The 72,089-nt window shown below is 38.9% G+C and overlaps 4 protein-coding genes and 2 pseudogenes across 5 annotated transcripts; all 6 read left to right on the top strand.

Annotated features, from left to right (window-relative positions):
- Nucleotides 10,312-11,828, top strand: LOC18791414 (TMV resistance protein N). Its single transcript, XM_020555233.1, has 2 exons — nt 10,312-10,479; nt 10,724-11,828. The coding sequence occupies exons 1-2, from the start codon at nt 10,334-10,336 to the stop codon at nt 11,826-11,828; spliced, it is 1,251 nt and encodes a 416-aa protein (XP_020410822.1). The 5' UTR covers nt 10,312-10,333.
- LOC109946681 lies at nt 12,945-13,907 on the top strand. Its single transcript, XM_020555227.1, has one exon. It carries the CDS (start codon nt 12,945-12,947, stop codon nt 13,905-13,907), a length of 963 nt encoding a protein of 320 aa, XP_020410816.1.
- Nucleotides 19,965-21,575, top strand: LOC109946678 (annotated as a pseudogene).
- LOC18790930 lies at nt 23,786-25,412 on the top strand (annotated as a pseudogene).
- Nucleotides 48,363-58,318, top strand: LOC18793549 (TMV resistance protein N). 2 transcript variants are annotated; one of them, XM_020555014.1, is made up of 7 exons: nt 48,363-48,729; nt 48,877-49,399; nt 49,714-50,836; nt 51,268-51,549; nt 51,684-52,478; nt 52,585-53,174; nt 58,236-58,318. In XM_020555014.1, exons 1-7 carry the CDS (start codon nt 48,654-48,656, stop codon nt 58,267-58,269), a joined length of 3,423 nt encoding a protein of 1,140 aa, XP_020410603.1. In that variant the 5' UTR covers nt 48,363-48,653; the 3' UTR covers nt 58,270-58,318. The 2 variants fall into 2 exon arrangements, with proteins under 2 accessions (XP_020410603.1, XP_020410604.1); XM_020555015.1 differs by having other exon boundaries at nt 48,842-49,399.
- Nucleotides 58,287-60,095, top strand: LOC18792641. The gene is made up of 3 exons (XM_020555016.1): nt 58,287-58,491; nt 58,568-58,959; nt 59,116-60,095. Exons 1-3 carry the CDS (start codon nt 58,392-58,394, stop codon nt 59,914-59,916), a joined length of 1,293 nt encoding a protein of 430 aa, XP_020410605.1. The 5' UTR covers nt 58,287-58,391; the 3' UTR covers nt 59,917-60,095.

Genomic DNA, 72,089 nt, shown 5'->3' with positions numbered 1-72,089 from the left:
AGCTTTAACCTTATTTGTCACATCCCGGGATCGGCTCCGCTGTAGCACGATATTGTCCGCTTTGGGCCCCCCTCTCTGCCCTCACGGTTTTGTTTCTGGGAGCTCACGAGCAACTTCCCAGTGGGTCACCCATCCTGAGATTGCTCTAGCCCCCAACTCGCTTAACTTCGGAGTTCCTACGACTCCGAAGCCAGTGAGCTCCCAAAAGGCCTCGTGCTAGATGGATGCGGGTGCGCACATATAAGGCACATCACCCCCTCTCCGTTGGTTGATGTGGGATCTTACATTATTTATATTTTAAATTGTAAAATAAAATAATTTTATTTTTATTATTCATAACAATTATTTTTATAAATATTGTGTTACGAACCAATTTTTCGTCTCTCAAAAGTTTGCGCAACCAACAGTTTGTCGCACAAAACTCTAAAAATTTGGATGGGTACCAAAAATGGGACGCGGGATTTTAAAAAAAAAATAAAAAAATTTTAGACTTTGCGCGACCAATATTCTTTGTCACTCAAAACTTTGCGCGACCAATATATATTTTTCGTCTCGCAAAAATTTAAAAATTTTGGCGGGTACCAAAAATGGGACGCTGGGATTTTTATTTTTTTAAATAATTTTTTTAGACTTTGCGCGACCAATATGTATTTTTCGTCGCGCAAAAATTTAAAAATTTTGGCGGGTACCAAAAATGGGACGCGGGGATTTTTATTTTTTTTAAACAATTTTTTAGACTTTGCGCGACCAACTATATTTTTCGTCGCGCAAAGTGATACGGTTTTTAAAACCGAAATAACTCATCCACCATTTTCTCAATGCCTTTCTCTACTCTTACCTCTCCTTTCTCTTTCCCTCTCCCCAAATCCCACCATTTCTCTCACTCACTCCTCTCACTTAATCTCTCATCTCTCTCTTCACTATCTCTCACTCTCTCTCATCTCTCTCACTCACTCTCTCATCTCTCTATCACTATCTTCTCTAATTCTCTCACACTCACTTCTCCCTCTCACTCTCATTCACTCTCAATCTTGCCAAAAGGTATATTCTCTCCAAATTTTAAATTTTTTTCATTAATATGTGTTTTTGGAGTTAATTTTGAGTTTGTGTGGGTTTTGGGGTTGAGTAAAGGGGAGGGATTGGAGTTTGGGTTGGATTTGTGGTATAACAATTTTAGGGGAGATTATGCCTTCTTCTTTTTTTTGTGTTTATTTGACCATATTTGTTTTTTTTTTTTTTGTAGGGAATCATCGAGACTTTGACGGCTAAAGTTGAGGATTAGGAAGCTATCAAAACATATCCTCCGCCACTACCACCACAATACGCTTGTATTAGGATTTTATTATTGTACTTTGTTAATTTATGTGTACATTTTGAATATTTTATATATATATTTATTGGATAATTTAATCACTATTTTTCATATGTAATTTTATTTTGAATATGTCAATTTAAATTAAAGTAATTAAAAAAATCATACAATTAAATTAAATTTAAAAAGTAAAAATTAATATCAATTTAAATTAAAGTAATTTTAAAAAGAAATTATACAATTAAATTAAATTTAAAAAGTAAAAATTTGAAAAAATTCATATAAATAAATTCATATTAAAGAAATAATAAAACAAAAAGTCAAAAACCTTGCGCGACAAAATATTTCGTAGCGTAAACTATTAAATTAGTTTATTTTAAATTAAAAAAATTTAAAACAAAAAATATTTCGTCGCTCAAATATTTGCGCGACGTTAGTATTCGTCGCGCAAAACTCAAAAAATTTGGGCAGGTACCAAAAATTGGACGCGGGAATTTTTTATTTTTGTAAAATTTTTTTTAGACTTTGCGCGACCAATGTTTTTCGTCGCGCAAAACTTTGCGCGACCAATATATTTCGTCGCTCAAACCTTTGCGCGACCAATGTATTTCGTCGCGCACAACTTTGCGCTACCAATATTTTTCGTCGCGCAAAGTCACTTTGCGCGACCAATATTTTTCGTCGCGCAAAGTCGCTTTGCGCGACCAATATTTTTTCGTCGCGCAAAGTCACTTTGCGTGACCAAGGAAAACTTCGTCGCGCAAAGTCTTTCTTCACGATCTTTGCGCGACGGATTCTGCGCGACGAAGTTTCTGTCGCGCTGAAATTTGTGCGACTACAATGTATTTTGCGCGACGAAATTCTCTTCGTCGCGCAAAGTGTAAAATGTAGTAGTATGTTAATCTAATGGAGAAGTAAACTATAAAAGCAGAAATAACCTATAAACACCTATAGGTTATATAACCCTAATCAACTTACTGATAGCATCAAGGGAAGCCAAGAGGACCTGTCTGGGAACTATGGCAAAGAATGCATTCCCTGCTTGGGATTTAACCAAAAATCCTATCACTGATCAGATCGTAATTTCAACCCCATCAAGCATAGAATTTGCTAAGCTTTGATGCCGTCTTTGACAACTACTCTCACTGAATTAGCAAAATAAAGTTGAAAGAACTGATGAGAAAAAAAAAAAAATTAATGTGTTATAACCATAAAAACTTAAAAAGAAATTCATATAGTCTTCAGGAGAACCTTTCAAATTGATTTAGTATGAAATCTAACATAAAAAATCATAAAACAAACCTAACCTCCAACATAAAATACCCATTTCATATGAGATTTCCTTCCCTGTTTCTGCTTCATGTCACCTATATACCAAAGAAAAGATATCAAGAGAAATATCATTTTAAGCACAACTATGAAGGAAGAAACACATTCATTGTCCACATCTCAATTCATTATAAGGTACAAAAATAAACCATAACTAATCCTAAAATTAAGGATTTAAAGTAACAAATTTACAATAAAGATTTTTACAAAAAAGTTAAAACTTAAAATGGAACCAAGTGAAAGGAGAGAAAACTACCAAAGATTAGCCCTTTGCTGGCAGCTCCTTTCACTTACAAACTCCTTGGTGTTCCAGTGCCACAACAACTTCAGTACTTGCTGCACAATCCAAGCTCTTCAGTACTTGATGCACAATCCAAGCCCTGCAAGCTACACTGGTATTTGTTATGTGTTGCCATAAAAGGAAATTTTCATTCTTAAAGGTCACTACGTACGAATCTATAAATGTGTTGCAAAACTTCCACAAATATCAAATAAAACCACAGCTTAGTGGCGGCACGTATGCACCAAATTGTGGCACATCCCATTTCAGCTCATAAATCGTCAAATAAGAAATCTAAAATACGCATACTACAGGACACATTCATATCATATAAATTGAAAGGATGAACCAATAATTTGCAAAAGCACTAAACTTAATTAACATCCCAACAAACACAGAGGATAAAAACTGATAATCAAATCAATCATGAAATAGAGAATTACAGACAGAATATGCACATATAAGGAAGACATGCAACAATGAAGACCACTTGCGCTAGCCGTTTCTCTGTAATTGATCTTTCAATTTTTCATTATCAATCTAACATACTTTTAAATCTTTACTAATCAAATTTTACAATAATTTGGTTCCCGTAACCTACCTTTAATTTTGATAGTTTATCCTTTGCTACTCGCCTACACTACTACATTTTACAATTTGCGAGGCGAAGAGAATTTCGTCGCTCAAAGTACATTTTAGTTGCACAAATTTCAGCGCGTCAGAAACTTCATCGCGCATAATCCGTAGCGCAAAGATCGTGAAAAAAGACTTTGCGAGACCAAGTTTTTTCATTGGTCGTGCAAGTTTTGCGCGACGAAAAGTATTGGTAGCGCAAAGTTTTGCGCAACAAAAAAATTGGTCGCGCAAAGTCTAAAATTCCCGAGTCCCATTTTTAGTACCCACCCAAATTTTTAGAGTTTTGCGCGACGAATACTATAACGTCACGCAAATATTTCGGTGACGAAATATTTTTTGTGTTTTAAAATTTTTTAATTAAAATAAACTAATTTAATAGTTTGCGCGACGAAATATTTTGTCGCGCAAGGTTTTTGATTTTTTGTTTTATTATTTCTTTAATATTAATTTATTCAAATTTTTACTTTTTAAATTTAATTTAATTGTATGATTTTTTTTAATTACTTTAATTTAAATTGATATTAATTTTTTCAAATTTTTACTTTTTAAATTTAATTTAATTGTATGATATTTTTTAATTACTTTAATTTAAATTGACTTATTCAAATAAAATTATATATGAAAAATAGTGATGAAATTATCCAATAAATATATATAATATTCAAAATGTACACATAAATTAATAAAGTACAATGATAAAATCCTAATACAAGCCTATTGTGGTGGTATTGGCGGAGGATATGTTTCGATAGCATCCTAATCCTCCACTTTAGCTGTCAAAGTCTCGATGATTCCCTACCAAAAAAAAAAAAACAAATATGGTCAAATAACAAAAAAAAATAAAAAATTTGGCATAATCTCCCATAAAATTGTTATACCACAAATCCAACCCAAACTCCAATCCTCACCCTATACTCAACCCCAAACCCCACACAAACTCAAAACTAACTCCAAAAACACATATTAATGAAAAAAATTTATAATTTAGAGAGAATATACCTTTTGGCAAGATTGAGAGTGAGTGAGAATGAGAGGGAGAAGTGAGTGTGAGAGAACTACAGAAGATAGTGAGAGAGAGATGAGAGAGTGAGTGAGAGTGAGAGAAAGGGTGAGATTTGGGAAGAGTGAAAGAGAGAGGAGAGATAAGAGTAGAGAAAGACATTGAGAAAATGGTGGAGTTATTTTGGTTTTAAAAACCGTATCACTTTGCGCGACGAAAAATATTGGAATATTGGTCGTGCAAAGTCTAAAAAACATTATAAAAAAAATTCCCTTGTCCTATTTTTGGTACCCGCCCAAATGTTTAAAGTTTTGCGCAACGAAAATTATTGGTGGCGCAAACTCTAAAAAAAAATACTTAAAAAATTAAAAACTCTCAGGTCCCATTTTTGGTACCCGCCCAAATTTTTAGAGTTTTGCATGACAAACTGTTGGTCGCGCAAACTTTTGAGAAACGAGAAATTAGTTCGTAGCACAATATTTATAAAAATAATTGTTATGAATAATAAAAAATAAAATTATTTTATTTTACGATTTAAAATATAAATAAGGTTAAAGCTACTTAATAAATATATATACTATTCAATTTCTTAAGTGTTCTACATACAAAATAAATAAATTTAAAGCTACTTAATATATATATATATAATCCAACCGTCAAACTTGTTTATATATACTTCAAGATCGTATATCCCAAAAAGCGCAAACAACAAACATTGAAAGATCTGGTAACGGAACAAAACTTTTTGATGGTTATAAATGAAAAATCACGATTTAACTGTTATTTTAACTCCAATTTTGATGATTTTTTATAGCTACAGTCCTTGACCCTATATGAATACAATGATTGAATTTGATCTTCAATTTAAAATATTTACACTAGTGGATACCATAAAATCTTATGTTATATTTAACGAAAGTATAAATAAACTCTTAATTGTTAGTGAATATATTGTTTTGATGGCATACGCATTCTACAAAACTAGTTTCAGCGATCCAACCATCAAACTTGTTTGTTTATACTTCGAGATCATATACACCAAAAATCGAAAAAAATGAACATTCAGAGATCAAGTAAGGAGACAAAACTTTTTGACAGTTATAAATGAAAAATCACGATTTAGCAGTTATTTTAACTCCGATTTTGAGTTTTTTTTTTTACAGCTATACTCCTTGACCCTATATGAATACAATGACTGAATTTAATCTTCAATTTACAATATTTACACTAGTGGATACCACAAAATCTTATGTTACATTTAACGAAAATATAAATAAACTCTTAATTGTTAGTGAATATATTGTTTTGATGGCATACGCATTCTACGAAACTAGTTTCACCAATCCAACCGTCAAACTTGTTTGTTTATTGTAATGACCCAAACCTAAAATTCATATTTAATTAGTAATTTATTATGCAGAAAGACAATTTTGCCCTTTGACTAAATTATGACCTCAAAGTTGACTTTTTGACCGAAAAGGAATTTGATAATTCCACATACACAGTTGCGTAGAGCACGACGAAATGAGTTCGTAGACACTAAGTGAGCTCGAATCGGAGCTTTAACGAAGAAAATACGATTAAAATATCACAAAGGGCAAAATGGTAAATTGAAAAATCAGATTTTATAAAACCTGTTTCTCTCTCTCTCTCTCCCTCTCTCCCGTCGCGCGAAACCTCCTCCTCCCCAGCCGATTTTTCTTCTCCTCGCCACCACCACGGCCGGCCATCAATTCCGTCGGCAAAGGTCCCAAAAGAACCAGCTCGTCCTCCTCTACACGTCTCAGCCCTCAGCCGCTCCCCTCCGCCGCTGACGTTGCCGGAATTTGCAGAAAACCGATCAGTTTTGTCAAAACTTTCAACTGTTCGTTCTCCTTCAATTCTCCTCCAACTTTGTCGAGTAAGGTATGGATTTCTATCTATTTTCCATGCTCTAGCTGATGGTTGGGTAGGTTTGCATTGATTTTCACCGTAGCTAGCTCAGTTTTCAAATTGGAAATTCGGCCGACTTTCGGCCTCCGTGTTCGGCCATTTCCGGTCAGTTTTTGGGGTTGGTCCAAGAACAAAAGTGGCTCCAAATATGGTGTTATACCTAGGATAGGAGTTTGGAGCCTTGCTTTTGCGATTTTCCGGCGATGCGTTATCGCTTTGGACACCCATCGCTGCCGGCGCGTAGCCGAGTGTGGTGCAGTGACACTATGTTCTGATGCGATCCTTAGGTCGTCATGAGCGCGTAGGAATTCACAGATCTCAATTTGGATACCGTTTGAGCCTCGAACGGATTTTCCTTATTGTGCGATTATCGGGTTCAATACTGTTGAGCCGTTGAATCGTAATCAATTTTAGATATGTTATTCGAGATAATTTTAGAAACGTGTAGGATTCGACGGATTATTTCTTTTTTTTTTTTTGGTAATAAAATGAAATTCCAATAAAAAAATGAATTGTAAAGAACACATTTATTATATAAAATAAAATAAATGTATACTACAAGAGAAATATTTAAAAAATAATTATGAAAATAAAAAAAACTAATGAAATAATGTTCCAAAATCTACATTGTCGTATGGCACATGCGGTTCAGAGGTCTGGGGGTCTACATGGGCCGTCGTCTGATGGGGATGCTCTGGATGGATGGGCTCAGAGGTCGGGGCATCAAAATGCGGGACTAGAATGACGGACTGTTTGAGGGACTGCAGAATGACCGACATCTGACTCTAAAGAGTGGCCACCTGTGCTGTCAAAGCAGTGACATAACTGTTTGACTATGCTGATGAACGGGGTCTGAGTTCCCTCCGCCTGGCATTCCCTATCCCTCGACAATATGTCCCGAGTCTCTTCCCTAGAGTGTGATCCAATATCTCCGTCAAGATCTGAAACCCAACATCCTGTGGAGGATCCACAGGCTCGATCGGAGTATCGGAGGAAGTTGGGAGGCGAACTCATGAAGAACCAACTGGCTCATCTCCACCATCGTCGTCTGTTTAACATAACATAAAATATAAATTAAAATATTCATATAATAACCTTTAAACTTGAATGCGTAACATAAGAATTAAAATTAAATAATACTTACATGAAGGGACTTGGCCAACTCATTCCCAGGTCGGACATAAATGTCGCCAAAGACGTCGATCTCTGGGAATTTGGACCCCCTAACTTGAACAAGAGAAGAAAAATATTAATACGAAAAAATAAATTAAGAATAATGACATATTAAAAATTAAATAAAAATTATTTTATTATTACCTGCTGCTGTGCATCCATCCTATAGGAGAAGGGCCTGGAACCTGTATGATGGAGAAGAGTCTTCTTCTTTCTACTGCCCTTATTGACTTTGGCTTTATTCTGTTATACAAAAAATAAAACGTATTAGTTGAAATTGAAATGAAATATAAAAAATTAAATAAACATTAGTAAGAAATATATAATAAATTTGAAATTCATATTACAAATTACCACAAAAGCGGGCGCCTGAAAATGAGCGCAGAGCCACGCCCAACTATCCTCCCGCCCCTCAAACTCCTTCGGGCAACCCTCCTGAAGAGCGACTTGCGGATCATCAAACGCCTCAAAATAGTGGTGCAAGTCGCTCTTCCACTGTTTGTACCTCTCAGAGAAGAGTATGTTGACCACTTGTCGTCGAGGTCCTCCAAGTTGTAGTTCGTCTGCAATAAATTAATTACATACATTTAAATAATAGAAATATAAAGTTTGAAAGAAAAAGAATTAAAAGGCCTACATACCGACAACTGGCCGCAAACCTCTGTCTTGATCTCGTCAGGCATGACCTTCCAAGACTTCCATTTCATCGAGCAATGGCTCCGAACGACATGACCAATGTCGTGGGCCAAGGAGCTATGCAACTCCGCCGTCGGTGCAGCCAGATGTCGCTCGTCGTATCCGATGTTGATACGACTGTTGGTCACCCGGGAGACCTTCGCCATCTTCAACTACCGACACGGCCCTCGAGTGTTCTTCTTGGCTGCAAAGAAAGATGACATTAATGTTAAATAAATAACAAATTTAACTATAAAATACACACACAAAAACAAAAACAAAAACAAAAATAAAAACAAAAATAAAAAGAACTAGAGTTTAAGGAAATCTATACCTGGCTGTGACCCGATGCATCAGTCGATGCGGTGTCGGTGGTGCTGGCGGGCCGATGATGCCGCTTGGGGCTAACAGGCTGCGCCACTGATGAAGCCGATGAAGCAGGCGCCTGGGACCCTGCGGGACCAACTGCCAAGTGGTCCATCAGTGCTGGCGCAGTGGCAGCAGATGTCGGCTGAGCTGGGGGCTCCGAACTCTGTGTAGTCGTCACCGCCCTACGACGTCTAATCAGGTCTGACATCTGCACAAGTTCATTAATACACATACAAATTAATTAAATATACAAATGTTTGTAAGCACGTACAATTTTATTAAGATTCTTGACCTAGGGTTTGCGAGTTCGGAGTATCCGGGACTCCGATCCACGATCTGTCGAATCCTAGACGATCCTTGAAATACAAGGTACACCATACGTGAGTTTGAGTTCGATCCAACGGTCCGAACATAACAACCCGAAAATTGCACAACAGGCAAATTCTGTTCAAGACTCAAACGATAACCAAATTCTAATCCGAAAAGACCTACGCGCTCGTGACAACTAGGAGATTGCACTGGGACCCAATGCACGACTGAAGTTTAAGGAAATCTATACTTAGCTGTGACCTCGATGCATCAGTCGATCTGGTGTCGGTGGTGCTGGCGGGCCGATGACGCTGCTTGGGGCTAACAGGCTGCGCCACTGATGAAGCAGATGAAGCAGGTACCTGGGACCCCGCGGGACCAACTTCCAAGTGGTCCATCAGTGCTGGTGCAGTCGCAGCAGATGTCGGCTGAGTCAGGGGCTCCGAACTCTGTGTAGTCGTCACCACCCTACGACGTCTAATCATGCAAGGTTGTCATTCTGCCAAAATTTTGGGATTTAGGGTTTAGCGGGAGAGAGAAAAGTGAAAACTTTGCGCGACGCTGTCCCGTATTCGTCGTGCAATGTTGTAATTTCGCCAAAATTTGGGGTTTAGGGTTTATTGGGGGTGAAAGGTCTATCGAGATTGCGCAACGAATGCGGGACAGCGTCACACAAATTTGTAATTTCGCCAAAATTTGGGGTTTCGGGTTTATTGAGGGAGAGAGAAAAGATGAAAGGTCTGCTGAAATTGCGCGACGAATATGGGACAGCGTCGCGCAATGTTGTAATTCCGCCAAAATTTGGGGTTTAGGGTTTATTGGGGCAGAAAGATTGCGCGACGAATATGGGACAGCGTCGCGCAAGTCTGCTTTCTGTACACTCGCAAAAAATTTGGACCAACTATTTGGCCCTTACACTTTTGATTGGTGAGCTTATTGGCTCTCAACCTAGTTTGATTTGGGTAGCTTTTTTGCTCCCGCATAGATTGGGAGTTGATTGGTTTACTCCACATTTCATTGTGGTTGCATGCCTATATATAGGCTAAGTGTTGCCGCCATTGCACAAGTTCCACCGACTTGGAAGATCAATCCCAGTCACATATGTGTGGCTTTCTCTAGAATAATCTTCAAGATTGCATGTGGTTTCCGACTTTACTCCAACCACAAGTGTGTGGCTTTCTTCTAGATAATTCTCCAATAGTTTAGGCTCATCTCAAAGCTTCTAGATTTCTCCACACATTTCTTTAGCACAAATGTGCATTAATCTCAACAGAGTGTAGAGAAAGATTGGGGCAACAGGTTATTCCATTGTTCTATAATGTTGATCCTTCAGATGTCCGGAAACAAACTGGTAGTTTTGCACAAACATTTCACAAACTGTGAAGGTAAACATGAGCGGTGGAGAAATGCTCTCACTCAAGCTGCAGATTTGTGTGGTGAAGATCTTAAAAATGCTGACAATGGGTAATTACTAATTTCTAGTTCCTTGACAACCATGTGTTTTCTGTCCATTTTGTTTTTGTTTTTGTTTTTTTTTTCCAACTATGTTTTAACTGTGCATTCTTTCTTATTTGATAATGTTAAATCCCAATCTTAATTGTTAATTATATCTAAATTCTTAACTATGTATAAAAAAAAGAAAATAATTTGGTCTTTCTAAATTATTAAGTTAAGGATTCGTAGTTCTGCTTCTTTGTTTAATTGCCAGGCATGAAGCAAAGTGTATCAAGAAAATTCTTGGGGAGGTTAATAAGCAGTTGTACAGAAAATACCAATTAGACATCGAACACCTTGTTGGAATTACTTCTCGGCTGAACGATGTTGTTCGCATGATTGATATTTTGGGGATGGGCGGCATTGGAAAAGCAACGCTTGCCAAAACCATTTATAACAAATTTGAACGTATCTTTGAAGGTAGGAGTTTCCTTGCAGACGTGAGGGAAGTATTTGCAAACCATCGCAGTAATGGTCTGGTTGGTTTGCAAGAACAACTTCTAAATGATATCTTGAAAAGCAAGGGCATAGAGGTTGGTTCTGTTGATGAAGGGGTCGATATGATAAGAAGAAGACTTTGCTGTAAAAGAGCACTTGTCATAATTGACGATGCAGATGATCTAGAGCAACTAAAAGCAATAGCTAGAGCTCGCGATTGGTTTGGTCCTGGAAGTAGAATTGTTATAACAACAAGAAATAAACATTTGCTAGAGCAAGTTCGAGTGGATAGCACATACATGGCTCAAGAAATGGATGAGGAAGAAGCTCTAGAGCTCTTTAGTAGGCATGCCTTTGAAAGTGGTTATCCTAATCAAGAATATCTTGACCTCTCAAAACGTGTAATTCGTTACTGTCAAGGATTGCCTCTGGCACTTCGAGTAGTGGGGTCTTTTCTGATTAAAAGATCCATAGCGGAGTGGGAAAGCCATTTGGAGAAATTGCAAAGAAATTCTGATGGAGATATTCAAAAAATACTCAGAATAAGCTTTGATAGGCTACCTGATCTTACAACGAGAAAGATATTCCTTGATATATCTTGTTTCTTTATTGGAATGGACGGGGACTGTGTCACACAAATATTAGATGGATGTGGCTTTTCTGCAACGATAGGAATCAGTGTCCTCATTGAACGGTGCCTTGTAACTGTTAGTGAGCGAAAGGAGCTGATGATGCATGATTTGCTTCGGGACATGGGAAAAGAGATCATTTTTGAAAATGCCCACGGTCACCCTGAAAAATTTAGTAGATTGTGGAAACGTGAAGACGTAACATATGTAATGACCGATGAATCTGTAAGTACTTTCCAAATACAGTTTTAGAATGCATCATGCAAGAGAAGCATATGTATCCCGTGTCTATAATAAATTAAAATGTCCTTTTCCATTTCTTTATTTTTTTTGTTCAGTACAAGCGATAATCTAAATCAAAGTAAAAGAGGGGGTTCTCACACATCCACACTACCAATGTGCCATTTGAATATGAGACCTTAGTCTGCAAGTTTAGATCATTTTTCACTTCGCTAGACCCCGTTGCCATTTCTTATATTATATCCATTAAGATCAAAGCTCAATTAGGCATAACCAACAAAAAAATATGTGCTTTGTTTGCAAACACAAACTATAGGGCGTAACATAGTCCAATACTATTAATTATACCTTTTGGTTAATACATACATGGATTTTCATGTTTGTAAATCATTTTTCTAACTCGGTATCTTTTGTTAACAAGGAACTGAAGAAATTGAAGGAGTTGCTCTACATTTGCATCGATATTCGATTTTGAATTTTGTTGGATTTTTTCTAATCAATTTATTTATCGAGATTTTACTAGATTCACTGCACAAGCATTTACCAACATGAAAAAACTGAGGTTACTCGAACTCAGCAGAGTAGAGCTCACTGGAGAGTACAAAGATTTTCCCAAAAAGTTAATATGGTTGTGCTGGCGTTATTGTCCTTTAGAGTGTTGGAATGTAATCCTGCAGTTGCTTTCTTGAAGCCGAAGTCACCAAGCCCAATTACAATCATTTTATGTTTATTTTATTTGTGATGTAATTAGAACCATTGGATCATAGTCCAGGTGGATTCTCTAGCTTAGTTTTGGGATGACAAGTGTAAACACCTCATAAGGTGACAGCTGTAATTCTGTTAGAGAAGAATCTCTCCTCTCTCTTCTATACCGAGTACACTATGTAAGACAACTGTTTGTGAAAATGCAATGCAACAGTCTCTTCTCATTTTTCTCTTCTTCTCTGCAAATTCTCCATTTCTCTAAAATATACAAAACAACCATAGAATTCTAACATGGCCTCAGAGCCAGGTTCAGTTGGTTGTTGGGCGTGAATCTGTGCAAATCGAAAGCTGGTATTTGGTTGAGCTGAAATCGAGCTCACTCAACATTCCAAAAGGCGTATCTGTTTGAATCCGATGTCTAATATGGCAGGGTCAAGCACTGCTGAGCTTCACACGCCGGTTTTCAATGGAGAAAACTATGAGTTTTGGAGCATTCGAATAAAAACCATTTTGAAATCTCACGGGTTGTGGGATTTGGTTGAAAATGGTTTTGATACTTCAGATCCAAAGAAGGGAAAGGAAAAAGAAGAAGGATTTAAGGCTGCTGGAGTGGAGAAGTCTACGATGGCTGAGATCTTGATGAAGGATGCTCGTGCACTTGGATTGATCCAAAGTGCAGTCTCAAACCAAATCTTCCCCAGAATAGTGAATGAAGAAACCTCAAAGGGTGCTTGGGATATTCTAAAGCAGGAGTTTAGAGGCGATAAACAAGTACGAAGTGTCAAGTTGCAAGGTCTACGTAGAGAGTTTAAATATACTAGTATGAAGGATAGTGAACCATTGTCTGTTTATACCGCTAAACTGTTTGATTTAATTAATCAAATGAAGAGTTATGGTGAAGAATTGTCTAGAGAAAGAGTTGTGCAGAAATTGTTGATTAGCTTGCCTAGATCGTATGATTCTATATGCTCTGTGATTGAGCATTCTAAGGATCTTGACACTATTGAAGTTCAAGAAGTGGTTGCATCTATGAAGAACTTTGAGCTCAGATTAGATAGGCATACTGAAAACTCCACAGAAAGGGCTTTTACTAGCCTGAATATAGAGAGTAAAAACTCTGAGAGTGGAAGTTCTTCTGGAAATCACAAATCCCAGAAGAACTGGAAGTCAAATGGAAAGAATTGGAGTAACAAGTCTAATTCTGCTCCCAAATCAAATGCATCAAATGAAGGAACCAAAACACCCAGCAAGCATTGTGAGAAACTGCACTATGGCAAGTGCTGGTTTGAAGGAAAGCCAAAATGCAAAGGGTGTGGAAAGTTTGGACACATACTCAGAGATTGCCATGGAAATCAACCTGTACAGAAGGTGAATTATGCAAACTAGATTGAAGAAACTGGAACTTTGTTTTATGCTTGCAATGTTGTGACAGATGTGAAGATGAACAACTCATGGTATGTTGACAGTGGTTGCAGTAACCACGTGACTGGAGATGAAATGCTATTGGTGGATATTCAAAGGAATGTAAATTCCAAGGTGAAAATGGGGACTGGAAAGACAGTCCAAGTTGCAGGGAAAGGCACACTTGTGAAAGAAACCAAAGTGGGCAGAAAGCACATTCAAGAAGTGATGTTGGTGCCTGGATTAGAAGAAAATTTGCTTAGTGTTGGGCAGATGATGGAGCATGGAAATTGTCTGGTATTTGGAAAGGGAATGGTGACAATTTTCGATGACTGGGCACGACAAAATCCTACTGCTAAAGTTCAAATGACTAGCAACAGGTGCTTTCCTATCACAATGGTGCCAATTACTCAGTTGATGCTAAGAGCAAGTGTAACACACAGCTTGCAAACTTGGCACAAGAGAATGGGACATCTTAATGATCAAAGCATTAGGCTACTTGAAAATCAAGATATGGTTCATGGCTTGCCTAGTTTGGAAAAGGATCTTAAGGTCTGTGAAGGCTGCAAACTAGGAAAGCAACATAGAGACTCATTCCATGCAGAATCCACTTGGAGAGCTCAGTTTCCACTAGAATTGGTACACACAGACATCTGTGGACCAATGCAAATTGCATCCATGTCAGAAAACAGGTACTTCCTGTTATTCATAGACGACTGTACAAGAATGGCTTGGGTTTATTTTCTTAGAAATAAATCAAATGCTTTTGAATGCTTCAAGAAGTTCAAGGCTATGACAGAATTGCAAAGTGGATATAAGGTGAAATGCCTAAGAAGTGACAGAGGTGGAGAATTCATGTCAAATGAGTTTCTTGAGTATTGCAGTGAGCTTGGAATACAAAGGCAGCTGACAGTAGCATATTCTCCTCAGCAAAATGGAGTAGCTAAGAGAAAGAATAGGACTGTGATAGAGATGGCAAAGTCTATGCTACATGAAAAGGGTCTTCCTTATGAGTTTTGGGCAGAAGCTGTTAATACTGTAGTATATCTACTCAACAGGTGTCCTTCTAAGTCTCTTAAGAAGGTGGCACCATTTGAGGCTTACATTGGAAGAAAACCAGGTATTGCACACTTGAAAGTGTTTGGATCTCTATGTCATGTGCTTATCCCTTCAGCACTAAGGCACAAGTTGGAAGAAAACAGTCACAAATGCATTTTTGTAGGCTATGGACTCTGTGAAAAGGGGTACAGATTACATGAACAAATGGTATCTGATGAACCAACTCAGTTCTTGGATACTCAAATGCAAGTTGAAGAAGATATAATACCTCAAGATGAGAAAATACTTGACAGATCTCAAGTTTTCGATCACGCACCTCACAAGTGGAGGAGCATTAATGAAATCATGGCACAATGTAACATGTGTATCGTGGAACCTGAAAGCTTTGAAGATGCTGACCTGGATGAATCATGGAGAAATGCAATGAAGGCTGAATTAGAGATGATTAAGAAGAACCATACATGGGAATTAGTTGACAAACCATTTAACAAACTTGTACTTGATGTCAAGTAGGTCTACAAGACTAAACTTAATCTAGATGGCACTGTGCAGAAAAAAAAAAGTTAGACTAGTGGCTAAAAGCTATTCACAAAAGCCTAGAATCGATTACAATGAAACATTTGCCCCAGTGGCAAGGCTAGACACCATCAGAACCTAGATTGCTCTTGCTGTACAAAAGCAATGGAGTTTGTATCAGCTGGATGTGAAGTCTGCCTTTCTCAATGGCATTCTAAAAGAGGAAGTCTATGTTGAACAGCCACAAGGCTATGTTCAAGAGAATAAAGAAACCAAAGTGTACAAGTTTAACAAGGCTCTATATGGACTGAAACAAGCTCCAATGGCCTGGTATGATGAGATAGATGCCTACTTCAACAACGCAGGTTTTAAAAAGAGCACTAGTGAAGCTACTCTCTATGTCAAAACCAATGATGCTTCAGGTATTATTATTGTCTCACTTTATGTAGATGATATTATCTATACTGCTAGTTGTTCCAAACTGCTTGAAGAGTTTAAGTAAGATATGATGCAACACTATGAGATAACAGACTTGGGTTTGTTGCATCACTTTCTTGGCATGGGAGTCGTACAAACAGATAGGCACATTTTCATTCATCAAAAGAAATATGCAATGAAACTTCTTGACAAGTTTGGAATGAAAGACTGCAAGTCAGTGGCAATTCCACTTGTGGTGAATGAGAAATTGTGCAAAGATGATGAAAGTGAAGCAGCAAATGAAAGTGAATACAGACAGATAGTAGGGAGCTTGCTTTATTTGACTGCTACAAGAGCAGATGTAATGTTTGCATCTAGCTTACTTGCTAGATTCATGCACAATCCCACAAAGAAACACATGGGATGACAGGACCCGATCCAAATTTCACTTTGGAATCCGAGCCGGACCCTGTGCGTGTCCGACACCTGGCGAATGTCGGGCACAAATGACCCATTTGCCCTTCTATACAAAACATGATAAAATAACAAGATTGACGTCTACCGAAAAACCGGCAGAGTTTCCCTTGTAACTGGCTCAATACCAAATCATTTACACCTGCCAAAATAAGTATATATATACAACTAACTGCCAGCATACATATATATACATTCCAACAGTTCAAGTCTCAGTCTAGGGCAAAACATCAGAGCAACTACTAAGAATTTACAAAGGAGTTAATCCTTTACAAAACAAAAATCCTACATCAAAAGAAAGGCACGGAAGATGGACAACGGCCCGGTGGTGGATTCTTGTGCACGTCTACTGCCTGGGGGCGCAAAACATGAAAAAGGATGAGTGGACCCAAAACAAAGTTTAGAAAATAACATATGAACATACTAACCCCACTGTGAAAACAGTTATACAAACTAACTTCTTTTCTTTATTTATGAAATCAATGCACGTATATAATTATACTTGTATATAAACCAATCATATTCATGGTCAACATCACTTTTGAAAGCAGTTTAAAACTATCACCTAGGTGTACCCTTATTTCCGTCAATTCTTTATCTCCGTCAATTCCTTGCATCACCATGGGTGACACATACTCGCAGGTCTCAGTGACACGAGGTCAGTCCGAGCCGTAACTCGCAGGATTCAGGAAACCGTAGTCTACCTTTATTCGCATTACTCGCTCCACACGAGTTCGAGTACCAAGGAACTCGTAGGGCAACTGTCAAGCATGCTGACTAAACCGAAGGCAACCAATACAATCCGAAGGCAACATTTAATATCTGGGTACAAGGTGGTTTAAGAAAATATAAAGTTTCTGAAGCAAAACTGTTGAATAATTAACTTTCTGTAACCTTTAAAATTCTGCTGTCATTTATCTGATAATTAACTAGAATTTCTTTTCTTATATCCACTCGGCAGCATGCAAAATAAAATATTTAAAAGCATAAAACAGCTTATAATTGAAACTGAACTGCTTAAATTCATTTATTAAAACAAAGAGTCCACTCACTGGTAGTCCGAGCTCGCTAGACCTCTTGAAGGTCCCTCTTGCGGGTCAATTGGTGCCCGGGTGCCTGATTCAATGACCATAATATTCTATTAATACAATATAGTATTAAATTAAAAATCCTAACCCCCGGCTCCTAAAAGTATGTGCGTCAATTTAAAGTTATCCCTATGCCCATAAAAGGTTTCCTTTCACGTGAGATAGTTTAGCGGTATCTTGGGACTCAAAAAGCGCTAAAGTCCCAAAAAGATCAACCCGGGACCCCACGGGTCCATGACCTCACAATATGATCCGGAAGCCGCTAGAAGGTCCACTATATCTAGGACACATGTCCCGAGGATATTGGTGTCGATCGGACGGTCGGATTGATCACGATCGTGTAATCGCATAATTTCTATACCCTAGCCCTAGGGTTCGCGATGTCGGAGTATCCGGGGCTCCGATTCACGATCCGTCGAATTCTACAAGTTTCTATAATTATCCAGAGTAACATATCTAAAATTGATTACGATCCAACGGCTCAACAGTATTGAACCCGAAAATCGCACAATATGGAAAATCCGTTCGAGGCTCAAACGGTATCCAAATTGAGATCTGTGAATTCCTACACGCTCGTGACAACCTAAGGATCGTATCAAGATACAGTGCCACTAAACTACCCTCACCCACACGCCGCCGCACGCGCCGGCAGCGCTGGGTGTTTAAAGCGATTACGCATCGCCGGAAAATCTCAAAATCACAGCTCCAAACTCCTACCCTAGGTATAACACCATATTTGGAACCACTTTTGTTCTTGGACCTACCCCAAAAACTGACCGGAAGTGGCCGAACACGGAGGCCGAAAACCGGCCGAATTTCCAGTTCGAAAATCCATTATCTACACTGAGAACCGATTAATTCCTACCCAACAGGCAGCTAGAACAGCTCGAGAGGTTCAAAATCCATACCTGGCTCGTCCGATTTGGTTGAGAAATGAGGGAGAACGACGGCTGTGAAATTCCGGTCACACCCGCTCGGTTTTCTGCAGTTTTCAGCGGCTGGAGGGGCTGACGGCGACGGAAACTGGGTGGGACGAGGAGAGGAGGAGATGACGGTTCGGACAAGACCGGTCTCGTGGCCGGTGGTGGTCTGTGGCGGCGACGGCGTCACAAAAATGAATCGGAGGAGGAGGTCGAGCGACGGGAGAGAGAGAGAGAGAGAGCGAGAGAGAGAGAGAGAGAGAGAGAGAGAGAGAGAGAGAGAGAGAGAGAGAGAGAGAGAGAGAGAGAGAGAGAGTGAGGGTTTAAAATCTAATTTTTCAAATTATCATTTTGCCCCTCATGTTATTTTAACCGTATTTTCTTCGTTAAATCTCCGATTCGAGCCCACTTCGTGTGTATGAACTCATTTCGTTGTGCTTTACGCAACGGTGTATGTGAAATTGTCAAATTCCTTCTCAGTCAAAAAGTCAACTTTTCGTTGATAAATTATTCCAAGGGCAAAATTGTCTTTCCTCATAATAAATTACTAATTAAATATGAATTTTAGGTTTGGGTCATTACATGGGAACTGCCAAAAGAACTTTGAGATATATACAGGGCACACTTGATTTTGGCATTGAGTTTGTGAAAGGGAAAATAACTACTCTAATAGGGTATTGTGACAGTGATTGGGCAGGAAGTGAGGATGATATGAGAAGCACCTCAGGATATGCTTTCACACTAGGCTCAGGCATGTTTTCTTGGGCTTCTATCAAGCAAAACACAATGGCTTTGTCCACAGCAGAAGCTGAGTATGTGAGTGCTGCAGAAGCAACTTCACAAGCTAAGTGGCTAAGATTTGTGCTTGAGGATTTTGGTGAAGAACAAGTAGAAGGTACACCAATCCTATGTGATAACACTTCTGCTATTGCAATGGCAAGGAATCCAGTTCATCACCAGAAAACTAGACATATCAGTCGAAAATTTCATTTCATCAGGGAAGCTATTCAAGCAAAAGAAATTGAGCTAATCTACTGCAAGACAGAAGATCAAATTGCAAATATTTTGACCAAGGCTTTGCCTAAGGATCGCTTCATTAGTTTAAGAAGCCTACTTGGTGTGAAATCAGCTAAAGGATTAGAAGGGAGTGTTGGAATGTAATCCTGCAGCTGCTTTCTTGAAGCTGAAGTCACCAAGCCCTATTACAATCATTTTATGTTTATTTTATTTGTGATGTAATTAGAACCATTGGATCATAGTCCAGGTGGATTCTCTCTAGCTTAGTTTTGGGATGACAAGTGTAAACACCTCATAGGGTGATAGCTGCAATTCTGTTAGAGGAGAATCTCTCCTCTCTCTTCTCTACCAAGTACACTATGTAAGCCAACTATTTGTGAAAATGCAACGCAACAGTCTCTTCTCATTTTTCTCTTCTTCTCTGCAAATTCTCCATTTCTCTAAAATATACAAAACAACCATAGAATTCTAACAGCCCATCTCAAAATTATGTCGAATATGATAATCACATAAGAAAACCACTAGACTTTTCAAAATTCCCAAATATTGAAATGTTGATATTGAAAGGTTGTAAGCGCTTGTATAAGGTCCACTCATCCATCGAGCATCTTGAAAGACTTTCTTTGGTAAATTTTGAAGACTGCGAAATGCTAAGGGATCTCCCACCGAATTTCTATAAATCCAATTCTATTGAAACTCTTATACTGAATGGTTGTTCAAGATTTGAAGACTTGGCTAATGGCTTAGGGGACATGGTATCATTGACAACTCTGAAAGCGGATTGCACAGCCATCAGACAAATTCCATCTTCCATAGTAAAATTGAAGAAGTTGAGAATTTTATCTCTATCTGGTGAGAATTTTGAAATTCCATCTTTTACCCCTTTCGTTACATGGCTTAAACTCTTTAATAGAGTTATCTCAACTTTGGATGCAGGCTGCAGTTTAACTGAGGATGCAATCCCTAAGGATCTATGTAGCCTAATTTCCTTAGAAGATCTGCTTCTTGGAGACAATGACTTTTGTAGCCTACCAAGTCTCGCTGGTCTTTCAAAGCTCAAAGTCTTGTGTGTAAATGCATGCGAAAACCTTCGTGGAATCCCAGATTTACCAACCAATTTGTATGTTCTGAAAGCAAGTGACTGCCCAGGATTGGAAACAATTCCAGATTTTTCAAAAATGTGGAATATGAGAGAGTTGTATCTCAGTGATTCGTTCAAACTCACTGAGGTTCCAGGCTTGGATGAGTCATTAAACTCCATGACAAGGATTCATATGGAAGGCTGTACCAATCTGACTGCCGATTTTAGGAACAGCATCCTACAGGTCTCTCTCTCTCTCTCTCTCTCTCTCTCTCTCTCTCTCTCACATACACACACACACAGAGTCACAGCTGCAGATGCGGCCCATGTAATGATTATGCATGCATGTATAAGAATGTCTTGCTTCTGGTGTGCAGAGATGGACTTCTTGCGGATTTGGTGGAATTTATTTGAATGGAATTTATGATATTCCTAAGTGGTTCAAATTCGTCAATCATGTGGACAATATCGCCTTTTTTGAAGTTCCTCAAGGAATCATGGGTTGTGATTTAAAAGGGTTGACTATATGCTTCGTTTACTCTTCGGACGAGCCAAAACTTGAAGATTCTCAAGGTCGTATTGGCATTATCGTTAGAAATCTTACCAAACAAACTGCTTTGCACACCTGGATAGCATTTGCCTCGGTAAAAACTTACAATACACCTGAAGACGATTATCTTTGGCAGGGACAATTGTCAAACGATGTGCTTTGTTTGGAAGGCGGTGACCACGTATCGATTCTTGTAAGACCTGATGATGTTGATTTTGTGAGAGTGAAGAAAACAGAGGTTCATCTAGAGTCGAGTGGGACAAAGTCATGAAGGAAAATATGGATAATCCGGATCCTCATTTGTATGATTTGGAAACAAATCAGGATCTTTCAGGGGGAGTTGTTGATGCATTTTTCAGGGACTGTACTATACGTGAACGATTAGCAGTGGAACAATATCTGGAATTTTGGGGGGGAACTGATAATGAGGCAGAACAGAGCCATGACGCAGGCCGGTTGATGTTGCATCCCGGAGCCATGACAATTTTGTCCGGACTAATCAATCAAGTGCTGGAGAATATGAACAATTAGCAGTGGAGGGGTGTTTTGCGCATCTTAAAAGTTTTTTATTTAATCTTTTTTTCAATTGTTTTTCCCACCCACGTTGATTGTGATTGGTTGCCAAAGAATTTTTAGTTGACGGGAACTATTTAAGATTGAATTTTCGTTTTTTTTATTTTTTTATATTTTTTATAAATAAATATTTGAAGGTAATCCTGCAAATTGCAAAGGAAAGGGCCGCAACCTTGAATTGAATTCTACACATTGCCGGAAGCCAAATTATTTTATTATTTTCTTTTTTTTTCTTGTTTTAGCAAAAAACCTTTACACATTACCTGGAACCAAATTTTCCATTTTCTTTCACTTGCAAAGAAAACGCAAATCCCTTCCACAGTAATAACTGGAACAAAAAGAATGTAACAGTGGACCAGTCATCACCTTCTTGGGTAATCTGATCCTGTCAATTACAAAGTTAAAAATTCCAATAAGAAAATACTTCAATTATTTGGTAAGATGACCCAAATCTGTTACAAAGTTACAAATTTCAGTAGGAAATCTGCTTCAATGATTTTGTGAAGAGAGAGCCACGCAGAAACCACCGCTATAACGACCCGGTCCTAAACTAATAATTAAATACTAAATTATTAAAGAAAAAGACAATGTTACCTCGGAATATTTTAATATGTTTGCATGTTGACTTGTTGATCGGGGAGACTTTGGTGAAATTGTTACATCCCGGTCTGAAAAAGTGTTAAAATAATTAAAGTAAGAGAGAATAAATTTAAATGAGGAAATAAATTGAAATAAACATTAAAATAAAATGATTTGAATTAATTAAGGTTTTTGAGAAATTAAAAGATTATTTAATATTATAAGGGGCAAAAAGTTCATTTTAAGTTTGGGAAGGAATTTGGAAATTTCTGATTATATCTTTGTGTAGAGCACGTCAAAACGAGTCCGTGGACACGTAGTGGACCCGAATTAGAGTTGTAACGAAGAAATGGCGATCAAAAGAAATTCAGTGACATAACCGTAAATATTTTGAAGTTCAGTTTTTTTAAAACTCAGATTTCTTCTCTTTGGGCAGTTTTGGACGAGCCAACTTCAAATGGTGATTTCTCCCAACTCCGGCCATGAATTCAAACAAGACCGGTCTCGTTAGAACCACCACACTTCCCTCTTCCAGTCCCAGCCATCTCAGCCTCGATTCGCCATCGTGGTGGCCGGAAACTGCCACGAAATAGGGCTGTTTGGACAGTTTTTGACGAAATTTCGCAGAGCTCGTTTGGACACCTCCGGCCACCAGTTTCTTCGAATTTGGTATGCTTTTCTATCCTTTCAATGTGTTCTAGCTGATGGTTGGATAGGATTTGATCAATTTCTAGCGTAGGCAACTCGATTTGTAACCCAAAATTTGGCCAGATTTCGGGATGAGATTCGGGCCACTTCCGGTCATTTTTCGAGGTAGGGCCAAGAACAAAAGTGTCTCCAAATGAGGTTTTACATCCAGGGTAGGAAGCTAGGACCTTAATTTTGAGTTTTTCCGGCAGCCGCTATCGCTTAGGATACCCACGCGCTTCCGACACATGTGGCGGTGCGTGGGGTACGTAGCAGAGGGGTTTGTATCCCAGTGCCATTCCCTAATTGTCACTAGTGCGTAGGTGTGCTCGGATTTCAATATGAATATCGTTTGAGTCTCAAACGGATTTCGCCTATTGTGCGATTTCCGGGTTTGATATGCTTGAACCGTTGGACCATTGTCAATTTCGTATATGTTGATCTAGGATATGGGGCCGAGTGCTTAAACTACTTGTGTTACTGTTGGGTTGCTAAACGTCGTATGATGGAAATTGAGAATTTATTTTATGTTAATTGTGATGGGCATGCATAACTTAATTCGAGTTCTTTATTTGCTTTGTTAAATCTCATTATTTGGACTTAAGAGCTTCGTTGGTGGTTTGGTTTGAATTGTTAAAGGGCAGAGGCCTAGTTAAGAGCTTCGTTGGTGGTTCAGTTTGAATTGTTAAAGGCCAGAGGCTTAGTTTGTAAACTGCTTGAAGGTTAACTTGTGCATGTTGCCAGTTGTGGATATTAAATTGTGAATTTTGAATAGGTTGAAATTTTGGGGAAAGCCAATTTACAGGGAAGACAGTCGAAATTTCGGCAAAAAATCTCGTACCCTTTTCCTTAACTTCGGAAAATAGGATATAATTTTAGTAAATGGGCCCAACATCAGTGTGATGTTGGAATTTCCACAAGATTCGTCTCGGGTTCTGAGGAATCCAGGGCGGGTCCTGTCAACTGTCACCTTTCCCAAAGCTCCACATGTCACATTATGGTGCACTCTCACCTTTGTAGGTAGTAGACACGTGTCAACATAAGCAGCAACATACACTTTACACTTCCTTCACACATGAAACATCACAAACAACTCATGCACAAAATAAAATACTTAAAGATCGTAGAAAAAAATTAGAGGTATTTATATGAGATAGCTCTTTACAAGGCTGAATAATACATGAGCTTCGCATTTAAGCCCAAACATAGATCCCAAAATATAGAAAAATCCTATGCAATCCAAATTCTATAAAACAGTCCAGTTGGACTATTCAATGGACTTACCAATACAAACAACCCTTGAAAATTGTACAATTTAAAAAACTGCCACTGCAATAATATTACTAGATACCCAAACACAATTTTTCACCCAAAAAAAACCCAAAACCTGCCCAGCCCACTTTGTTACAAAAATACCCATTACAAAACCAACAAAAAAACATGATATCTTATGCTTTTGGCCCTTGATTAGAATCCTCTTTCTCTTGATATCCATCTTTCATACAACTGCATTATATATAGTCGTTTGACACACATTATTTGTATCTATATCAAGTTTTCAATAGAAATTTAATGCATTATTTTTTCGTTTAGAAAACTAGTGGTAAATAAGGTGATTACAATAAATTTGTAATCTTTTTACACACTGTATGTCTCCATTTTTCTTTAACATGTAATATTAAATTTCAAACCCATACAGCTACAGTATGATGCTAAGGATATTCCCTTTTTTCAAATAAAAATAAAAATAAAAATAAAAATAATTCACAGGGATACCCCCAGAATTCATTGTAATAACTAGAACATTTTATAATTTTATTTTTTTTATCAAGTAGAAACTTCATTATGATTTTGGGAGCCAAACGATGGATTGGTCCCTATTGCTTCGGTGATGATGGGCGTAGGGGCAGTCAAAAGAGACATCAAAGCCATCCTGCTTGCTGGATTCGCCGAATTAGTTGCTGGGGCATGCAGCGTGGCAATGGGAGAGTTTGTGGCTGTGTACACTCAACTTGACTCAGAGACGGCTCAAATTAAGAGAGAAAACAATAACATTATCAATGAAAAAGAAATTGCAAAAGCAAAAGAGAAGCTGCCGAGTCCATTTCAAGCCAGCGTGGCGTCTGCGTTTTCGTTTTTGGTGGATGGATTAGTCCCACTATTGGCAGCTGCGTTCATCACCAATTACAAGGTGAGGGTTATTGTCGTGGTTGCAGTGTCTAGTTTGTCATTGGTGGTTTTTGTGGTGTAGGGGCAGTTTCAGGCAAAACTTCTGCGGCAAGGTCTTGTTTCCAAACAACTCTAATTGTTGCTTGGAGGGTGGATGGCCATGGCCATTACTTACGCCTTCACCAAGTTGATTGGTTATAGTGGAGTCAAAATACAAGGTTTCTTTATGTTTTTACTTTTACATTTCACAATATATATATATATATACCAAATGTTCATAAGTGGCATGCTTTATATTTGTCAAATATGTTAGACTTTAAGATCAAACAAGCTATAAGTACTAACCTTGAGAAGCCATGAGAATTCGACAGAAAAGATCTTGTGCAGCAAGCAAAGGTCTTCCAATCTTTCTACACGCCTTATGCACTCCTAATATGGGGTAGGATTTGTATACTTGAATGTGTATTATGAGATCGGGGACCTAAACCTTGTATTTTTAGGTGATTTGACCTAGGTTTCTTGCCCATAAAAGATTACCTAAATCATGCCTTAATCACTTCTAGAATCCATGACAGAATAGGATAGATATCTCCTTTTATTTCATTCCTTCTTCACCTCCACGTATCCGGCTAATCAAATAAAAACTTTCCAGTTTTATTCCTTAACAAATTCTGTGCCTTAGATGCAAACTCAATTAGGGTATTACATTCTCCGACTTATTAATGTATGCATTTTGAGTTTTTTCTTTTGGCTTCCCTTGACAATTTTGTAATAGGACAATCATTGTAGTTGCCCAAGCTTTAAGTTTAGATTAAGAATTACTTCTCTAGGTGTTCTTATCTGCCTACATTCTGATGAAAAACAATGCATTTGACAAAGGTAAATTCTGCATTACACTACATTGCATTCATTAAATTTCTGAAGATTATGACTAGTCATATTTCCTTCGTATGACTAGTCAACCTTTGTTTCAATTAGGATTTCCAGCTCATTGTTTCCAGCTGAGGCTTAACCATATTTTTGTCCTTTTCTACGAATTTCTCAGCTGCCATGTGTCTATTCTGACATAGGAATTTTTGGTAAAAGCCAAAGAATTCCTCATTTGGCAGCCGTCACTTTTGGGGACAAGTTTTGGAAAGTTTCATAGCAAACTTTCGCTTCTTCTTCAAGAGTAACCTTCATATTTTTCATCTTTAAGTTTTCCAAATTGTTTCTTTTTGAAAACTGCATTTGAAATATGAAAACTTCATCTTGCTAGATCAAACACTCTATCATATATATCTAGGTCAGATTCAAGATTGATTTCTTCAAGAGTATGGTTTCTTGAAGTAATTAGTCATTTTCTCCATGAATCCAAATTTCATTTCTATCTGAGTTAGAGCTTGCAAGCTAGTGCCATGGGATGAAAGAGCTGGAGAAGGAGCTGTCATTGCCATGAAGAACTAAGCTTCAAGCTTTGCTAAGTTGGAGAAGAAGATTGCACAAAGGAGGTATAGCTCATCTTCCTAAATAGACCTAGGAATTTCTTGAGCTTGCTAATGTTTTTTGTAAGAATCTTTTTGCTTAGTGGATTGCCTGGTCGGTTGATAACCCCCAGTTTTTCCCAATGGTGGGTTTCTGGGTGGGTTTCCATCTCTGTAAATTTTTTGGGTTTGTGTTCTTGATAGTTGACTAGTCATCTGGATTTGTGCGGTTGACTAGTCATCTTCTTCTACTGTTTGGTGTTTGCTTGATTATGTTGTCTTCACACACTTTCACCATAGTTGTTGCTAGCATAGGGGATGCCTAGATTGACGGGTCCTTCTTAGTGTCTAGGTTGTCACTAGTAATTCTCTAGGCTTGCAGGTACATCTTGGTATGCTCTGTGTATGTTATTGTTTGGTATAATTCATATCTGACAGTTGACTAGTCATAAGAGTATTTGGTCAAGGTCTAGAGTGTGTGAAGTTTGTTGCGTTCTTGGTTGAATATCTTTTAAATTTACCCCTCGTCACCTAAGTACCAATTTCACCACTTGAGTGCAACATCTATTTAAAACACTTCCTTATTGCCTCAGAATTGATTCCTTATGTGCACAGTTTGGAAAGCTCATTTGATAAGGATATCTATATCAAACTCTGTGTCAAATTTCATCAACTCATAGGATTGCAGACGTGATATCCAATTGATATGGTATCATCCACCTACAATCACCACAAGCAACAAAATCCACATAAAGTACTAGCAAGTCATGGTTATGTTTGCACATATCAGAAGTGCTAAACTGTGAAGTATCATTCCTGATATATGAATAGTCCACTTTATAACCAGTCCTTACTCATATATATAAAGAACTCCTTAATATTTATAATCAATCCTTACTCATATTGCAAAAATTCAACAGAATCAGAGTCAAAATATTCATTCATATTGTCAAATAACATGAAAGCATAGTACCAAAACATTTAAAAATAAAAACACATTCTAAGACAACTCCCACTAAAACAAGGCATCTTCAAAGCTTGATAGCACTCCCATACTGTTGACATGCCTACGAAAAACTGAATTAGGCACTGCCTTGTTTAATAGATCAGCTATCATCTCTGTAGTATTTATGTAATCAACATTTATTTCACCATCTCTAACTAGTTCCCTAGCAGATAGGTACTTAACTTTCATGTGTTTGACTCCTGAGGATCTCTTGTTATTTCTACAGAAGAAAACTGTTGCTTTGTTATCACAGTACAACTGAATTGGTCTTTCTATGGAACTTACTATCCTCAAATCATGTATAAAATTCTTAAGCCAACTACTATGGTTTGCAGCCTCATAAAAAGCTACAAATTCTACATACATGGTAGATGTAGCTATTGTCGACTGCTTCACACTCTTCCAAGCAACAGCTCCACCTCCCATCATAAAAACAAAACTAGAAGTTGATCTAGCTGTGTATGCACATCCTGCAAAATCTGCATCACAATAGCCAACTAATTCTAATTCATCTGTCCTCCTAAAAGCCAACATCTGGTCTTTAGTCCTTTGCATGTATCTGAGAACCTTCTTCGCAGCCTTCCAATGAACTAAACCTGGATTAGCTTGGTATCTTACCAAAACACTGATTGAAAAAGTTAAATATGGTCGTGTACACACTTGTGCATACATGATACTTCCTACAACTGAAGCATATGGCTTGTCTCTCATTTCTGCCTTCTCAAAATCATTCTTTGGACAATCTTCTTGACTCAGCTTATCTCCTTTTGAAATTGGCACTTCCGCTCCATTACTTTGCTTCATATTGAACCTTTTCAACACCTTTTCTATGTAAGCTTTCTGCGATAAACCTAACAGCCCTTATGCTCTATCTCTAGGAATCTCAATATCTAGGACATAGGAATTCCTGCCGAAATTTCGGCAGAGCCTCCCCTATAAATTGGACATTTCCCAAAATTTATACCTGCATGAAAACACATTTAATATCCACAACTGGCAGCATGCACAATATAATTTCATGCAATTCGCACAAATGGCCTTCGGCCTTCCAATAATTCTCCAACAACTACCAAACAATTCAAATACAAAAGATGACTAATATTTAGTCTGCGGCTGCACCTATTAACCTTAGGCTGCCTACGTACCCTCCTTGAGGGATCAAGCCACACGTAGTTCTTCCCTAAAAACCCAATTCCACACTTGGGCGATACCTTATTTCATTTCTTTGTATTACATACAATCTCCCCATACGCCGGTACAACCAATGCCACGTATGGGGCCTGTCAACACGCCGGATAACCTACGCCACGTGCGACCATGCCATACTATCACATAACTCCCCATACGCCGGTACAACCAACGCCACGTATGGGGCCTGTCCCAACGCCGGATAACCTACGCCACGCGGGACCTCAACATCATATCACAAATCTCCCCATACGCCGATACAACCAACGCCACGTATGGAGTCTGTCGATACGCCGGATAACCTATGCCACGTGCGACCTCAACACATTATTACATAGCTCCCCATACGCCGGTACAACCAACGCCACGTATGGGGTCTGTCTCAACGCCGGATAACCTACGCCACGTGAGACCTGAACATCATATTACATAGCTCCCCATACGCCGGTACAACCAACGCCACGTATGGGGTCTGTCCCAACGCCGGATAACCTACGCCACGTGGGACCTAACTTTCACTTGGTGGTACTTGTAGTGAATCCAACGTTCGAGGAGGTACCTACGGTAGTGCGTATAGCACTCAAAACTGACATTTTAGACTCTGTTGTACCCTTGTACAACCACATATAATTATATTTATATAAATTAATTCTTATATTGTGTAACCCTCCACAATCATCTAGCATCCGATAATCCCCCTTAGAAGGGTGAGATTACTCCGGGAGACTCACGGTCAACCAAGGGTCAAACTACTCTAACCCTGGTCAACCGGACCTGCGGAACCCACGATCTCCAATTTCATATCCGAAAGTCCCTATGGGTTCTACCAGGTATAGGACACTTGTCCTGCAAGTTTGGTTCAGATCGGACGGTCGGATTTCTCACGATCGCACGATCCGACGGTTAATATATAATATAAACTTAAAATTATTATTCGGAACATCCGGGGCTCCGATTCACGATCCGTGAATTCCTACACGATCCTAGAAATACCTAGATTAACATATATTAAATTTGGGACCATCCGACGGTCCCAACCTATCGAACCCGGATAACGCATAATATGCGATTATCCGTTCGATAGTCAAATGACGTCCGAATTGAGATCCGCGAAATCCTACGCACTCGTGACGGCACGAGGATCTCAAAACTGCCCAGAGTCACTCCACCACCCTCGCCCACGCGCTGCCACACGCGCGGGCAGATCGGGTGTCCAAAGCGATTATGGTTCGTCGAAAAATCTCGGAACCAAGACTCCAAACTCCTATCCTAGGTAAAACACCTCATTTGGAGTCACTTTTGTTCTTGGACCTACCCCAAAAAGTGGCCGGAAATGGCCGATCACGGCGGCCGAAGTTTCGGCCGATTTTCAATTCGAAAATTGAGTTGCCTACGCTAAGAATCGATCTAATCCTACCCAACCATCAGCTAGAGCAGCTCGAGAGGTTCAAAATCCATACCTGGGTCGACGGAATTGGTGGCCGGAGGAGGGAGATCGACGGCGTTGAAGTTTCGACGACTTTCCGGCGGTTTTCTGCATTTTCCGGCCAGCACAGGCCGCGTCGCCGGCGGGGAACGGTCGGGGAAGGAAGGAGGGGCGACGGCGGTTCGAACGCCACCGGTCCCGTGGCCGGTGGTTCCCTGTGGCGGCGCCGGCGCCTCTTGGAAGGCGACGGCAGCAAACGGGAGAGAGAGAGAGGAGAGAGAGAGAGGTCGCGCGGGAGAGAGAGAGAGGAGAGAGAGAAACCAGATTTTTATATAAAAAAATCCCATTTCGAAATATTTACGATTATGCCACTGGACTTCTTTTGACCATATCTCTCTCGTTACAACTCCGATTCGAGCCCACTACGTGTCTGTGAACTCGTCTCAGTACGACCTATCCAAAAATATAAGTCACGGTCCCAAACTCTCTCCGGTTAAAAATATGACTAAAATACCCTTAAATAATTAAATAATTAAATGAGGGTAAAATTTGGGGAAATTTGGGGTCGGGGTGTTACATAGGAAGCTTCTCCAAGATCCTTCATTTCGAAATTCATAGATAGAAAATTCTTTGTTTCATATAAGAGGCTCTCATCACTACTAGCAAGGAGAATATCACCTACATAGAGAACAAGAAAAATAAATCTACTCCCATTGTTCTTCAAGTATGTGCACTTATCCAACCTATTCTCAACAAAGCCATATGATGTGATTATCTTATGAAACTTCAAATACCACTGCCTTGAGGCCTGTTTCAAACCATAGATTGATTTCTTCAGTTTGCACACTAACTGCTTACTATCTTCTTCTACAAATCCTTCTGGTTGCTGCATAACAATCTCCTCACTTAATTCACCATTTAGAAAGGCTGTTTTTACATCCATTTGATGTAAAAACATGTCAAAGTGTGTCACAAGTGCCATAATAATCATAAAGGTATCTTTGGTTGAAACTGGGGAGAAAGTTTCGGTATAATCAATCCCCTCTTGTTGTGTGAAACCCTCAGCTACAAGTCTAGCCTTATGCCTCTCAATATTGCCCTTTGAGTCCCTTTTGGTTTTGAACACCCATTTACACCCTATAGGCTTCATTCCTTGCTGCAATTCAACTAACTCCTACACTTTATTGGCTTCCATTGACTCCAATTTAGAATGTTCACTAGTTATAGCCTCATTGTAACTCATTGGGTCATTAAAATCACAGTCATCAGAATATGTCTCATTCAAATAAACAAAATATGGCAATGTATTAGCTCTCCTTTCTCTTGTGGATCTTCTAATTTCTTGATGTTATGGTTGTGGTTCTATGGGCAGGTCCATTTCATTTAGTTCTTCTTGTATTTCCCCAGCATTTTGGTTTTCATTCCTAAGCTCAATTGGTGCCTCAGGTTGTGACAAAGTTTGAGTTAACTCATAGGTTATGATAGGAATATTGCTTGGATTGCAATCTTCTGCTCTTATTTCTCCTTCTTCATCAAAAGTAAAATTCTTGTTTGCCCCCTCATTGTCCTCATCATATTCTAGAAACTTAGCCTTTCCTGTCTCAACAACTCTATTGGTATAGTTGGGCCAATAGAAACGAAAACCCTTTGATCTCTCTACATATCCTATAAACCTGCAGCTCACAGTCTTGGGATCCAATTTTCCCAAGTTTGGATTGTAAACTTTGGCTTCAGCTTTACAACCCCAGATATGCAGATGGTTTAAGCTGGGCTTCTTTTTGTTCCATAGCTCAAAAGGTGTTTTAGGCACTGATTTACTCGGACACCTATTTAGGATATGATTCGCTGTCTTGACAGCATCTCCCTATAAAAAAACTTGGAAGGTCAGTGGTGCAAATCATACTTCTCACCATATCCTTCAAGGTTCTATTCCTTCTTTCTGACACTCCATTCTCTTGAGGAATTCCAGAGTTTGTGTATTGAGCAACTACCCCACAATCTTGAAGATATCGAGCCAATGGTGATGGATGTCTACCTTGCTCATCATACTTGCCATAGTATTCTCCTCCCCTATCAAATCTTAACACTTTATTCTTTAACTCAAGTTGGTTTTCAACCTCAGTTTTAAATATTTTAAAAACTTCAGAGGCACTAGATTTGGTCTGGATTAGGTAGAGATAGCAAAATCCAAAGAAATCATCAATGAAAGTGATGAAGTACCTATGTCCTTCTAGAGTTTCAACTGGAAAAGGACCACAAATGTCAGTGTGAATTATCTCTAGGAGTTGTTGACTGCGTGTGGATCCCAATTTTCTAGAGTTAGTTATTTTTCCCTTTATGCACTCAACACACTCAGTGAAGTCTGCAAAATTCAAGGAAGGAAGAATTCCTTCTTGAATTAGCCTTTGCATTCTTTTCTTATGACCCAATCTTTTGTGCCATAGTTTTGTAGACTTCTCGTTATCTAGTGATCGTTTCTGTCCTATGGTTTCAGTGGTGAAAACAACATTGTTACTGGAAAGATTTAAACAATACAAACCATCAATCAAAGAGCCATTGCCCACTGAATTTTTATCAAAGACTAAATCAAATCCAACTTCAGAGAAAACAAAACTGAAAAGTTCCTTAGTTAATCTAGAAACTGAAATCAAATTCCTTCTCATGGAAGGTACAAAAGCAACATCTTTCAAAATTAAAGGAAAGCCTGAAACTAATTGGAGTCTAACTGAGCCTATTGCTTGGACTCGTACTCTCTTCCCATTCCCTACGAACATATGGTCTTGGTCTCTACTTGGTTTCCTCTAGTTTGCGAAGTCCTGCAAGGAATTGGCAACATGGATTGATGAACTAGTGTCAATCCACCATGAGTTAGTAGGAACTATGACATTGTTAGACTCAAAACAAACTAGGACAGTTTCAGACTTACCTTTGTTTCCCTTTTTCTTTACCCAATGCTTGTATTTGTGGCACTCTCTCTTCATGTGACCTGCTCTGTCATAGAAGTAACATTTAAAGACAGTAGTTTTGTTGGTTTTTAAAGTGCCAGACCTTTTAGGAGGAAGATTAGCCTTAGAGTTCTCTTTGTTCGCAGAAGTATGTGAGCCAGGCTTAGAAAAGTGACGTTTGGGAGCATTGGTGTTGAGGTGCAGTGTGTTAACTTCTTTTTCCTTCTTGATCCGACCCTCCTCTTGAACACAAATGGTTATGAGCTCATTGAGATCCCACTTGTTTTTATGAGCATTGTAAATTACATTAAGTTGTCCATATGATGAAGGGAGAGAGTTCAAAGCAAGATGAACGAGAAAAGGATCGGCTATAGTAACATTAAGTGCCTTTAGCTTGCTGGCAGTCTCTACCATGCTTAGGAGATACACCATCATCTCTTCCATACCATCATACTTCATAGTAGCCAGCCTATTCATCAGATTTCCAGTTTCAGCCTTATCTGATTCTTTAAACTTCTCAGCCACTGCCTTCAAGTACTTCTTAGCATTTTCAGAATCAGGAATGCCTCCATAAATGGCTTCAGTCATGGACTTTTTCATTATGCGCAGACAGATCCTATTTGCCTTCTCCCATCTCTCAAGTTTCAGCCTTTGCTCAGCAATGCTCTGAGCAGTGAGCACTGGTTTCTCTTCTCTTAAAGCTATGTTGTGATCTAAGAGACCTAGAGCTATCTCTAAATCACGCTTCCATTTCTTAAAGTTGCTACCAGTCAAGGGTTCAATCAAATTGATAGAGGTAGGGTTCATAACTGAAAACACAAAATTATGCAATATGGTTAATCTTTTATCCTAAAAATCTTCATACATATGTGATAAACATCTGTGGACAGAATATCAAATATGCTTGAGTTTCTTTCACAAGTCTAACGTCATAAACTGTCTATGATAAGCTGTTATCAAGATCTTCCCATCTGTGGACAGAAAAGATCTTGATCCTCATAGCAGTTGATGTGCCATCTTGTTCCATCATAAGGCATAATCGAATGAGGTTCACACTTGTAAGCAGAAAACCTCAACTGATGTGTCTCGTGATGCAATTTCATCAAAAACCTGGAGATGATTTAAAATAATTGCCTCATGTTCATCTGTGGACTGAACATCAAACAATGACTTTGAATCAAAACATGACTTCCTTGATATATTTACTTGATGCAGAATTTCATTATGTTCATGCTTAATTGGTTTTAAACCTAATCATGATTCTACATGCATCTGCAGCTAGATATGCTAAACAATATAAATTGGTTTAATATTTAAAACACACACACAGCAGTCCTGTAACGACCCGGTCCTAAATTAATAATTAAATACTAAATTATTAAAGAAAAAGACAATGTTACTCTGGAATATTTTAATAGGTTTACATGTTGACTTGTTGACCGGGGAGACGTTGGTGAAATTGTTACATTCCGGCCCGAAAAAGTGTTAAAATATTTAAAGTAAGAGAGAACAAATTTAAAAGAGGAAATAAATTGAAATAAACATTAAAATAAAATGATTTGAATTAATTAAGGTTTTTGAGAAATTAAAATATTATTTAATATTATAAGGGGCAAAAAGGTCATTTTAAGTTTGGAAAGGAATTTGGAAATTCTGATTATACCATTGTGTAAAGCACATCGAAACGAGTCCGTAGACACGTAGAGTTGTAACGAAGAAGTTACAATTAAAAGAAGTTCAGTGGCATAACCGTAAATATTTCAAAGTTCAGTTTTAAAACCCAGATTTTTTTTTCCTTCCCCTCAGAAGCTCCACGACCAACCAACCTCTCTCCTCCACCACCGCCACCACACACCTTCGTTCTTGGCTGCACCGGTCCCGTTAGAACCGCCTCACTTCCCCATTCGATTCCTAATCGGTCCCAGCCTTGATCCGCCTGCGTAGTCACCGGAATCAGCCACGGAACAGGCGGTGTTGGACAATTTTTTAGTAAACTTTCGAGAGCTCGTTCGGATGCCTCCAGCCACCAAATCTTTCGAATCTGGTATGATTTTCTATCCTTTCAATGTGTTCTAGCTGCTGGTTGTGTTATTTTTGAGAAATTTCTGCGTTTAATTGGTTGTTTAAGCGATTAAAGTTTTGGCCAGCTTCGGCCTTCGATTCCAGCAACTTCCGGCCACTTTTTGGGGTAGGTCCAAGAACAGAAGTGGGTCCAAATAGGGTGTTTTACCTAGGATAGAAGCTGGGTTTCCAGTTTTGAAGATTTTCGGCTGCCGGAATTTGATCAAGCCACCCATGTGCTGCCGGCACGTGGGTAGCATAGTGAAGTCACTTTCAGAACCTAAAATGATCTCTTGGTCCTCAGGAGCGCATAGGAATTCGCGGATATTAATTTGGACAACATTTGGACCCCAAACGGATCTCGCATATTGTGCAATTTCCGGGTTCAATATGTTTGAACCGTTGGATTGTAGTCTATTTTATATATGTTGATCTAGAAAATTCTAGGATTGTATAGGACTCGACGGATCGAAAAACGGAGACCCGGATACTCCGAAAATTCCAACCCTAGGGTTAGTGAAAGGACCCGCCCCGAATTTTCTCAAAACCCGAGACGAACCCTTTGGAATTCCTGACATCACTCTGATGCCAGACCCACTTACTAAAAACCGAGACTCCCTGCATAAATTTCGGCAGAGTCTCCCCTATAAATTGGACATTTCCCAAAATTTATACCTGCATGAAAACGCATTTAATATTCTCAACTGGCAGCATGCACAATATAATTTCATGCAATTCACACAAATGGCCTTCGGCCTTCCAATAATCCTTAACCAACTACCAAGCAATTCAAATACAAATTATAACTAACATTTAGTCTGCGGCTGCACCTAACAACCTTAGGCTGCCTACGTACCCTCCTTGAGGGATCAAGCCACACGTAGTTCTTCCCTAAAACCCAGTTCCCCACTTGGGCGATACCTTATTTCATTTCTTTGTATTTCATATAATCTCCCCTACGCCGGTACAACCAACGCCACGTATGGGGCCTGTCAACACGCCGGATAAACTACGCCACGTGCGACCATGCCATACTATCATAATATCTTCCCATACGCCGGTACAACCAACGCCACGTATGGGGTCTGTCTCAACGCCGGATAACCTACGCCACGTGAGACCTGCATATCATATCACAAATCTCCCCATACGCCGGTACAACCAACGCCACGTATGGGGCCTGTCCCAACGCCGGATAACCTACGCCACGCGGGACCTCAATATCATATCACAAAGCTCCCCATACGCCGGTACAACCAACGACACGTATGGGGTCTGTCGACACGCCGGATAACCTACGCCACGTGCGACCTCAACACAATATCACAATAGCTCCCCATACGCCGGTACAACCAATGCCACGTATGAGGCCTGTCTCAACGCCGGATAACCTACGCCACGTGAGACCTGATCATCATATTGGAAATCTCCCCATACGCCGGTACAACCAACGCCACGTATGGGGTCTGTCCCAACGCCGGATAACCTATGCCACGCGGGACCTAACTTTCACTTGGTGGTGCTTGTAGTGAATCCAAAATCCGGGGAGGTACCTAAGGTAGTGCGTGTAGCACTCCAAACTGACATTCTAGACTCTGTTGTACCCTTGTACAACCATATATAATTATAATTATATAAATTAATTCTAATATTGTGTAACCCTCCACAATAGTCTAGCACCCGATAATCCCCCCTAGAAAGGTGAGATTACTCCAGGAGACTCACGGTCGACCAAGGGTCAAACTACTCTAACCCTGATCAAATGGACCTGCAGAACCCACGACCTCCAATTTCCGATCCGAAAGTCCCTATGGGTTCTACCATGTATAGGACGCTTGTCCTATAAGTTTGGTTCAGATCGGACGGTCGGATTGCTCACGATCGCACGATCTGACAATTAATATAAAATATAAACTTTAAAATTATTATTCGGAACATCCGGGGCTCCGATTCACGATCCGTGAATTCCTACACGATCCTAGAATTACGTAGATTAACATATATTAAATTTGGGACCATCCGACGGTCCCAACCTGTCGAACCCGGATAAAGCATACTATGCGATTATCCGTTCGATAGTCAAACGGCGTCCGAATTGAAATCCGTGAAATCCTACACACTCGTGACAACCTAAGGATCTCATTGGAACACAGTTCTATTTTTCTACAGTGCCCACGCGCCGCCGCACGCGCCGGCAGCGCGTGGGTGCCCAAAGCGATAACGCGTCGCCGGAAAATCTCAAAACCACGGCTCCAAACTCCTACCCTAGGTATAACACCCTATTTGGAGCCACTTTTGTTCTTGGACCTACCCCAAAAAGTGGCCGGAAATGGCCGATCACGGAGGCCAAAGTTCGGCCGATTTTCAGTTCGAAAATCGAATTGCCTACGCTAAGAATCGATCTAATCCTACCCATCCATCAGCTAGAGCATACAGAAGGGATGAATTTCCATACCTTGATCGCCAGAAATGGCGGCCGGAGGAGGGAGATCGGCGGCCGTGAAGATCCGACGACATCCGGGCGAAAATCGCCATTTTTCGGCGGCTGGAGCGGCGGCCGATGGCGGGGATGGGCTGGGTCGTGACGCCGAGGTCGAGCCGGTTCTTTTGACACCGGCCCCGTCCGCAGCCGCGGTCGGTGGCTGGAGTTACGAGGAGAGAGAGAGGAGAGGTCGACGGGAGAGAGAGAGAAGTCGCGGGAGAGAGAGAGAGAGAGAGAGAGAGAGAGAGAGAGAGAGAGAGAGAGAGAGAAATCTGAGTTTTTATAAAAAAAATCTCATTTCAAAATATTTACGATTGTGCCACTGGGTTTCTTTTGACCATATCTCTCTCGTTACAACTCCGATTCGAGCCCACTACGTGTCTATGAACTCGTCTCAGTACGACCTATCCAAAAATACAAGTCGCGGTCCCAAACTCTCTCCGGTTAAAAATATGACTAAAATACCCTTAAATAATTAAATAAGGGTTAAATTTGGGGAAATTTGGGGTCGGGGTGTCACAGTTAGGTTGATAGTAACCGTCCGATCGCACGATAGTGATCAATCCGACCGTCCAGTTGAGACCAAACTCTCGGGACATGTGTCCTAGGCATGTTATGACCTCTAGGAACTCTTGGATCGGAATTTTGAGATCGTGGATCCCACGGGGTCTCGGGTTGACTTTTTGGGACTTATCGCTTTTTGAGTCCCGAGGCACTCCTAGACCGTTCTAATCTTTGGAAAGGTTTACATAGGCTTGAGAATGACTTCAAATACAATGCACGCACTTCTAGAAGCCCAGGGCCAGGACTTTGGATTAATTAATGAGGATGAGCTCCATGTGTTATGTTTAAGCCTTTAGAAAGCTCATGCTCGTGCGAGTGTTCACTTGGTTTAGTTGTAGTTCTAATTTCACTATTTTATGTGATTTCGAGATGAGTATTTAATTATCTGTTTATTTATCACCTGTTTATATTTGTACATATGGTTAATTGTGTGGTAAGAGTATAAATACAATATTGGAATGGTATGCTAAGCAGATATCGAGATAGTTAACAAACTAGCCAAGTATTTGGTGTATATATATATATATATATATATTCAGTAGTTGAAAAGGATGAATCTTAGCTTTTGGCTTTTATCAAATTATGATATATATATATTTTAAGTTTAGTTGAGAACCAATCTATTTAAAGTTTATATAAATGACGAGTTATAGTTTTCAAACCCACCGCGAGGGTACCCCCTAGTTGCCTTGAGATAGGTTGTTATTTTGATGATGCCCCACGAGTTTCGGGGACGCCTGAACCATGTGGCGCCAGGATTGCGGCTTAGATTGAAGTGTTATTTCTGAGACCTGCGAGGATTGCGGCTTAGATTAAAGTGTTATCTCTGAGACCTGCGAGGAATGAGGCTCGGTTAACTTTATGGTTTTGAGACATGCGAGGATGGAATTGACGGATTATTATTGGAATTGACGGATATATGGAATTGATGGCATATATGGAATTGACGGATCAGAAATTGGGATACGCCTAGGTGGAGCGAATTTAAGTTCTGAGATGCTTTTGAACTAAATTGAGGATTTTATACAGTTACCATTATTTTTCTTAAGCATCACATTTGTTTTACAAGCGATAGATGGATACATATATATATATATATTTATGAACTTTACTTGAGTTCGATACAAGGGTGTTCTTAGCTTATAAATCTTTAACTTATTTTGTTTCATTTTATTTTATTTTAGTATGTTTATTTATCTTTATCTTTTATTATTTTATATAGTATTAAATATCTTAAGTTTTTCTAGCATATTTTGCCCTCATGAGTCTTAGAGTTATCCGGACCGTGGAAGCGAGGATTGCAGACCAGGTTGACCAGATGTCTCCTAAGTCCAACAAGGATTACAGATCAGGACGTGTCACCATTGGTGTCATGAGGAATTGATGGTTATGGCTTTACAAGCATGCTTACTTGATATAAATGTTTTTATTTCTTTGTTTGATTTTATATTGCCATGTGAGAAATGCCAGGAAGCTTGAAACAGAAAGTTGAGATGAAATTTGAGAACTACATGTGGCTTGATCCCTCAGTAAGGGTACATAGACAGCCTATTGTTACAAGGTGCAGCCACGAGAGCAAGTAATTAAAAGTAGTCCAGCTAAGTTATTATGAAATCTAGCAATGTTCTGGTGATGGTTTAAGAAGTTGAATTTAATGTGGTTGGTAGAATGATTTATTCGTTTCATTGAGGCCTGAGGCCAGAATGTTGTGATATTTGATTTCCTAGATATAAATTGATATATGCTGAACGCTTGAGAAATTTTAAATTTTTGTTGACAGGTAGAAATTTTGGGAAATGAGTAAATTACAGGGGAAACTCTGCCGAATTTTCGGCATAAGATAATCTTATTTTAAAAAATGGATTTTTAGTTAGAATGGCAGTTTGGTCTTTGTGCCCGGCATTAGCCAGGTGTCAGATACTCACAGAGTTCTGCTCGAATTCCAAAGTGGAATTTGGGTCGGGTCCTGTCAAGTCCCAGAATACAAATTTTAATTCTTGAGTTTAGCAAACAATCATTATAGCACAGCACAAAATGCAGAATTGGAAAAACAGTCTGGAGTTTATGTTTTATCTTGATTTAGACTTATAGATGCATGACCTAGGCTCTGATACCACATGTTAGACTTTAAGATCAAACAAGCTATAAGTACTGACCTTGAGAAGCCATGAGAATTATACAGAAAAGATCTTGTGCAGCAAGCAAAGGTCTTCCAATCTTTCTACACGCCTTATGCACTCCCAATATGGGGTAGGATTTGTATGCTTGAATGTGTATAAGATCGGGGACCTAAACCTTGTTTTTATAGGTGATTTGACCTAGGTTTCTTGCCCATAAAAGATTACCTAAATCATGCCTTAATCACCTCTAGAATCCATGACAGAATAGGATAGATATCTCCTTTTATTTCATTCCTTCTTCACCTCCAAGTATCCAGCTAATCAAATAAAAACTTTCCACTTTTATTCCTTAACAGATTCTGTGCCTTAAATAGATGCAAACTCAATTAGGGTCTTGCAAAATAATGTTCTTTCATTGAGGTACAAGCTGGATTGATTGGGTTGAAGATTTTACTTTTCAAAAGTACTTTTCCTACTTTATCTTTTTGTGTCGATTGATTGTTTTGTAACTAGTCAATGCCCTTGTTGGAAAATGGTGATCACATGTGTACAAGAACAAGAAGATGGGAAAAATTATGATAGTTCATTATTGTTGATACCCAAAAATTTTATGGTCCACTGCAACAAACGCCCAAGCATGGAAAAGACTCACATGAAATCAACATAGTTTTTCCCTATGCCAAACGATATACCAAGCTCATATGGACACAAGGCATGTGGTTGAAACCAAGCCCATTATTTCTGTTATTCTATATTCGTGTTATAATATAAGTCAACTGGTTATATCAGGTGATGATCTACTTAATAAATAAATTATTTTTGAAGAACGAACATAACTATCGGATATTTTTTTAATCAATAAGGAAGGGAAGAATTGAAAGTTCTTAGGAGCCTCTCAATCATTAACTATTGAATACGTATTGTTGTCTCTGTTGTAAAAGAATAAACATGTGGAGCCCACTAACTATTCATTACTATTCATTTGGAGACTTTTGGTAGAGTTTGTCTGTCACGGGTGAATAGTGAATAGTGATGAATAGTGATTATTTCAGCCTATAAATAAGAAGAGAAACGGAAAGAGAAGAGAAGAAAAAAGAAGAGGAAAGAAAACAAAGAAAAAGGAAACGGAGAGAAGAAAAGGAAAGAATGAAAGAGAGAAGAAAAGGAAAGGAGGAAAGAGAGAAGAAAAGGAAAGAAGGAAAGAGAAGAGGAAAGGGAAAGGAGGAAAGAAAAGAGGAAAGAGAGTCAAGCAGAGAAGAGGAAGAGAAGGAAGAAATAGGGTGAGTGAGCAGAGAGAAAATTCAGTGAGCCTTACATATTGTAAACTCTAAAGTTGTAGCCCTATTATTTTACATAGTGGAAAAGTTACTACTGCTGCTCTCCGGGGATGTAGGCATAGCCGAACCTCGTTAAATACTGTGTCTCATCTACTTTACGTGCAGCTCAATATTCGCACATATTCCAGGTTATTTTATAACACGTTATCAGCACGAGAAGCTCTCAGGTATAATTTTTGTGCTGCACTATTATTTATACTACTAACCATTATGTTGATGTAAAGAAGAAAAGCCAACGCATCTAGCTTTCCACTAATATATCAGTATAATATATATATATATATATATTATATATGAAAAGTTGATGGTAATATAATATACTATATTTATCTGCTTTTCTATTACTAACCATTAACAAAAATGGACCCTTGGTAATACTAAACATATTATCAGTGGGAGACCGTTACTAATACTAACACTTTCCTTATCTTGTTCAGTGGTGGTTTTTATTCCCACATTTATTTTATTTACTGTATGGTGTAGGTTTATTACCCATACAACAGTATTTATTTAAAAGGGTGGTGCGGGTTTATCGCCCACGCCTTTGCTTTTATTTAAATGTATGGAGCAGAATTAGTGCCCATACAAGCACGTTTACTTTATCGCAAATTTACTTTTACTTAAAGTATTATTTATGGTATGGTGTAGGTTTATTACCCATACGGCAATATTTATTTAAAGGGTGGTGCGGGTTTATCGTCCACGCCTTTGCTTTTATTTAAATGTATGGAGCAGAATTAGTACCCATACAAGCACGTTTACTTTACCGCACATTTAATTTTATTTAAGGTATGGTGCGGGATTAACGTCCATACAGCAAGCTATTTAATTTATTTAAGGTATGGTGCGGGATTAACGTCCATACAGCAAGCGATTTAATTTATGAATTTATTTTACCGCACATTTACATTTATTTAAAGTGTGGTGCGGGTTTATCGTCCATACCAGTAATTTATTTATCAGCAATTTATTTTATGGATTAATTGTGCTGTATGATGAGTTTTTTTACAGTATGCAGATCAGGACCAGAAGTTCCTTGATCCTCATCATACAATTACATCAGGACTTGAAGATCCTTGATGATGATATTAATATGAGAGCTGGCAGTCTCTCCGGTACTGTATTTGTAAACATGTGATCGAAATTAAGGGTCCTTGATCCCTGACATGTAAATAAGGACCTAGAGTTCCTTAATGATGTAACAGTACCGTATTGGTTCATAGTGCCGTACACATTGATGATAACTGTACTGGCAGATGAATAGATACGTATTCATGACTTGATGAATAGTACTATTCACATGAATAGTGACGTATGCATAAATATGAACCATTTTGGGTAAACCGTCACTATATACAAAAGGAAACCTGCAGTTTCATGGTGCCGTACACATTGATGATAACTGTATTGGCAGATGAATAGATACGTATTCATGACTTGATGAATAGTACTATTCACATGAATAGTGACGTATGCATAAATATTAACCATTTTGGGTAAAACGTCACTATATACAAAAGGGAACCTGTAACTCATGGATGAGCAATTAAATGAGATGCCAGAAGTTCCTCAAAATATGGACAATTATGTAAGGGCTTGAAGTCCCGAAATAAGTACAGAAAATTGTAAAAATGTCCATACCATGAGAATATGTGGCTTTGGCCTGAAGTTCAAAATTTAACAGTGTTGAGAACCTGAAGTTCCAACAATTAAATGGACAACCCTTGAGGTATTATTGCAAATTGTGGTATGCCACATATTTCTTTGGCATAAGAAGATGATGAATTTAAAGTTCGATTTTGTTATAATCGACACCTCAAGGAAGAAATATATTTTGTGAATTCCGGTTGTTAAGAATACACCGCGAAATGGATAATATCAATATAAACCTCAAATAATGAATTGAGGCTCCCCACATATTTTGTTATATCTGGGCCGGAAGCCCATGGATCCAAATATATGAGAGATCCTAAACTTGAAGTTGTGGGTATATAGTAGTTAATGCTCTTCACTACTATATTGCGATATTATCATGGCTTTTACTCAATTCACATTTCAGGTCCATTTGAAAAGGGCAAATAAATTCTGAGTTTGTGCCAGGCCAAAAGTTCCGGGCTACCATGCAATTTGGGAGAGACAATGTGGTTATTTGAACCTATAAGGCACAAGGTTCCAAACCGTCATTTTGAAAAGACGTAAAAACCACAGGTGCAAGTTTAAGAATGTGCGCAATTATTATTACAGGAACATACAACAGATAGATTTTTTCCACCTGCAATTAAGGTGCAGGCCCTGTAAAATCTATAAAATTACATTATGTTCTGGAAGCCTCTGAAGGAAGAGTACGGCGCCTCTTAAGCTTGGCCATGAGCTTCTCGTGGTCTCCCAAAATTCTTTCATTGGAGACCTGCAACATGTCTAGCCTTCTCAGTGTATCAACGGAGTACGAACTCACCAGTTTCAACAAGGAATTATTCTCTCCTTTAAGTTTCTCAACCTCCTGTTGAGACTCATGAAGCATTCTTTGAAGAGACGAATTTTCAGTTGTCAGCTTCTCAACCTCGTTTGCTCTAGCACGCAAACGATCAGCCATGTTAGAAACAGAAGCAGCACTCTGAATGCTAAAAGCCATTGAGTCATCAATAGCCTCTTCCTCAGACCTCCCTATTAACAGCATTTCATCCATCGGAGTAATGAAATTCCTAGCTACTATGACAGCAGTAGCATCATTCATCATCACAGAATCATTAACTGTGAGATGACGATTTTGGGATACAAAGGATGGACGCCAAACTTGGGCATCATTGGTAGTTGTGGGAGCATCATTTAAATTGAAATAATTTGGGCAGGAAGAAGAGGAAGCCATTTTTAAGAAGGTTTCGAAGAAAGTCTTAGGAAAACTAAAGTTTCAGAAAATGAAGAAATTTGAGTTGAAACGCAGTTGCTCCAATCAAGTTTTGCAAAGGCCATATCTATAGGAGGAAATATGGCTACAGTTTCCAGGATCCCAATATTATCTCAGATCCCTATATTATCTTTTTCTTTCCCAGAGTCCAAAACTTCACGTGGCCTCTGATAATGCATGTCGGCACTTTCGGCGTTTTCAAGTATTATTTTTGTCAAAAGCCGATCTTGCTTTACGGATTTCACGGAGCTACTTTTTCAAAAGCATCCCGAGAATCTCGCAATTTTCCTATGGTTAATTTGAAATTCACCGATTCTACCTATTCATTGTATTTGTGTATAAATGTGTTACTAACGAAATTTTCTTTGCAGAAGACATCCAGTTTTCTCCATACCTAGTGATGCGATATCTACTTATTTTTCTTATCAGTGAGCATTCAATATGCCCGAGAAGCAAGACTATCTCTGATCATCCATTCAGGAAGCGAGACTATCCCTGATCACGTTTCCGCCACATCCGGGAACTGTGAAGACGACCTTATGCTCTAATCTCCTGAGGTCCTTCTAGACTAGGAGAACTGAGAGCTTGTTGTTTGCTCCCACCAGCTTCCTTCCTTGATTGCTTACCTTACCTTGCAATCAATATCACAATCTTTTTGCATTTTTTCTCTTTTTATAACTCTCTTCATAAGAGATTTTATTTCTTTAGAATGAACATCTGAAGAATGAATCTATGCAGTGATCCTAACTCTGAGAGTTATTTGTTTTTGACAGAGAAAAGAATTGTGATTTTTGCTCTTGCAGGATATAACAAGATCATCAAGCGATACTTTATATTTACTGGGCCGATATGAGCTTGAATGATACTTGAGAAAAGTTTCTCCCACCTAAGGATGTAAGCAATACTTGTGTTATTTTATGCTTATATACCTATTTGATATTTTATCTTGAAAGGTAACCAAATGGGGAGATAAGTCCGTTCCAAAAGAATGGCTTGTATGTATCCATGAATTATTAACGCAAATTTTACAGATTGCAAGTTGGATACATTGATAATACACTGCACAGATTAAAGTCCCATAAGAACAGAATATGGGTATAGCAGTGATCAATATGGGTGCACGCCTGTTGCGTAGCAAATGATATGGATTGAAGTCCCGAAAGGACAATCCTTTGACATGTCAATATTGATATTATGCACGCCTAATGCGTAGCAAATTATATGGGTTAAAGTCCCATAATATGGGTTAAAGTCCCATAAATTAATTGACATGTATGTATTAATCTGTGGCATGCCTGCAGCATGATAGATATATGGGTTCTAAATGTTCCAACTCCCTAAATGGAGATTATCCACGCCCTACTATAAAATAACGCTCCATTGGAGGTTATAATCCACATTCTCACATAATAAAAGCCCTCTGAAGTGGCTTGGGTACCCAAAAGCAAAAAAATGCTTATAATTGATGTATGCTCATGCAAATGAGAATGGTGAGATCATAAATTGATGAATGACAATTTTTGATTTTGGAGTAGCTACTCAAATCATCAATGGGCTGTGTTGATTGGAACCACGTTCAATTATTAAATGTCGACAATATTATTGGCCAAAATGGAACGAGGTAATTCCATTATAAATGAGAATGAATGTGAAAGAACAAACCCACAGTACGAACCCCAAATTTGTCAATACTGAAAGTTATACTTGGGTGTTCGGAATAAAAGGGAATATACCTACTTTGTATGACACAATGTTTCTGGCAGAAACAAGGAATGTTGGGTTTTCTCCATATTTACAGATTCAATTGTGCCCCCCTTATTACACAATTACGGAGACCAACATATTATCTTTAAGGGTTATTAAATGCACGGAGCATATCGCCAGAAGCGATTTCCTAAAGATGTATAAATAGCTGGGTTAAAGCTATATAATGTGTCATAAAGTTTAATCCCTTTTAAACAAAATCCGTTGAGAGGATTGACATTGCATAAAGCAAGTCCCTAAAGGACATGTGCTTGAAGCACAAAATTTGTACTCAATATTAATATGCATAAATTACCTCAGTGAGTACATTGATGTGATTGCAACACATTAAAGATTCTGCAGAATTCAAGAAATATTTGTCTCGACTTAAGGATCGAACATTATACCAACAAGATTATTGCTTATACTAAGAAAGTATTGAAGCATTTTTATGAGGATTATCCGTTGGACACTTTAATGATTTTCCGGAAGTATATTGGACCAGACATCATATTTTCCAGATAAGGCTCAACTCCATCACCATCATTTTGGGATGATGTGAGGTATATTTGATGCTATCTCCGCATAACACCATGTATGGGCATATTCTTTCATATGATCTTACAAATAGCCCAGGTTTTGTTGGAAACGCGGACTCTGAAAATTTTTATGATTTCCATAGAGATAGCTTACTGGAAATATATTTACTATATGAATTGTTGGTGGCTACATCATTCACTCACTCAGAAAGATTCTCAATCCAAAAGATAGTCATGAAGACATCAGGGGGAGATATTAATCAGGGGGAGCATCCAGAAGTATGCTATACAGATTGTTGTACTCTTCTTTCCATCAGTTCTCTACCTTACTAGGTTTTCTCCAAGCAAGTCTTTAATGATACAACCGACATATCATTAGTGGTCTCCAAGGGGGAGTGTTGTAAAAGAATAAACATGTGGAGCCCACTAACTATTCATTACTATTCATTTGGAGACTTTTGGTAGAGTTTGTCTGTCACGGGTGAATAGTGAATAGTGATGAATAGTGATTATTTCAGCCTATAAATAAGAAGAGAAACGGAAAGAGAAGAGAAGAAAAAAGAAGAGGAAAGAAAACAAAGAAAAAGGAAACGGAGAGAAGAAAAGGAAAGAAGGAAAGAGAGAAGAAAAGGAAAGGAGGAAAGAGAGAAGAAAAGGAAAGAAGGAAAGAGAAGAGGAAAGGGAAAGGAGGAAAGAAAAGAGGAAAGAGAGTCAAGCAGAGAAGAGGAAGAGAAGGAAGAAATAGGGTGAGTGAGCAGAGAGAAAATTCAGTGAGCCTTACATATTGTAAACTCTAAAGTTGTAGCCCTATTATTTTACATAGTGGAAAAGTTACTACTGCTGCTCTCCGGGAATGTAGGCATAGCCGAACCTCGTTAAATACTGTGTCTCATCTACTTTACGTGCAGCTCAATATTCGCACATATTCCAGGTTATTTTATAACAGTCTCACATTTATTAAATACATTATTGATCAAATCATATGTCAGGATAAAACCTAGCTAAGTCTCATTTGGTGAGAAATAATATATATATATATATATATGTAAAAAAAAATTCTCCAATTGACAAAGTTGACCTTTGAGATTAGATTGCATATACTTCATTTAGGTTAATTTTGTTATTTGCATAAGTTTTTTTTTTATAAATGAAATCATCAATTTTTATACAAACAATCAATAAAAATGGATTTTGTGAAAACAAACTGAAACAAGACTGTATTTTTCTTCTTCTTTTTTCTTTTTCTTTTTTTATTGGACATTGTCCTCATCTCTTTCCTCTTTTTTCACGCCTCTTTCTACTAAGCTTCCTTGCATTTTCCTGACCTACAATCTTTGTCGTCCAGCAGATCGTGTAGCCAGCAGCCACAGAAAATGACCCCTGGTTTTGGCTGCTTCCAGAAAATTACCCTCTGTTCACACTGATCTTCCACGCTCTCTCTGCCTCTCTCCGCGTCAATGACGTGTTGGCAGGAACGTAGGGACTTTTGCTTCTGTTGACTGAAACGTTCAATAACATATTCATCTGCTGCTCAAGGCCAAACCACTCCCCAGAAAAAAATAATTAATTATGAAATAACTTCTTCTGCTCAAGTCGGATCAGAAGGCCAACTTGTGCCTAATTTGTAGTTGGTCTGATCTGAAGTTCAGGTTCTAAATCCTAGAATACTCAATTTTAAATTAAAACTATAATTAAAGATATAGAAAAATTAGAGAATTGGAAAATACTTTTTTGTGTAGAAAGTAGAGGAAAATATATTGTCAAGCTGTCCACTGCCTAGACAAGATAATGAGAAGATGCAACAAATAGAGGGGGAAAGAAGATGATGTTGCTGCCGTCGGATTGCTGTAGAATAGAAGAGATAAACAAGCTGATGCGATGGGCAACATGTGTATTGGGTTAGTTAGCTTTTAATTTTTCAAATTTGAGGCTGCCCTTATAACATATGTAGATTTTAAAAATTACAAAAAACTTTGGGATGGGCGGGCACCCATCCTGTCCTGTGAACAGATCCGCCACTGATCTGAACCAGTATCAATTAATAGATGCCTGGAAAGCCCATAAAGCCTCCTCTTCATCCTCACCATCTTCCTCGTCAAAACGTTGGAAGTACCAAGTGTTCTTGAGCTTCAGAGGTGAAGACACACGCAAGGGCTTCACAGGCCACCTCCACGCCGCATTATCTGATGCCGGAATCCGCTCCTTTCTTGACGACGACGAGCTAAAAAGAGCGGAATTTATAAAAACCCAACTGGAGCAGGCAATCGACGGGTCCATGATCTCCATAATTGTCTTCTCCAAGAGTTATGCCGATTCCAGTTGGTGTCTTGACGAGCTGGTGAAGATCATGGAGTGTAGAGAAAGATTGGGGCAACAGGTTATTCCATTGTTCTATAATGTTGATGCTTCAGATGTCCGGAAACAAACTGGTAGGTTTGCGCAGGCATTTGAGAAACATGAAACGGGCATCTGTGAAGGTAAACATGAGAAAGAAAAGGTACAGCGGTGGAGAAATGCTCTCACTCAAGCTGCAAATTTGTGTGGGGAAGATCTTAATGCTGACAATGGGTAATTACTAATTTCTTGTTCCTTGGATTATCATCTCCTTACTTGACAACCATATGTTTTCTGTCCTTTTTGTTTTTGTTTTTGTTTCTCCAACTATGTTTTTAACTATGGTTTGGTTTGATTTGATTTTAACTATCCATTCTTTCTTACTTGATAATGTAAGATCCATTTAACATTTGATGTTAATTATATCTTGTATTAAAAAAAGAAAATAATTTGCTCATTCTAAATTATTAAGTTAGGGATTCAATTTAACCTTGTACTTTGTTCCACATCGAATGATTCGTAGTTCTGCTTCTGTGTTTAATTGTCAGGCATGAAGCAAAGTTTATCAAGAAAATTCTTGGGGAGGTTAATAAGCAGTTGTACAGCAAATACCAATTAGACATCGAACACCTTGTTGGAATTACTTCTCGGCTGAACGATGTTGTTCGCATGATTGATATTGAAAATTCAGGTTCTAAGGATGTTGTTCGCATGATTGGTATTTGGGGGATGGGCGGCATTGGGAAAACAACGCTTGCCAAAGCCATTTATAACAAATTTGAAGGTAGCTTTGAAGGTAGGAGTTTCCTTGCAAACGTGAGGGAAGTAATTGCAAACCAACCCATTACTGGTCTGGTTGGGTTGCAAGAAAAACTTCTAAATGATATCTTGAAAAGCAAGGATCCCATAAAGGTTGATTCTGTTGATGTAGGGATCACTGTGATACAAGAAAGACTTCACTGTAAAAGAGCACTGGTCATAATTGACGATGTAGATGAAGTACAGAAGCTAAAAGCAATAGCTAGAAAACGTGATTGGTTTGGTCCTGGAAGTAGAATTATTATAACAACAAGAGATAAACATTTGCTAGAGCAAATTGGAGTGGATGGCACATATATGGTTGAAGAAATGGATGAAAAAGAAGCTCTAGAGCTCTTTGGTTGGCATGCCTTTGAAAGTGGTTACCCTAATCAAGAATATCTTGACCTCTCAAAACGTGTAATTCGTTACTGTCGAGGCTTGCCACTAGCACTTGAAGTTGTAGGGTCTTTTCTGATTAAAAGATCCACAGTGGAGTGGGAAAATCATTTGGAGAAATTGGAAAGAAGTTCTGATGGAGATATTCAAAAAATACTCAGAATAAGCTTTGACGGGCTACCTGATGATACAATGAGAAAGATATTCCTTGATATATCTTGTTTCTTTATTGGAAAGGATAAGGACTATGTAACAAAAATATTAGATGGATGTGGCTTTTTTGCAACGATAGGAGTCAGTGTCCTCATTGAACGGTGCCTTGTAATTGCCAGTGAGCAAAACAAGCTGATGATGCATGATTTGCTTCGAGACATGGGAAGAGAGATCGTTCGTGAAAAATCCACCGGTCGTCCTGAAAATTTTAGTAGATTGTGGAAACGTGAAGACCTAACGGATGTATTGAGTGATGAATCTGTAAGTACTTTCCTAGTAAAGTTTTAGAAATGCATCATGCAAGAGAAGCATATGTACCCTGTGTCTATAATAAATTAAAATGTCTATTTCCATTTCTTTCTTTATTTTTGTTTAGTACAAGCGATAGTCTAAACCAAAGAGGAGGTTCTCACACATCCACACTACCAAGGTGCCATATGAATTTGAACCTAAGACCTTAATCTGCAAGTTTAGACCATTTTTCACTTCGCTAGACCCGTTGCCATTTCTTATATTATATCCATTAAGATCAAAGCTCAATTAGGCATAACCAAAAAAAAAATGTGCTTTGATTGCAAACACAAACTATAGGGCGTAACATGGTTCAATACTATTAGGAATTATACCTTTTGGTTAATACATACACGGATTTTCATGTTTGTAAATCATTTTTCTAAATCTTTTGTTAACAGGGAACTGAAGAAATTGAAGGAGTTGCTCTAGATTTGCAACGAAATTTTCGTTGGAACAGATTCAGTGCACAAGCATTTACCAACATGAAAAAACTGAGGTTACTCCACCTCAGCGGAGTAGAGCTCACTGGAGAGTACAAAGATTTTCCCAAAAAGTTAATATGGTTGTCCTGGCATGGATTCCCTTTAAGGTCGATACCAGATGACTTTCCTATGCAACCAAAACTTGTTGCTTTAGACCTGCAGTATAGCGAACTCGAAATAGTTTGGAAGGATTGCGAGGTATAATAAACTCAAAATCTTTCCTTCTGGTTCTATACATATATTATACTTCACCTTCTCTTCATTTTGGTTTAATTTCTGTATCAAAGACCTTCCTTTTTAATTTCCCTTCTAATTTTGTTTTTGTGTAACAGTTGCATCAGAATTTGAAAGTCCTTAATCTCAGTCATTCCTATCAGCTAACAAAATCACCAGACTTTTCAAAACTCCCAAATCTCGAGGAATTGATATTGCAATCCTGTTGGCGTTTGTCTGAGGTTCACTCATCCATCGGGAATCTAGGAAGACTTTCTTTGGTAAATCTTGAAGGCTGCGAAATGCTAAGGGATCTCCCACTGAATTTCTATAAATCCAAGTCTATTGAAACTCTTATACTTGATGGTTGTTGGAGATTTGAAAACTTGGCTGATGGCTTAGGGGACATGGTATCATTGAAGAAACTGAAAGTTTTATCTTTACGTTATGTGAAAAGATCGCCATCAACAAATCTTTTGCCTCCATTGCAAAGATTAAGCTTTTTAAGAGAATTAGCTCTTGCAGATTGCAGTTTAACTGATGATGCATTCCCCAAGGATCTCGGTAGCCTAATTTCCTTAGAAAATTTAAATCTTGCAAGCAATGACTTTTTCAGCCTACCAAGCCTCAGTCGTCTTTCACGGCTTCAAGATTTGTCTTTAGATAATTGCAAATATCTTCGTGCAATCCCAGATTTACCAACAAATTTGAAAGTCTTACAAGCACATGGCTGCTTTTCATTGAAAAAAATGCCAGATTTTTCAGAAATGTCAAATATAAGAGAATTGTATCTACGTAATTCGGGCAAAATCGCTGAGATTCTAGGCTTGGATAAGTCATTAAACTCCATGACAAGGATTCATATGGAAGGCTGCACCAATCTGACTGCCGATTTTAGGAACAACATCCTACAGGTCTCTCTCTCTCTCTCTCTCTCACACACACACACACACACAATCTGACTGCCCATGTAATGATATATGCATGCATGTATAAGAACGTATTGCTTCTGGTGTGCAGAGATGGACTTCTTGCGGATTTGGTGGAATTTTTCTCGGAGGAAATGACATTCCTGATTGGTTCCACTGTGTCAATGACGATGATAATGTGTATTTCACTGTGCCTCAAAGTGTTGGTCGTAATTTGAAAGGGTTAACTTTGTCCTTCGGTTTCTCTTCCTCTTCATATTGGGTCCCTTGTCGTTTTCGCATTAGCATTAAAAACGTCACCGGGGGTACTGAGCTTGATGCCAGGATCATACCCGACTATGACAATAATAAAGGTACTGGTTATTATCTTTGGCAGGGACAGTTATCAAATGACGAGCTCAAATTGCAAGACGGTGATAAAGTCTGGATTGAAATAATAGTGGACAAATGGGTGAAGGTGAAGAAAATAGGTGTTAGTCTGGTATGGGACAAATTTATGAACGAAAATATGATTGATTACCATCTTTGTGCGTATGAACGACGCCCATCTCAAAATCTGGTCAATGATGATGACATCATTCATGTCGAATGCGATAATCACATAACAAAATCTGGTGACTTTTCAAAATTCCCTAATCTCGAAAAGTTGATATTGAAAAGTTGTGTCAACTTGTCCAAGGTTCACTCTGATAGAATTCATAGATTTTGGATGTGTTTGGGAGAGAAATGAGAGAACATTGCTCTCTGTGAAAGAACAGAAAAATTGAATGAATGAAGTCAGCTGTATTTCATTACATGCCAAAAAGAGATATATCCGTTGAGGAGAGAGAAGAGAGATTCTTCTCTAACTGCCTCAATACAAAACTCAATCCTAGCCATTGAACTATCATCCTATAAGATGATTACACTTGTCTCAATCTAAACCCTCACTTAAAGAGCCACTTGGACTCTAATCCAAGGGTCCTTATTACAAGCAGCAGAAAACTAAAGTTTTTTTTTTTTTTTTTTTTTAAAACAAAAAATCTAAACAACAGAAACATTTAAATGAAATGGAATTAGGCGGCAAAGGGGATTTTTGGCTCAGCTCAAAGGGTTACACATCAACACTCCCTTCTAACCCTTTGACTGATTTAACTCCAAGCAAATCTCTGAGGTACACAAAACGTTCCTTGGATAAAGCCTTGGTTAGGATGTCTGCAATTTGATCTTCAGATTTGCAGTAGATTAGCTCAATTTCCTTTGCTTGGATAGCTTCTCGGATGAAATGAAATTTCCTGCTTATGTGCCTGGATTTCTGATGAAAGACAGGATTCTTTGCCATTGCTATGGCAGATGTGTTGTCACACAGAATTGGTGTGCCTTCCACTTGCTCCTCTCCAAAATCTTCAAGTATAAACCTTAGCCATTTAGCTTGTGATGTTGCTTCAGCAGCACTCACATATTCTGCTTCAGCAGTAGACAAAGCTACTGTATTTTGTTTGATTGAGGCCCAAGAAAACATGCCAGATCCCAGAGTGAACACATATCCTGATGTACTTCTTCTGTCATCTTCACTGCCTGCCCAGTCACTGTCACAGTAGCCAATTAAGGTAGCTGCCTTGCCCTTTTTATACTCAACTCCATATTCAAGTGTACCTTGAACATACCTCAACACTCTTTTGGCTGTTCCCATGTGCTTTCTAGTAGGATTATGCATAAATCTAGCAAGCAGACTTGAGGCAAACATGATGTCTGGTCTTGTAGCTGTCAGATACAGCAGGCTGCCTACAATCTGTCTATATTCACTCTCATCTGCCATCTCACTTCCATCTTCTTTGCACAGCCTTTCATTTGCTACCAAGGGGGTTGCCACTGATTTACAGCCTTTTAAACCAAATTTCTCAACCACTTTCATTGCATACTTCTTCTGATGGAGAAATATGTATTTCTCAGTCTGCACAACTCCCATGCCAAGAAAATGATAGAGTAGCCCGAGATCAGTCATCTCATAATGCTTCATCATGTCATTTTTGAACTCTTCAAGCATTTTTACACAACTTCCAGTATAAACAATATCATCCACATAGAGAGAAACAATGAGAATACCTGAGCCTTCATCAGTTTTAATGTAAAGTGTAGCTTCACTTGGACTTTTCTTAAATCCTGCCTTGTTGAAGTAGGAATCTATCTCATCATACCATGCCCTTGGGGCTTGTTTTAATCCATACAAGGCCTTGTTCAGCTTATACACTTTGATTTCTTCATTCTTTTTCTCAAAACCCTGTGGCTGCTCCACATATACTTCTTCTTTTAGAACTCCATTCAGAAATGCAGACTTGACATCCAGTTGGTATAAATGCCATTCCTTCTGTGCAGCCAGAGCTATCAAAGTCCTAATGGTATCTAGCCTTGCCACTGGGGCAAACGTCTCATTGTAATCGATTCCAGGTTTTTGTGAGTAGCCTTTAGCTACTAACCGAGCCTTATTCTTCTGCACAGTGCCATCTAGATTAAGCTTGGTCTTATAGACCCATTTGACACCAATAACAGGTTTGTTAAAAGGCCTTTCCACAAGCTGCCAAGTGTTATTCTTCTCAATCATTTCTAACTCAGCCTCCATTGCCCTTCTCCATGACTCATCTAGATCAGCTTCTTCAAAATTCTCAGGCTCCATAATGCACATATTACACTGAGCCATAATGTCATTAATGCTCTTCCATTTCTTTGGTGTATGATCAATAGCTTGAGAACTTCCTTCAATGCTCTCATCCTGCAGGGTAGATCTCCATCTGCTTGTGTTTGTGTCTCCAAGCTTTGACTTGGTTCTTCTGGAGCTATGACTTCTTCATGTATTTGCAGTGGTGCATTCAAGTCTGGATTTAGAGCATAGTCTTGATTTCCAGTAGGCACAAGCACAGTGATTTCTCCTTCTCTAGCATTCTCCCATTTCCATAAGCTTTCTTCATCAAATTTCACATCCCTTGACAGAATAATCTTCCTATTTCTTGGATCAAAGAGTCTATATCCCTTTTCACAAAGACCATAGCCTACAAAAATACACTTGTGACTGTTTTCTTCAAGCTTATGCCTTAATGCAGAAGGAATAAGCACATGACAAGGAGATCCAAATATTTTCAGATGTGCAACTCCTGGTTTTCTGCCAGTGAAGGCCTCAAATGGTGTTACCTTACTGAGAGCCTTGGTAGGACATCTATTCAACAAATAGACTGCAGTATTGACAGCCTCTGCCCAAAACTCATAAGGGATACCTTTCTCATGCAGCATTGACTTAGCCATTTCAACCACTGTTCTATTCTTCCTCTCAGCTACTCCATTCTGCTGAGGGGAGTAAGCCACTGTTAATTGCCTTTGAATGCCAGATTCTTCACAGAAACTGTTAAACTCTCCTGACAAGAATTCTCCACCCCTATCACTTCTCAAACTCTTTATCTTGAACCCACTTTGCAGCTCAGTCATAGCTTTGAATTTCATGAAACACTCCAATGCACTTGATTTGTTTCTAATGAAATACACCCAAGACATCCTAGTGTGATCATCTGTAAATAGGAGAAAATATCTGTTTCCAGAGAGGGATTCTGTTTTCATTGGTCCACAGATGTCTGTGTGAACCAATTCCAAAGGATTAGAGGCTCTCCAAGTTGATTCCAAAGGGAAAGAATCCCTATGCTGCTTTCCTTGCATACATCCATCACACACCACTGACATTTGCTCCAAGTGGGGTAGTCCATGAACCATCCCTTGATTCTCAAGCAGCTTCATACTTCTTTCATTTAAGTGCCCAAGTCTCTTATGCCATGTCTGCAAGCAATGTGTAACACTTGCTTTTAGAACCAACTCACTGGCAGGCATCATTGTCAATGGAAAGCATCTGTTGTTTGTCATTTGCACCTCCACAATCAGATTTTCCATTGACTGATCATCATAAATTCTCACCATATTCTCTCCAAACACAAGATGGTAGCCATGTGCCATCATTTGCCCAACACTGAGCAAATTTTCTTCAAGACCAGGTACAAGCATTACTTCATGAATGTGCTTCTTACCAAACTTGGTTTTTATCACCAAAGTTCCTTTTCCAGTAACTGAAACTACTTCTCCAGTCCCCATCTTCACCTTAGAAGTCAAATCCCTTTGAACATTTACTAAAAGTCCCTCATCTCCTGTCATGTGATTACTACACCCAATGTCTATGTACCAAGAGTGATTAACCTTTACATCTGTTGCAGCATTACAGACATAGAATAGTGTACCAGGTTCTTCCATCTCATTTGCATAATTCACCCTATGTGCATTCCTATTTCCATTGCAATCTCGGACCATATGTCCAAATTTTCCACATCCATGACATTTAGGCTTGCCTTCATACCAGCACTTGCCATAATGTAACTTGTCACAATGCTTACAAGCTGCTATGTTACCATCATTAGGCTTCCAAAGTTTTTGAAAGCTTTGATTTCCAGGAGCACTTTTCTGAAAACTCTGATTTTCAGAAAGACTCTCATTCTTAGGCTTCTTTTCATCTACATTCAGACTAGCAAAAGCTCTTTCTGAAGAATTCTCAGTGTGCCTATCCAATCTGTGCTCAAAGCTCTTCAAGGAGGCAACCACTTCTTGAACTTCCAGAGTTTCAAGATCCTTTGAGTGCTCTATCACAGAGCATATAGAATCATAGGACTTAGGCAGACTAAACAATAGCTTCTGCACAATTCTCTCCCTAGATAACTCCTCACCATAACTCTTCATTTGATTCATCATATTAAACAATCTAACCAGATAGACAGATAGAGATTCACTATCCTTCATGCGAGCATATTCAAATTCCCTACGCAACCCTTGCAATTTAACATTTCGTACCTGTTTATCTCCTCTGAATTCCAGTTTCAATATATCCCAAGCTCCCTTCGAGGTCTCCTCATTCACAATCCTTGGAAATAGCTGATCTGAAACTGCACTTTGGATTAATCCAAGTGCACGAGCATCCTTCATCAGAATCTGAGCCACCATGGACTTCTCAGTTTCTGCAGCCTCTTCTTTTTCTTTCTTCATGCCTGAGTCATCTAGCCCATTCTCGACCAGATCCCACAAACCGTGCGATTTCAAAATAGTTTTCATTCGAATACTCCAGAATTCGTAGTTTTCTCCATTAAAAACTGGTGTTCGAAGCTCAGCTGCTCCAGATCCTGCCATATGAGACATCTTGATGCAAGAATTCGCTACTTCGATCTCCAAATCAGCTCAACGATAGCTCAGATCGAGCTCGATTTTCTGTTCACAGATCACGCCCAGCTCAATCAATCGAACCTGGCTCTGAGGCCATGATAGAATTCATAGATTTTGGATGTGTTTGGGAGAGAAATGAGAGAACGTTGCTCTCTGTGAAAGAACAGAAAAATTGAATGAATGAAGTCAGCTGTATTTCATTACATGCCAAAAAGAGATATATCCGTTGAGGAGAGAGAAGAGAGATTCTTCTCTAACTGCCTCAATACAAAACTCAATCCTAGCCATTGAACTATCATCCTATAAGATGATTACACTTGTCTCAATCTAAACCCTCACTTAAAGAGCCACTTGGACTCTAATCCAAGGGTCCTTATTACAAGCAGCAGAAAACTAAAGTTTTTTTTTTTTTTTTTTTTTAAAAACAAAAAATCTAAACAACAGAAACATTTAAATGAAATGGAATTAGGCGGCAAAGGGGATTTTTGGCTCAGCTCAAAGGGTTACACATCAACACACTCATCCATCGGGCATCTTGGAAGACTTTCTTTGGTAAATCTTGAAGGCTGCACCTGTCTAGGGGATCTCCCACTGAATTTCTATAAATCCAAGTCTATTGAAACTCTTATACTTGATGGTTGTTGGAGATTTGAAAACTTGGCTGATGGCTTAGGGGACATGGTATCATTGACAATTTTGCAAGCAGATAACACGCGCATCAGACAAATTCCATCTTCCATAGTAAAATTGAAGAACTTGAGAATTTTATCTCTATCTGGTGAGAATTTTGAAATTCCATCTTTTACCCCTTTCCTTACATGGCTTAAACTCTTTAATAGCGTTATGTCTTGCAGGCTGCTACTTGTTAACTGAGGATGGAATCCCTAAGGATCTATGTAGCCTAATTTCCTTAGAACATCTGCTTCTTGGAGACAATCACTTTTGTAGCCTGCCAAGCCTCGCTGGTCTTTCAAAGCTCAAGGTCTTGTGTTTAAATGCATGCAGAAGACTTCGTGCTATCCCAGATTTACCAACCAACTTGTATGTTCTGAAAGCAAATGACTGCCCAGAATTGGAAACAATTCCAGATTTTTCAAAAATGTCGAATATGAGAGAATTGTATCTAAATGATTCGTTCAAACTCACTGAGGTTCCAGGCTTGGATAAGTCATTAAACTCCATGACAAGGATTCATATGGAAGGCTGCACCAATCTGACTGCCGATTTTAGGAACAACATCCTACAGGTCGGTCGGTCGGTCTGTCTGTTTCTCTCTCTCTCTCTCTCTCTCTCTCTCTCTCTCACACACACACAGACACACACAGACACACACACACAATCTGACTGCCCGTGTAATGATATATGCATGCATGTATGAGAATGTATTGCTTCTGGTGTGCAGAGATGGACTTCTTGCGGATTTGGTGGAATTTATTTGAACGGAATTTATGATATTCCTGAGTGGTTCAAAATCGTCAATGATGTGGATGGTATCGTCTTCTTTGAAGTTCCTCAAAAAACCATGGGTCTTGATTTAAAAGGGTTGACTATATGCTTCGTTTACTCTTATTCTGTTTTTGGCCCAAAACTTGAAGATTCTGAAGGTCCTATTGGCGTTATCGTTAGAAATCTTACCAAACAAACTGCTTTGCACACCAAGATAGCATTTGCCTCCTTAAAAACTTACAGTGAACTTGAAGACCATTTCCGTTGGTGGAGACCTGAGGACCATTATCTTTGGCAGAGACAATTGTCAAATGAACCTGAAGACCATTATCTTTGGCAAGGACAATTGTCAAACGATGTGCTCCATTTGGAAGGCGGTGACCACGTATCGATTCTTGTAAAGCCTCATGATGTTGATTTTGTGAGAGTGAAGAAGACAGGGGTTCATTTAGAATGGGACAAAGTCATGAAGGAAAATATGGATAATCCGGATCCTCATTCGTATGATTTGGAAACAAATCAGAATTTTTCAGGGGGAGTTGATGACGCATTTTTCAGGGGCAGTGTTATACATGAACAATTAGCAGTGGAACCATATCTGAATTTTTCTGGGGGAACTGATAATGGGGCAGGACGGAGCCATGACGCACGGCCGGATGATGGAGCAAGACGGAGCCATGACGCATTTGTTCGGACTAATCAATCGAGTGCTGTGGATAAACAATTAGCAGTGGGAGGGGTGTTTGGCGCATCTTAAAAGTTTTTTATTTAAACTTTTCTTCAATTGTTTTTCCCACCCACGTTGACAGGAACTATTTAAGATGAATTTTCCTTTCTTTTTTTTTTAAATAATTATTTTTTTTATATTTTATTTATTTTATACTTGACATAAATCCTGCAAATTGCAAAGGAAAGGACCGCAACCATGAATTGAATTCTACACGTTGCCGGAAGCCAAATTATTTTATTCTTTTCTTTTCTTTTTCTTGTTTTAGCAAAAGAAACTTTACACATTACCTGGAACCAAATTCTGCATTTTCTTTCACTTGCAAAGAAAACGCAAATCCCTTCCACAGTAATATCTGGAACAAAAAGAATGTACATTGGACCAGTCATCACCTTCTTGGGATCGAGGATTTTATTGAGTTTGCACGTAGACACAACCCGGGTGCAACTAGAATCCGATGTCCTTGTAGGAGGTGTAATAACACGTTGTGGGAGACAATTGAAAATGTTGGATTTCATTTAGTAAGGAATGGAATGATTGAGACATATAGCATTTGGAACCTTCATGGGGAACAATTAGACCATGCTTCATCTTCAAATGCCACAAGAATGGACAGTGTTGAACCTATTGTGGATCCTAATGATCAAGTCATGGATATCATACAGGATGCTTTTCCATTTGCATCAACCAACATCAATCACGAAGGGGAAGATGACGTGCCTACACCAATAGACAGCGCGGAGTTTGAACAATATGAAAAACTGTTAAAAAATGCCAACCAAGAGCTATACCCGGGGTGCGAGAGCTTTTCCGTTCTCACGGCCATTGTAGAGCTAATGCACGGAAAAATAAAGTATCGTATGTCGAACCTGTGTTTCGATTACTTTTTGGGAGTTTTCAAGAGAATGCTTCCGACAGACAATTGTTTGCCGAAAGACCATAAACACGCGCAGAAGGTGTTGAATGGTCTTGGATTGGGTTATGAAAAAATTCATGCTTGCAAAAATAATTGCATGTTATTCTACAAGGAGCATGAAACGTTGGAGACATGCCCTATATGCAATGAGTCGAGGTTCAAAATGACATCTCAGAATAGAATGACTAAGATCCCACAAAAAGTCATGCGTTATCTGCCCCTGAAACCTAGGTTGCAGCGATTGTATATGTCGACGCATACTGCTACAGACATGAGAAGGCATAAGGAAAAACGGGTAGACGATGATGTGATGCGGCATCCTGCAGATAAGGAGGCATGGAAAGAGTTCGATCGAACGTTCCCCGAGTTTGCTGCTGATCCCCGAAATGCGAGATTGGGACTTGCCACTGACGGATTCAATCCATATTGGGTTCTAAACCAACACCACAGCACTTGGCCGATTTTCGTATTCCCATATAATTTGCCGCCTTGGAAATGCATGAAAAAAGAATACATGATGATGACTGTTTTGATAACTGAAGATCCTGGGAGGTCAATCGATGTTTACTTAAGGCCGCTGGTTGATGAGCTGAAGGATTTATGGACAAACGGTGTTCGCACGTACGATAAATCAACTGGGAAGATGTTTACTTTGCGGGCAGCAGATATGTGGACTGTGAATGATTTTCCAGCATATGCAATGGTTTCTGGGTAGAGCACAAAGGGTTATATGGCATGTCCTATATGCAAGGAAGATGTAACTTCTGGTTGGCATGCGGGAAAAGTTTGTTACCTTGGTCATCGGAGATGGTTGCCATGGGACCACGAGTGGCGGGAAAAAGATAAAGAGTTCGACGGGAACACAGAGCGTCGCCTCAGACCTACAGAATGGTCCGGTGATGAGATCTTGGAACAGCTTAACCGTTTGGATTTTGCTCCGTTCAGAAAAACAGTTAGTCGGACCAGACCTTCTACACATATGAACTGGACTCACAAGCCTATGTTTTTTGAGCTCCCATATTGGTCGAAACTCAAATTGAGGCACAATCTAGATGTGATGCATGTTGAGAAAAATGTATTTGACACATTGGTGGGCACGATTCTAGATATCGAGGGCAAGACAAAGGACACAATCAAAGCCCGTCTTGATTTGGAAAGAATGGGCATACGAAGAGGTTTATGGATGAACAGGGACAGTGATAAAGCTAGAAGGGATCTTGCATTCTTTTCTATGAAACCAAATGACAAAAAAGAGTTTCTAAAGTTTGTTTCGTCTGTAAAGTTTCCTGATGGGTATGCTTCTAATATCGCACGTTGCGTGAATGTTGACGGGGGTAAATTTACTGGACTGAAGAGCTATGACTGCCATGTGTTTATGCAACGCCTACATCCTGTGGGTATTCGACATCTATTGCCGGAAGATGTTGTGAAGCCAATCATGTTGTTGTCTAGATTTTTTTCCCAACTGACGGCAAAAACATTGAGAAAGACAGACATGTTTCAGTTGCGCCATGACATTGTCCAAGTCCTATGCAAGTTTGAGATGATATTTCCTCCAGCTTTCTTCACAAGTATGATGCACGTGATGGTTCACTTGTCAGAAGAGGCATTGCTTGCTGGTCCTGTCAACTATCGCTAGATGTATCCAATAGAAAGGTATATAATCCTTATCGTTTGTGTATGCATTATTATCATAGACTTGCTAATTTGTATCATATCGTTTTATTTTGACAGGCTTCTCGGAGAGCTGAAAAAAAGTGTACGCAACAGGGCAAAGCCCGAAGGATCAATTATAGAGGCGTGGGTTCATATGAGTCGCGTACTTTCAATCGTCCTCAGCGCAATAACGACTGAGGTATGAGAAAGGAAAAACTTTCTGTTTTTGCCCAAAGCGCACGACCCTTTGGAGATCCTGGACGAGGAGAGTCGTTTTCTAGAAACGACATGGAGGTAGCGCATTGGTTCATACTGAACAATTGTGATGAGATAATGGCATACTTAGATGAGTATGAAGAGATGATGACGCGAGAACATCCATCACATTTAGTTGCCCAGAAACACCGTGAATTGTTTCCACAATAGTTTTTGGATTATGTAAGTTATAAGTGTTTTGTATTTGACAAATATAAATTGTAGTATTTAATTTTGTCAGACTAACATGTGAATGGTTTTGTATTATATTAGGTGAATAAGTTGAAATCATCGAATTCCCCCACTTACAGTGATGAGTTATATAACTTGGCGTTCGGCCCAATTCGCGTTGAATTATTTTCGGGTTGTTATATTAACGGCGTCAAATTTTTGGGGGCTGCACGAGATGACAAGTTGTGTACGCAAAACAGCGGTGTCCATGTCCCAGGTGGAGGCGAAAGTACGAACATTGATTTTTATGGCAAACTCACAACTGTCGTTCAATTGCTTTACAAAGATCGATACCAAGTGATCATGTTTAAGTGTCGATGGTTTGATAGCAACCCAAATAGGCCGGGAAGTGTTAAAATCAACCATGGCTTACTGTCTGGAAATTAACAGAACTTGGTATGATGACGACCCTTACATTTTGGCAAACATGGCAACACAAATTGTGTATCTAGATGACCCTAAAGCTGGGAGCAGTTGGAAAGTTGTTCAGAAGATGGATCATAAGAATGTGTATGCTATACCAGAACTAAACCCAACTGACAACGACGTCCACAATGTGGCTGACCAACGTTTAGAATCTTCAATGGAAAATGATGCGGAAACACTTCAAGATACACATGTTATACAAGAACCGTTTCAAATACAAGGAGTGTCTTCAATCGAAATACCAATTCAGTCAATTACAATTGACCTCGGGGATCTTCCAAGATTCGATGTTGCAGTGGGCCCGAGCAACACAGATGATGTAGTTATAGAGGAAGAGGAGGAGGAGGAGGATTGGGAGACCAAAAGTGATGATAGCGACGATAACGAAAGTTACTATAATTCAGATGATGAATAATTAAATTTTTTGTAATTTTATTATGCTAGTGTACAGACTTTGCGTAATACAAAAGTTTGAATATATGTAGTTGTTATATCCAAACCTTATATATGTGGACACCTGAAACATTATTAAAATAAATTTAGTTATAAAACATTGGTAAATCAATATATCCAAACCCTTTTAATATTAATTTTTAAATTTCTTTTTGACAAAACACGTTTACAAAATGAAAATGATAAAACATTTGTTATAAAACATTGATAAATAAATATATCCAAACCATTTTCATACAAAGTTTGAAAATTATTGACACCAAACATTTTTCAAAAATGAAAACTCTTGCGCGACGAAGAAGATCTCGTCGCGCAGAGTGAAAAAATTGGGCGACAAATTATTTTCCGTCACGCGATGCAATTTTGCGCTACCAAGAAACCCTCGTTGCGCAAAATTTGCGCGACCGAGAGCAGTCGTCGCGTAAAGGTAAAACATTGCGCGACAAATCCTTATCTGTCGCGCGACGAACAATGTTACTCGTCGTGCAAATATATATTCTTTTATAATATATGTTATATACACATATATATTCGAAATTGACGATCGAGTTGGTTCATTGTATTCATATAGGGTGATGGAGTGTAGCTGTAAAAAATCATCAAAATCGGGGTTAAAATAACCGTTAGATCATGACTTTTTATTTATAACCGTTCAAAAGTTTTGTCCCGATACTTGATCTCTGAATGTTTTTTTTTCCTGATTTTTGGGGCCTAAGATCTCGAAATATAAACAAACACGTTTGACGGCTGGATTATTGAAACTACTTTCATAGAATGCGTATGCCATCAAAATCATATATTCACCAACAATGAATAGTTTACTTATACTTTCGTTAAGTATAACATAAGATTATGTGGTATCACCCTAGTGTAAACATCTTAAATTGAAGATCAAATTCAGTAATTGTATTCATATAGGGTCAAGAAAAGTAGCTGTAAAAAATCATCAAAATTGGAGTTAAAATGTTAAATCATGACTTTTCATTTAGAACCGTCGAAAAATTTTGTACCGTCGAAATGTTTTGTACCATTACTTGATTTTCTAACGTTTGTTTTGTCAGATTTTGGGCATATACGATCTCGAAATATAAAAAAATAAGTTTGCCGGTTGGATCATTAAAACTAGTTTCGGGTTTATGGTTTCCGCGGTTTAGGGTTTAGGGTTTAGAGTTTGCGCGACGAACAGATTTCCTTGGTCGCGCCATCTCAACTTTTCGTCCCGCAATCTCAGCCACCCCTTTTCTCCTCGGACACTTAGCCAAAAAATTCTAAGAATTTACAGAAACAGGATTTGCGCGACAAAACTAGTGTACTTCGTCGCGCAATCTCATTCTCTTCGGACACTTAGCCAAAAAATTCTGAGAGTTTACAGAAACAGGATTTGCGCGACGAAACTAGTGTTCTTCGTCGCGCAATCTCAGCCACCGCTTTTCTCCTCGGACACTTAGCCAAAAAATTCTGAGAGTTTACAGAAACAGGATTTGCGCGACGACACTAGTGTTCTTCGTTGCGCAATCTCAGCCACCCCTTTTCTCCTCGGACACTTAGCCAAAAAATTCTGAGAGTTTACAGAAATAGGATTTGCGCGACGAAACTAGTGTTCGTTGCGCAATCTCAGCCACCCCTTTTCTCCTCGGACACTTAGCCAAAAAATTCTGAGAGTTTACAGAAATAGGATTTGCGCGACGAAACTAGTGTTCTTCGTCGCGCAATCTCAACCACCCCTTTTCTCCTCGGACACTTAGCCAAAAAATTTTGAGAGTTTACAGAAACAGGATTTGCGTGACGAAACTAGTGTTCTTCGTCGCGCAATCTCCGCCACCCCTTTTCTCCTCGGACACTTAGCCAAAAAATTTTGAGAGTTTACAGAAACAGGATTTGCATGACTAAACTAGTGTTCTTCGCCGCACAAAGTTTTCAAACTCGCCCGCTAAACCCTAAGTCCCAAAATTTTGGCGGATTGACAACATTGCGCGACGAAAAAAGGGAAGCGTCGCGCAAAGTTTTCAATCTCTCCCGCTTAACCATAAGTCCCAAAATTTTGGCGGATTGACAACATTGCGCGACTAAAAAAGGGAAGCGTCGCGCAAAGTTTTCAATCTCTCCCGCTTAACCCTAAGTCCCAAAATTTTGGCGGATTGACAACATTGCGCGACTAAAAAAGGGAAGCGTCGCGCAAAGTTTTCAATCTCTCCCGCTTAACCTTAAGTCCCAAAATTTTGGCGGATTGACAACATTGCGCGACGAATATATTAGACTGTGCGTCGTGCAAAACCCACTGTGATGCCTAAATTTGGGATTTACAATATTGCGCGACGAAGGGTATATTTATGTCGTTGCGCAAGTGTCAGTTAAAATATTTTGCGCGATGCTTTTGGTTCTTCGTTGCGCAAACTCGAATAAAATTGCAGAAACGACGCGATAGCCTCCTTCTTCCCCAGCTTCAGTTTTCTGCCTAACTCTCTCTCTCTCTCTCTCTCTCTCTCTCTCTCTCTCTCTCTCTCTCTCTCTCTCTCTCTCCGCCGTCAGCTCAGCCCCTACCCCAGTGCAGTTTGGACGACGCCGCCACAACGCTAGTACCCCAGAGGTTCCCCGTTGTCACCATCGAGCCAGCCGCCGTAATTTCCTCGGTTTTCATCGAATCTCTGCCGCTGTCGTTCTCTCTCCTCCGGCGACCAAATCCGACAATTGAGGTATGGTTTCTGTCCTATTTTACATGCTTTAGCTGATGGTTGGGTAGGATTTATGTAATTGTTGCAATAGGTCAGTCGATTTCAAAACCCTATGTTTCGGCCGGTTTTTGAATTTAAATTCCGGCCACTTCTGGCCATTTTTCGGGGTAGATCCGAGAACAAAAGTGGCTCCAATTGATGTTTTGAACCTAGGGTAGGAACATTGGCCCTTAGTTTTTAGAAATTTTCGGCGATTCGTATCGCTTTGGACACCCACGCGCTGCCGGTGCGTGTGGTGGCGCGTGGGGTACTGTAGCACCACTGCATTGGGTCCCAGTGCAATCCCCTATTTCCACGAGCGCGTAGGTGTTTTCGGATTGGAATTTGGTTACCGTTTGAGTCTTGAACGGATTTTGCCCATTGTGCGATTTTCGAGTTTGTTATGTTCGGACCGTTGTTTCAAACTCAAACTCACGTATGGTGTACCTTGTATTTCTAGGATCGTCTAGGATTCGACGGATCGTGGATCGGAGTCCCGGATACTCCGAATTCGCAAACCCTAGGTCAAGAATTTTAATAAAATTGTATGTGCTTTCAAATATTCGTATATTTTATTAATTTGTACGTGTATTAATGAAATTGTGCAGATGTCAGACCTGATTAGACGTCGTAGGGCGGTGACGACTATGCAGAGTTCGGAGCCCCCGGCTTACCCGACATCTGCTGCCACTGCGCCACCACTGATGGACCACTTGGCAGTTGGTCCCGCAGGGTCCCAGGCGCCTGCTTCATCAGCTTCATCAGTGGCACAGCCTGTTAGCGCCAGACGACATCATCGGCCCGCCAGCACCACCGACACCACATCCACTGATGCGTCGGGGTCACAGCCAGGTATAGATATCCTTAAACTCCAGTTATTTATAATTTTTTTTAATTTTTGTTTTTGTTTTTGTTTTTGTTTTTATTTTTGTGTGTGTATTTTATAGTTAAATTTGTTATTTATTTAACATTAATATCATCTTTCTTTGCAGTCAAGAAGAACACCCAAGGGCCGTGTCGGCAGTTGAAGACGGCGAAGGTCACCCGGGTGACCAACAGTCGTATCAACATTGGATACGATGAGCGACATCGGGCTGCACCGACGGCAGAGTTGCATAGCTCCTTGGCCCACGACATTGGTCATGTCATTCGGAGCCATTGCCCGATGAAATGGAAGTCTTGGAAGGTGATGCCTGACGAGACCAAGACAGAGGTTCGCGGCCAGTTGTCTGTATGTAGGCCTTTTAATTCTTTTTCTTTCAAATTTTATATTTCTATTATTTAAATGTATGTAATTAATTTATTGCAGACGAACTATAACTTGGAGGACCTGGACGACGAGTCGTTGGCATACATCAACAGACTCTTCTCTGAGAGGTACAAGCAGTGGAAGAGCGCCTTGCACCACTATTTTGAGGCGTTTGATGATCCAGAAGTCGCTCTTCAGGAGGGTTGCCCGAAGGAGCTTGAGGGGCGGGAGGATAGTTGGGCGTGGCTCTGCGCTCATTTTCAGGCGCCCGCTTTTGTGGTAATTTATAATTTCAAATTTATTATACTTTTCTTATTAATGTTCTTTTTTAATGTTTTATATTTAATTTCAATTTCAACTAATACGTTTTATTTTTTGTATAACAGAATAAAGCCAAAGTCAATAAGGGCAATAGGAAGAAGAAGACTCTTCTCCATCATTCCGGTTCCAGGCCCTTCTCCTATAGGATGGATGCACGTCGGCAGGTAATAATAAAAGAATTTTTATTTAATTTTTAATTTTTAATTATTCATAAAGAATGATTTTCGTACTAATATTTTTCTTCTCTTGTTCAATTTAGGGGGGGTCCAAATTCCCAGAGATCGACGTCTTTGGCGATGTTTATGTTCGACCTGGGAATGAATTGGCCGAGTCCTTCATGTGAGTATTATTTCATTTTAATTATTATGTTACGCATTCAAGTTTAAAGGTTATTATATGAATGTTTTAATTTATATTTTATGTTATGCTAAACAGACGATGATGGTGGAGAAGAGCCAGTTGGTTCTTCAGGAGTCCGCCTCCCAACTTCCTCCTGATACTCCGATCGAGTCTGTGGATCCTCCACAGGATGCTGGGTTTCAGATCTTGACGGAGGCATTGGATCAGACTCTCGGGAGGAGATCGGGGACATATTGTCGAGGGGTGGGGAATGCCAGGCGGAGGGAACCCAGACCCCGTTCATCAGCGCAGTCAAACAGTCAGGTCACTGCTTTGACAGCACAAGTGGCCACTCTTCAGAGTCAGATGTCTGTCATTCTGCAGTCCCTCGCACAGTCCGGCATTCCAGTCCCGCATTTTGATGCGCTGACCTCCGAGCCCGTCCATCCCGAGCATCCCCACCAGACGACGGCCCCTGTAGACCCCCAGACCTCTGAATCGCATGTGCCAGACGATAATGTAGATTTTGGAACATTATTTGATTAGTTTTTCATAATTATTTTTTACATATTTCTCTTGCAGTATACATTTATTTTATATAATAAATATGTTCTTTACAATTCTTTTTTATTTATTTATTGGAATTTCATTTTATTATCCAAAAAAAAAACCAAATTTATTTTTTTTATAAAATAAAATAAAAAGTAATATTGAAATGAAATAATAATTATATATATATATTAATTTTGCGCGACGAAAGATAATTTTGCGCGACGAACTCTCTTTCGTCGCGCATAAGTTTGTGCGACGAACTATTGCGCCGTCTCGTAACCTTTGGTGTAACGAAGGGTAACCGTCGCACAAAATTGCGCGACGAGTAATACAATCGGTCGCGCAAAGTCTTTCTTCACGATCTTTGAGAGACAGATTACGCGCGACGAAGTTTCTGTCGCGCTTGATTTTGTGCGACGAAATTCAACTTTGCTCGACGAAATTGTCTTCGTCGCGCAAATCGTAAAATGTAGTAGTGATCACAAACCACTCGTGCACAAAATAAAATACTCACGGGTCGTTGAAAAAAATTAGAGGTATTTATATGAGATAGCTCTTTACAAGGCTGAAAAATATATGAGCTTCACATTTAAGCCCAAACGTTGATCCCAAAATATAGAAAAATTTTAGGCAATCCAAATTCTATAAAACAGCCCAGTTGGACTATTCAATGGACTTACCAATACAAACAACCCTTGAAAATTGTACAACTTAAAAAACAGCCACTGCAATAATATTACTAGATACCCAAACACAATTTTTCAAAAAAAACCCAAAACCTGCCCAGCCCACTTTGTTACAAAAATACCCATTACAAAACCGACAAAAAAACATGATATCTTATGCTTTTGGCCCTTGATTAGAACCCTTTGTCTTGATATCCATCTTTCATACAACTGCATTATATATAGTCCTTTGACACACTGCATTATTTGTATCTATATCAACTTTTCAATAATGCATTATTTTTTCGTTTAGAAAACTAGTGGTAGATAAGGTGATTACAATAAATTTGTAATCTTTTTACACACTATATGTCTCCATTTTTCTTTAACGCTACAGTATGATGTTAAGGATATTCCTTTTCTTTTTCCTTTTAAAAAAAAAAATTACACGCATACTTCATAAGGATACCCCCACAATTCATTGTAATAACTAGAACATTTTATAACACAAGACTTGTGTTTTTCTTCTTCTTTTTTCTTTTTCATTTTTCATTGGACATTGTGCTCGTCTCTTCCCTTTCTTTTCATGCCTCTTTCCCTTATGCTTCCTTGCATTTTCCTGACCTTGAATCTTGGCCGTCCAGTAGATCGTGTAGCCAAAAAGATATTGGGAAATAGCTCAAAATGCCACTCATTTTATAATTTTTTCTGAAAATACCACCCCTCCCTTAAAATTTTAAAATTACCACCTATAAATACATCTTTATTGTCGACTGATTGCACCCATATCACTTTTTCAGAAATTGGGTTATCCCTCAACTCTCTTGGCTCTGTCTCTCTCTTCGGCCCGTCTCTCTCTGTCGCTCAGCTCTCTTGCGCAGCTCTCTCTTTCATGTAATTCTCTCTCTTTTCGACGCAGTCGTCTTCCTCCCTCAGCGGTGTCTGTTCATCCAAGCTTAACTCCACGGTTCACATCCACGAGGTACTGTTCATCTTCCTTTTCTTAGAAATTTGGGGTTTTTGTGAATTTGGTTTATGGTGCATGGATTTGTATGAAATTGGTTTAGGGTTTTAGGGTTTAGGGGTTGCTCTGAAATTGGTTTAGGGTTTATGGGTTTCTATGAAATTGGTTTAGGGGTTTCTTCGAAATTGGTTTAGGGTTTAGGGGTTCCTTGGTACACCACATCTTTCTTACCCTTTAATTCTGCTGAGCGTTGGTTTTTAGATGCTTGTATTACTACAAACTTGTATTCTCTTTCGTTAAGTGGAATGAATTTGAGACGTGTGCTATATTTTAACCCAAGTAATGACATTCTCAGCATGTATAACTATCTAATAATATCTATTATATTATAGAATGGATTCGTTCGAGTGCTTAACGGTGTTTATCATGTTTGCATCTCATGCTTTAACTCCCTCAGTTCTCTCAAGCAGCTGTCAGATTGTTTGAAAATAATTGTCCACTTATAATTTGTTGAAGACTCACCTTGTTATATGTTCATTTTACAATACAGACTTATGTTTTATGCATTCATAATAATTTTTTTTGGTTAATTATATTGCACTAGGTTGATTCTCATTTGTTCGTTTGTGGAGACATTCTTTTGGTTTTTCTTGAACTCTATTCCCCATATACGTTAAACGAGGTTTCTTTCCACTAAAGATGAACCTCACTGAACCTCTTTTCTATTTGGATCCGATATAAGTTTTCTTTTCTTTCTTAGAAATTTAAAAAAAAACTCTTGATTTTCAGGGCTACAGACATTCAAGGCATCTAATGAATAATCCTTGAATCTCAGTGTTAGTGCTGTTGTAGGAAAAACTTCTTGTCTTTTCAAAATTGCATTTTGTGTTGTCTGTAACACCTCAACCTAGGAATGCATGTTAATTGCTTCACTCAAACATATTGTGTGCAGAATGGGAACTATTTTTTTTTCCTTTTTCAAAAAAGATTATTAAAGACTATGCACAATACGTTCATGAGAAAGCCACAGCCAATTACAATAAGAAAGAGCTGGACCAAACACTCTAATCCAATAGGACGCAGCTTATGAAGTTACCTGATTTGGAATTTTGTTATTGTAGTCTTCTCAAAATTTAAACTTTGACAGAAATATTGCTTCTTTTTACTTCATCCCATGTGTTTTGCTGCTCATTTTTTCTTTCTTCTTGTTTCCCTATCCATCAATGATTATTGCACCTTCCTAAGTTCATTCTTTCTAATTTCTTCAGGATTAAGTACAGTATAAGCATTGTTACTGAAAAGGGTTTGAAGAAAACTCTTTATACTTCTGCGCGTTTGAAGAAGGGAGAAGTTCTTTATTTAGAAAGGGGTAAGATATGCTTAACCCCCATGAACAAATGTGAAAAATCACTTAACACGCTTCCACCACAATGTTAGAAAATAAGTCCCTCGTTTGTTCAGAATT

The sequence above is a fragment of the Prunus persica genome, chromosome G1 (genome assembly GCF_000346465.2).
Source record: "Prunus persica cultivar Lovell chromosome G1, Prunus_persica_NCBIv2, whole genome shotgun sequence".
In the NCBI taxonomy this organism is placed as follows: domain Eukaryota; kingdom Viridiplantae; phylum Streptophyta; class Magnoliopsida; order Rosales; family Rosaceae; genus Prunus; species Prunus persica.
Note: the sequence above shows the minus strand (reverse complement) of the source record. Positions and strands in the feature narration are given on the sequence as shown.

Bases quoted from the DNA above. Each gene is read 5' to 3' on its own strand.
- LOC18793549 (XM_020555014.1), top strand. From the start codon at position 48,654: ATGATGTTGCTGCCGTCGGATTGCTGTAGAATAGAAGAGATAAACAAG. The intron at 48,730-48,876 runs GTTAGTTAGCTT...ATCAATTAATAG, and splicing joins ATGGGCAACATGTGTATTGG to ATGCCTGGAAAGCCCATAAA. The intron at 51,550-51,683 runs GTATAATAAACT...TTTGTGTAACAG, and splicing joins TAGTTTGGAAGGATTGCGAG to TTGCATCAGAATTTGAAAGT.
- LOC109946681 (XM_020555227.1), top strand. From the start codon at position 12,945: ATGGCAGGGTCAAGCACTGCTGAGCTTCACACGCCGGTTTTCAATGGA.
- LOC18791414 (XM_020555233.1), top strand. From the start codon at position 10,334: ATGTTGATCCTTCAGATGTCCGGAAACAAACTGGTAGTTTTGCACAAA. The intron at 10,480-10,723 runs GTAATTACTAAT...TTTAATTGCCAG, and splicing joins CTTAAAAATGCTGACAATGG to GCATGAAGCAAAGTGTATCA.
- LOC18792641 (XM_020555016.1), top strand. From the start codon at position 58,392: ATGGTATCATTGACAATTTTGCAAGCAGATAACACGCGCATCAGACAA. The intron at 58,492-58,567 runs GTGAGAATTTTG...TATGTCTTGCAG, and splicing joins GAGAATTTTATCTCTATCTG to GCTGCTACTTGTTAACTGAG. The intron at 58,960-59,115 runs GTCGGTCGGTCG...TCTGGTGTGCAG, and splicing joins TTAGGAACAACATCCTACAG to AGATGGACTTCTTGCGGATT.